The sequence below is a fragment of the Lactuca serriola genome, chromosome 9 (genome assembly GCF_051521515.1).
Source record: "Lactuca serriola cultivar US96UC23 chromosome 9, Lser_US96UC23_V15, whole genome shotgun sequence".
In the NCBI taxonomy this organism is placed as follows: Eukaryota; Viridiplantae; Streptophyta; class Magnoliopsida; order Asterales; family Asteraceae; genus Lactuca; species Lactuca serriola.
Genome location: NC_136416.1, coordinates 80,091,984 through 80,164,072, shown reverse-complemented (window position 1 = coordinate 80,164,072; position 72,089 = coordinate 80,091,984). Strand labels below are relative to the sequence as shown.

Genomic DNA, 72,089 nt, shown 5'->3' with positions numbered 1-72,089 from the left:
CGCCGAGTCTAGCAAGAGCTCGACGAGCTCTCCTTCAACCATAACATTGGGACCATCTTCATCCGACTCGCCGAGTTCATCCTTGAACTCGTCGAGTTCATCTTCATCCGAATGAATGAGTCTAGTCTATGACTCGTTGAGTTCTCCCTGAACTCATCGAGTCCGTCTTCATGAGGTTGGGACATTGCCTTGAACACGCCGAGTTCCTTCTTGAACTCGTCGAGTCCTTTGATATTCAAGTCCATAACAACCTCATAACAGGCTAAGTGTTCCTTCCACTCACCCACAAACCATTTCCAGAAGGCATTTGGGGAAAATGCGACCCGACTCGTCGAGTCCCTCTTTGTCCAAAACTACACAGTCGATTATAATGGGCCTCAATGCATCAAAACCATAGATATGGCCTCCTAGAGTCCATTTTACATGTAAAGCTACATGCATGGGGCCTTTGGCTTAGAAAGCCATAAAAAGGGGTTTATATGTTGCATGGGTCTCCCGAGGCCATAAAGTTGGCACCTTTATGCCATGGGAACCCTCAATGGTTCCAGATCTGAAGTGCAACTCCACATATACATACAAATCCGAGTATAGCCTCTCAAAAGCTTAGAAAAAGTAGAAAATAGCCCCAAAACAAGATCAAGGAGATAGATGGTTAGGGTTCAAGCTTTTTACCTTGAATAAACTGAGAATGAAGCAAAACATTTGGATCTACTATCTTCCACTTGAACTCCCAAGCTTTTTCTTATCTTCCAACTTCAAATGCACATAAAAGTCACCAAAAAGCTCAAGAACACTCACAAGGGGATTAGGGTTTCGAGTTAGGGTTTCTCTGGGTTGGGAGGGACGATGGGGGCTCGGTTGAGGCAGAATAAGACGTTTAAATAGGGTTCAAACCCTAACATTAGGGTTTCCTCCAAACAGCTCCTACTCTTCGAGTCGGTCCCCGACTCGTTGAGTAGGTCACTAAACCTTCGGGCTCCGGGTCCAAAGTTGAGTCTACTCGACGAGTTGGGCCTCTAACTCGCCGAGTCCCAGGGCAAAACATGAAAAATACTTGAATTAAATACGTACCATGGACCAGGTGTTACAACAAGTCAACAATGTTTTATAAAATCCTAGAATCCTCAAAAGCATGATCTCTAACTGGTGTGTACAATCAAGTTGGCGCCTTCCCGCGATCATGAAAAGTACCTGAAACACATATCACACTATAACACCCTGTTTATTTATTAAATAAATTAATTAATTAATGAACGGATGGTATCCTAAAATAAATAATTATATGCAGGGTGTTGGGTTCGAGGAGTTAATTGCCATATTTTTTAGAAGTCAGGGGCTCCGTGGTAATTATTTGGATTTAACTTAAAAAGGAAAAGAGGTGGAGGGGCTGAATGCGTCATAATTAAGATATTAGGGGTTGTTTGGTAATTCATGGGTCGAACTTGAAAGGAATTTATGAGATCAGGGGCTAATGGGTAAATATTGGACTTAATGTGAAAGAATCTTAGATGTTGGGGGCTGTCTTGTAAAATATGGCCTTATTTTGAAAGAAAAATGTTATGGAGAAGGGCCATTCCTGTCAATATGGAGGGAAGTTTGTTAAGATACGGTATATAACTGTTGTATTGCCCCCGTAACCCTAACCCTAGAACCATGCGTAGCAGCCGCCACCCTCTCCATGTTCGGTTACCAGCCGCCACTCCCGTTTCTTCATCTCCGACGCCGCCATCTCTCCCCCCGCTGTCTAGGATGCGACAAGTGTAATGGCGATGGCGTTATGCTACGGTCCCATGACCACCGATGGTGACAAACCTCTACTGTTACTGCTACCGTTCGTGGTCGGAGAAGTGAGCCACTCCCACCTTCTGTTCGTTTCTATTCCGGTGGTGCGCTGTTGCCGCTGATCTCACGCATAGTACCTTCTCCGTCATCGGTTGCTACACTCCTGTTTGTGCTCCGTCGCCACCAGAGCTTCAAGTGGCCACCTGTTGCGGTGCTCCGGTCATGTCTTTCACCCCGAGATGGTGAAGGTGGGTGAGAGTTTTCAGTCACGTCTCCTAGTCGCTGTGGTGCTACCATTTGCAAGATGGTTTGGGCGGGTGTTCGTTGGCCAGTAGCCAAGAAGAACCACAATGGCCGCCAACCATGGTGGCTGTTGTTTCCTTCCGATCATTAGTTGCCGTTGTCGCCTTCGTGAGCTCCTACCGTTCGTTGAATGCCACCAGGAGGGTGGCTGCTTTTGGAGTCCGAGTAACACACATAGAGGGGGTCGCTACCCTAATTTGCCGCCATCAACCACCGTGAAGGGTGGTTGTGCGTGCTTTGGTGTGTGTGTGTGTTGGTTATTGCTTCAGTAGAGTGGGTGTCGTGTAGGGTGTGTTTGATGGCCGGAAAATGGAAAAGATACCCACCATGGCCGCCAGCCATGGTGGCTGCCGCCACGTGCCACCGCCAGCCGCCATCAGGTCGTGGTCTATGTGTGTTTGTATTAGTATGTGCATGTGTGCGTGATTATTTGGAGTTAAAGCCTTGTAAAATGTAACCGGAAAGAAAAATAATGAGAAAGAAACCCTAACCACCACCGTAGGGTGGTGGCAGCCGCCACCGGCCGCCGTGTCGGGTGGCGGTGTGCTTAGTTGTGTTGGGATGTTTGGACAAGGGACTAAAACCCTAATGGGCCTTGAAACCCTAATGGACCAAATGAGGCTTAATGGACATAAAAGCCAAAACATGTGATCAATGGGCTTAAGGAAACCCTAATGGGTCTAATGGACCCTAATTGACCCAAAGAGACCTTAATAGGCCCAATAAAGCCCTAAATGACCTAAAAGTCCAACAAATAAATAAATGGGGCTAGTATTTAGGTTGGAAAACCCTAATGCAATCAAAACCCTAATTTTGGGAAAGTAATCGGGACACACGGGAATTATTTAATAACTTGAGATATTAAATAATAATCATTGGCGGAAATTAATCTAAGCAATATTGGACTTAATGGATTAATTCCTTAATGGGTTAAGTAGGAAACTTAACCCTAATCATCATTTTATGTGAAACCCTAATTTCATTTGGCTTTATTGTTGGTCCTTTCTATCGGGTCTTGATGATTAGGTTATTTAATGGGCTATCCAAGATCAAGCAAATAGTCTGGAGTAATTTAATGGGCCTAGGGTAAGTCCCATGTAAAGGGTTTGGACCAAATTTGGAAAATTGAGCCATATATGGGCCATAGTTTGGGCCTTAATGATTATATGATGTTGGGCCTTAGAATGATACCATGTATAGGTCTCGGCCCAATTTGGAAAATTGGGCCATGTGTTGGGCTTTGATTCCTAATTGACTTTGGGCTTATGGATTGGGCCTTGGGCTTGAATAAGCCAAGCTAGGGGTAATGTAGTAATTACCCAAAGAATGTACTTATGGTTATGTATTGGGACCCAATTATTAATTGGGTGTTATTTTGGTGTTGACAGTTCGGGAATCTGTCAGCCAGCAGCTGGGGTCGAGTCTGCGGGACTTCAGCAAGTGTGGGATTGTGTCTTCGGGACTTCAGTAGTGTGAGGTGAGTTACCTTCCAGTAGCGGTGGGTCTACGACCACAATGTCGGCCCACCAATACGAGTTGTATGTTAGATGTTTGTCTTTGTGATATCATCTAGGTTTGCTACTACCTGATATGTTATATGTTGGCATGATATGTTATATGTGATAGTAGTAGAGTTCGGTTGTTAGAACCGATGGGTAGGTCAGACACCCCAGATATGTTTGATAGTATGTGATGATATGTTTATATGCTGGCATGATATGTTATATGTGATAGTGGTAGTAGGAGGGGAATAGTCCCTAAGTTTGGTTGTTAGGACCGAAGGGTAGTTCGGACACCCCAGATATGTCTGATAGTATGGTATGTGGTATGATGGGGGAACTCACTAAGCTTCGTGCTTACGATTTCTGTTTTGGGTTCAGGTACTTTATGTTTAAAGGAAAGGAGCCGGCTTGATCGCAGCGCATCACACTATGTTTTCCGCACATGAGATCTTTGGGATTACACTCTGATATGGTTTTATGATAATATGTTTTGATTACTGACACTTTGGTTTGACACGAGATATTATTATGAATGTTTTTACACTGATGGTTTTATGTAATAACTTATTTAAAAATGAAATTTTTGGCCTTGAAAATTGGGATGTTACAAGTTGGTATCAAAGCCTTGGTTTGAGGGATTCGGGCACACTCTCTGGTGTGTCTGAACTCAAACTAACGACTTGGTATGAAAATTTTCAAAAGTAAAATCATTTTATAAAAGAAGTATGAAAAGAGAATAGAACTTTGAAAAGAATAAGGTGTGTGATGCGTGCAATCAGCTGAGCTCAAGTAAGTCTTCCCCAAGATAACCATACAGTTTATGAGATGTTATGATATGATATGATTATGAGAACTGCATGCTAGATTAGGGTTAAGGATCTAGGGAGGATGCCTTATATGCCTATTGTATGTGCTGGTAGACTTGCATGTTAGTACTGATCAGTCAGTAATAGGATAGCATGTTTAGGTTATGCCTAATTGTATGAGCCTTTGAGTTGCTTGTACAGATTCTTGATTAGAGGATAGAATGATTTGATTGGAATATGATGGTTAGATTTTCCATGTTCTGAATGTTGCTTGCTTTGTGCTTTGTGGGACTCTTAGTAATGTGAGTTAGCTATTAAGTGAATACGCTAAGTCACATGTGGCACAGGCTGGATAATCTCAGAGTGATAAATTTGACCCCTATTGCGCAGCTCTTGTTTGAGTCTAACCGTTATAGGGATGAGTCTGTTACTTGAAGGATTATCTGATCTCTGTTGCATGTGGCTATATTCATGAGGTAGCTAGTTGACATTAATGGGAATCTTTCAGCAGTTGGGGACTGGGTGAGTTCGGGAACCTAGGGAAGCCTAGGATATATTTCAGTGAGTTAGTAGTGAGGCTCAGTTAGACTTGGGTGTACCAGTTGAGGAAGTGACTCAGAGGATCCGGGAGGATTGCTGAGGAAAGTATGGATAGGTGTGGAAGGTAGTATTGGGCCTGTACTACTGAAAGCACAGGATCCATACTCGAATCAGTAAGAGTCTTAGAGAATATGAGAAGCTTCAAGGAAGGGTTAGTGACCCGGTTTGGGGACAGAGGATGTTCCAGTGTTATAGCTTGGCCATTGGCAAGTGATCTAGCGAGCGTGACAGGGTGCCAGACCCTAAAGGATATGACTTCCAAGAGTTTATAGATACGAGATCGATTTGGAGCACTTTGAGAAAAGGTTTGTGCCAGGTGCATATAGTAGAGTGTCCCAGGGAGAGACCCGTGACTTTCTGATCATCGGGTGAAAGGGCAGCATGGCCTGAGTCAGTGCACCACGTACATGATAGTGCACAAGGGAGTTTGTCACTCCAAGGGTTTAGGCTGATACAGGTGTGGTAGGGTTGATCATGACAGCTGAAGGTGATCAGTATTCCTCCAGATGTTGCGGGTATGTCGTCTTCTACTGCTGCTAGATGGATGTTGGGAATACGTATCGCTTTGGAATTGTGAGTGAGTTTGGATAAGTTAGATCTCGGGATGGTTTTCTGCTAGTGTTTGGGTTATCAAGGATCATATATGCCATCTTGCATGCCGAAAGGTCCTTAATGAACCCACAGAGGGACGCATCTTGCGGAGTAGGTTCCGTGCGTACCGTTATCATTCCGGATCCTTGTTGGGATCTATACAGGAGTCTTATTTAGAGGATACTCGGTCAGGGTTGGAGTGATAGTTCTCCAGTGAAGTCAACGTTCAGGGGTTCTATCCTGGTTCAGGTATGGTCGGTAATTGTCTATGGATGAACTTTGGAGTTCAAGGCACTACTGTTGCTAGGACAGGACTGGTAACATGAAGAGGGTAGTGTCAGTTGCGGGTGCTAGGCGCATAAGTGGTTGGTCATCGGATGTTCATGAGAATTGTATTTTCGCATGGGCTGTGTTCGGTTAGAGTTCAGTGGTACTACAAGATTTGAAGTGGGAACGAGGATTCGTCAGCCAAAGTAAAGATTGAGACCTTCAATTGACAGCATGGGAGATGGATTGAGGCGTTAGATTGGACCGGATTTCAAGATTACTATTCAAGATTTCTGAGGATAGGCGATCTTAAAGTTTGATTGGTGATGGATCGCTAGCACTGGTAAGTACAGTTTGTCATCAAGGGGATACTAGGAAGCAAGAAGGATTGGAAATCCTTCCATTCTTGCGTGTAGTGAAGACTTAGTCGAATCTAATTGAAGGAGAGACTTTTTATAAAGTTCTCCAAATATGAGTTCTTGTTGCGCGGGGTGCAATCTCTTGGGCACCTTGTCAACCAGAAGGGTAAGTTGATCCGACCAAGATAGAGGTTGTGATGCAGTGGGAGATTCCGAGGTCTCCATCTGAGATTTGGAGTTTCCTGGGTTTAGCATGTTACTACCGGAGATTTACATGGGACTTCTCTGAGATTGTGGTTCCTTTGACCTGACTGACCAAGAAGTCGGTGCCCTTTCGTTGGGGGCCTGAGCAACATGCAGCCTTCGGGACTCTCAGACAGCGATTGTGCGAGGCACTGATTCTCACCATGCCAGAGGGTGTAGATGATTTCATGGTTTACTGTGACGCTTTGATAACGGGCATAGGTACTGTACTGATACAGTGGGGTCACATGATAGCAGGTTTCAGGAACCAGGTTAGAGTTCCGATTAGGACCCTAGTTTAGTGATGTGTTAGGTCGAGTGCGCGTTCGACCCGGTATGGAAAGTGTTGTAAGACTACGGGGGTAGCCGTAGCATTCACTAGTAGTCAGATGGTATGGAAAGTGTTGTAAGACTATGGGGGTAGCCGTAGCATTCACTAGCAGTCAGATAGTATGGAAAGTGTTGTAAGACTACGGGGGTAGCCGTAGCATTCACTAGTGGTCAGTTAGCATGGGAAGTGTTGTAGGACTGCGGGTGTAATTAACTAGGTTACTAGATAGTGTGAGCGCGTTGTTAGGACGCAGAAGGAACAGTAGTACCCACTAGTTCGGGTGTAGCAGTGAGGATATGGAAATCCACCTATTGGATTTCGGTATTCTCCAGATGGATTAGCTCTGGTTGAGCCAGTTATAAGACTGTGGGAACGCCACTACAGTTATAAGATTAGGGAAGTAATGGACTGCTTAAGGGCGTTTGTGATGTAAGGCTACCATTGGTTAGGTAGCAATCACTTTTAGTCTCGGATTGGATGATGACAGGATTCGATGCTTGGGCCCGATCGGTTAGATCAGAAAGTAGTAGAGTCACAGTGGCATGATAACTAGTGGAAACTAGTTCCAGAGAAGGATTTTGTTCAGAAGTCGTGTGAGGCAACTAAGTAGGGAGTCCTTTGGCTCCACAGTCGGATGGGAACCTAGTGTTTCAGAGGATTGGCAAGCGAATTGAGACCCAGGAGGTCTCGGTAACTTTTGGTAAGCAGCTATGTAACAGTGTATATTGCTTCAGGCAGTTCAGTGTTCGGGCAGTTTCAAAGTTTGGTCAGTGATAGTATGTGTGTTTTAGTTGCATAAGCGGACGGAATAGTTGGTTGATTTGGGGAGTGACAAGTCACTCCCAACGGGATTAACTGAGCCTCGACCAAGAATAAGTGATCTGCAGGGATAATTAGGTCTGTGAACCTGTTTTATAGTGGGAGCTTCGAGCTATTAAAAGTTGAGTAGTTGGTCGAGGGAACTCACTAAGCTTCGTGCTTACGGTTTTTAGTTTTGGTTTCAGGTACTTCGTGTTTAAAGGAAAAGAGTCGGCTTGATCGCAGCGCATCCACACTATGTTTTCCGCACACGAGATCTTTGGGATTACACTCTGATATGGTTTTATGATAATATGTTTTGATTACTGACACTTTGGTTTGACACGAGATATTATTATGAATGTTTTTACACTTATGGTTTTATGTAATAACTTATTTAAAGATGAAATTTTTGGCCTTGAAAATTAGGATGTTACACACACAACACGGTAAGCACGAAGCTTAGCGAGTTCCCCTAAAATACCATATACACAAATAATAAGCCTCTCGTGGCTATAGCTCGACATGGACCCTCCGGTCATGTGTCTCAGTGAGTACCCGCCTATCTCACGGCTCGGTGTGGACCCTCCGGTCATGTGTCTCAGTGAAGACCCTCCAGTCTCACAGCTCAGGTTGGACCCTCCAGTCCTGTATCTTTGTGAAGACCCTCCGGTCTCACAACACGGTTTGGACTCTCGGGTCCTAACTCAGTAAGGCACATATTAATATAACATATATCACAAAGACAAAAGGCATAATATCAAATAACTCAGTTTAAGCACATAGGACCCTCCGACCACATAGTATTACCACTCAGGTAAGTATAGTGAGAAGACTCACATCGTATGACGAACAACTCCTATAAATGCTGCTGCTACACACCGGCCTCTAACACTGAGCCAAACCCTTAATTAACCCAATTAGAATCTAAGACCAAACCCTCACTAATTAGGTCTAAAGATAGTCCAATAACCGGCCCATAAATAACCCAAGTCCATTGGGCCCACTAAGGCCCAACACTAAATGGGCCCTCCCAAGGCCCAACCTTTTAAACTTAAGTCCAAATGGCAAGCGCAACACAAGGGCCCAAGACATATATTCCTCTGATCCAAAATCTCCAATACAACAAACCTAAAATCGGGGCGTACCTCCCTTGGTACGCTCAGCGTACACACAAATCCTGATCGGGGAAACTAGACCAGTACGTGAGGCATACTATGACTTACGCGGGGCGTAATGCTCAGGTCCAGAAAACTCCAATTTTGACTTAACCACTTCAGCCTAAAGCATCCAACCCTCAGGGAAGCTTTGTTACAAACTCCTAACTGATAAAGTTGGCGACTTTATCAGTTTGCATATCTTAATGGGATCCAACTTCCAAAATAACCATTAAGACTCTCTTAAATCCTCTTAACACATGTATGAAGAAGTCTAGACGACCAAATTCTCATTTTTATGAATCAAGGCAACCAAATACACTTAAAATGACACGAGATTTGCTTTGGAGTTCACCAAACTCACAAAGTTCTAATCTTGGGACATAAAACCCTAAAAATGGACCCAAAACAAGAACTAGCACAACAATGAGCAAGTTTTGAACTTTGTACCTCTAGAAGATGCACCAACAAGGGTAGAACTCAAATCTACAAACTATAAGCACAAGATATCCTTTTTCAGGACTCCTTCCTCGCCAAGAGCTTCACCAAAAACACTCAAATAAGACACCACACTCACACAAGCCATGGAAACAAGATTAGGGTTTTGAGAGGAATTGGAGGCTGGAAATGGTGGCTGAAAACGAGGCCATCATGTTCCTTAAAAAGGGTCACCTCAAAATATTAGGGTTTACATTCTCTACCTAGTACGCCCAACGTACCCTCTGGTACTCCCAACATACTAGGTGGTCTCCGCGTCCATGCTACACATATAAGTACGCTGAGTGTACACATACTTACGCCCTACATACTCATTTGCCACCCATTTCTCAATAAGGACTAAACTTGCTAAAACTTCAAACTATCATAAATTTTTCGTTATAAGTCCGTTTCCAACAAACCTCATATCCACAGAAAGGTGGCGAGAAGCCTTACGCTTCTAGTAACTCGTCGCAACCTCAAGGCTTCCTCATGCTCGGGTTGCAGCCCACAAACCCTAAATCACAAACGATGTGAAACAGGATGTTATAATAAGATGTTTAGATGATAGTTTTTGAAGATTTTGATCCCACTTGATAATGATGGAGTTGATGAGGATGACAAAAGGCTAAAATACAACTTTTTATATAATGTATCTACCAATAATTTTAGGTCACCAAGAATGCTAGTTCTTCACTTGTATTAAGTACTTCATAAGGATTTAAGAACTAAACAACTGTTAGTCTTAAAGTATAAGCACTTAAGCACTTACTTCTTACACTACACTTCGAAAGGGATGAATAAGAGAATGGAGGTGGTGCTCTCGACTTGTAGAAGAAAAAAGGAAAAGATTAAGCATAAAATGCAAGTTTTTTTCTTCTTTATATACTCATACATGAGATATAAAGCTCATACCCTTACACTAGTCAAATATATGGATTGTAAGAACATGGAGTGTATAAGTATGAAAGCCAACAAGCAATCTTAAGCCATACCTCAAAGGTGCGGCCGGTTCTAGGAGAGGTTAAGATGGAGTGACTTTCACTCCACCTTATTTTACCATGTGTACATGTTTTTATTTAGTGAATTGCAACATGTCCAAAAACTTGTACACAACATATTAAATCGTACTATATGATTAAATAGTTATTCATACTATTTAGTAGCATTATTTTTGCAAAATAATAATTTTCCAATTAAATACAATAATTTTTAATATTTATTAATAATCAAATTATAATAAATAATCAATAAGTGACTACTTGCTAAAAATGTGGCCATGTATGATCATATGTTATTGGTAAATATTATGTGAGATATGTTATTGTTTATGGCTAATAAGGTTAGTACTTCATAAATATATACTTGAACTTCATTATATTTTCACAATCTATTTCTTTCATATTCAATTAAAATGTTATATCTTCAACTTCTTCATCTTTTCATCAGATGATTAGGCGATAAGACAACATTGGTAAAAGATAAAATCAAATTTTGCTTGACGAAGCCAAAAGTTCATGTATGAGAAATAGAAAACCTTATTTACAAAGAGATCATGAAGTTGCACACGACCGTCTCGTACATGACTAGCTACCTTGCTGAGAATGTCATATATGAAGCGTATCTTCTATCCTAATAAATACGTAGCCAATTGCCACGTGGCCTTTTCTAAACCCCTCCCAATCTAATTTTCCTGCTCAAACTTTGCAAGTGAAGTTCCGTAATTACCCTCTGCTACTATAAATTTGAAAAATCGGCAATAAAACTTATCTTGAAGAGTTCTTCGACCTAAAATCAGGAATGAAATCAACGAGAATCTTGCCTAAGTTTTCTCTTCTCCGTTCCAGTTATATTGTTTAGAGTTCCTCTTTTTATTTTCCCCTCAACTATATCCTACTACGTATCTTCATCATATAGAAAATCAGGAACTCATATATCTTCCTTCCAAATTACAACAACTCAAGAAACTAATCTTATACAAAATTGAAGGTGTAGAGTTTTTTTTTTCACAAATCCTTTCTACACCGCTTCGCCGCCTTCTACCCCCTTCGCCACCTCCGATTGTTGTGCTGATCTAGGTTTCTCTCATCATGTTTAAATCTCAGTTTATTTCAAGTGAAGATTCATATTACACTTATAATTTCAGGTAAACTTGGGTATTAAAAATACTCAATCACCTAAATCCATTAAAATATTTGGTTAGTTTTAAGCTTTGTTGTTCAATTATAGGTTCAAGCAAGCCAGTTGCATAACGAGACTCTTAAAATCAATAATCAATCGATTGACATGCTCAGCAATCATTGAAATGAGTTAGATTTGTTGCTGTCAGTGTGGCGAATCTAGAAAAATTTCACACAAATCCAATCTATTTACTTCTGTTTATCTTTCTTTGATTGATTAAGAAGGTTGGAGATGATGTCAGGTTATGTCTATGAAGGTTTCATGTATTCTCCTTAACAATCCATTTTTTTTTTTTTTTTTTTTTGTAATTTTTCGACTTTCAAGGCGATTCTTCATTCTAGGTTTATTTAATGATTTCTTCGAACATATTTCTCATGCCTTAAATCTATGCTTATTTTGTAACACCGTAAATTTCAAAACAATTTTTCATTTAAAATAATCGTTTAATTCTTAGAAACACTTGTTTAAAATCTCATTTATAATCGAATTACAAAACATAACTCCATTTCCACTTGCATAGAAAACTAGGATCCTCCAAAACATGACTCTTTCTCTGGTGTGTACAATCAAGCCGGTGCCGTCCCGTGATACTGAAAGAAACCTGAAAAACAAACATAACACAAAACACTGTAAGCACGAAGCTTAGTGAGTTCCCCAAAATACCACACACATAACACATATAAGCCACTCGAGGCCATAACTCTATGGGTCCGTGCACCCAAACTCTGTGAACCCTCAGGTTCTAACTCTGTGAACCTTCCGGTTCCAACTCTAGGAACCCTTCGGTTCCAACTCTGCAAACATGCACAGCATAAATCACATAGAAATAATGCAGTACAACACATAGCATACACATAATATACACACACTAACACATAGCTCTGATTACCTACTCAAGGTAAAGTATAGTGAGAAGACTCACCTGGCAAGCAGAAAGCAGATATCTCCACACTTGAATCTCGAACTCGCCACCGCCTAACACGTAAGGCAAATACTCTCATGACTAAAACTCTCGAGACTAGAATCAACCCTCTCATGGCACCCTCTTAAGGGTAAAAGACTATTTTACCCCTCACTTGGCCCAAAGGCCACATCGCTGACCAAACTCTAAAGTCAACGGTCAACTCTTGGTCAAGGACAAGGTCAAAGTCAACCCCTGACTGACCCTACTCGCCGAGTCAACCCTATGACTCGCCGAGTTCCCATACTCAGAACCTCACTCAATCCGCGACTCAACTCGCCGAGTCCCACAACTCTGAGTCCACTCGCACACAACTCACCGGGTCATCCCTTGACTCGCCGATTCTCGACTCAACCAGAAAATATTGGGACTCTTCGACAAGACTCGCCGAGTCCAAGAACAGACTCGCCGAGTCTAAGGCTATCTTCAACCTACTCGCCGAGTTGTTCATACAACTCGCCGAGTTCCAGGCCATCTTCATCCAACTCGCCGAGTTGTTCTTCCAACTCGTCGAGTCCCAACTCATCTTCAAGCAACTCGTCGAGTCCACCCATGTGACTCGCCGAGTACCACCGGTCTGAATCCATACAGAAGCATTCCATACCATGCAATTGATCCAAAACATAGATCTAGCCTCCTACAACTCATCCATCACGTAAAGTGGCAAACTTTACGCGAATCCAAAGAGATCTATGCATTTTGCACATTAGGGCTAAGGTTTGGGACAAGATAGCTTCATCCAACACTCAATACAGGGACTTTCCTGCATCCCAACTCTTCTCCATTCCAGATCTGAGGTAGCAACCTCAGATCTAACCTCTAGACTCCAATATAACCCAAGATAAGCTTCCCTCAAACCCCAAAATGAAGAAACAAGATAACAACAGCCTAAGAACGAGATATTACCTCAAAAGAACGCCCCAATCTGCAAGGAAACTCGAATCCAAGCAAAGCCCCTTGCTCCACACCTTCAAACTCCCAAACTTTCTTCAACAAAAACTTCTCCAAGCTCCAATCCACTCAACAATGGTGTTTCCTCACGAAATCACGGCTTCTGGAACTCAAGGGATGATAAAGAGGCTGTGAAGGAAACATAATGTTCTTTATATAGGGCTCAACCCCGAGAATTAGGGTTTTCTCCACTCAGCGCCTACTCGCCGAGTCCACCACATTGACTCGCCGAGTCGGCTACTTAACACGCGACCAAATCGCGACTCTACTCGCCGAGTCCATCCATGGACTCGCCGAGTCACTTTTTCCCAAATTACTCTTTTAGCCCTTCAACTCTACTCTTGATATTTTGGGATGTTACAATTCTCCCCTACTTAAATTAGGCTTCGTCCTCGAAGCCTACAACAATTCAACTCCGAAGCTACTCCCACAACGCGCCACCTGGCCTCAACCAGACCAGGTCCCTCAAGGCATACCCATCGAAACTCGAACACACTTTCTCTTTCCTTACGGTGTCCTGACCACCGTCTCGATCCAGGCACCGGATGTACCCTCTGATAATCACACTCAACAACCGAGGATTACCCATGATGCATCACTACCCCAAATCTCAACAATCACTCGACCCATAAGGGCTAGAAAACCATGAAGCTTCGGATCCCCGATCCGAATCCCACTCTACCCATTCCGTGATGACGAAAAGACCCATTCTCAATCTCAGAGCAACTCCCACGAGTTCTCCTCTTGCAATCACATACACATGCTGAACTAGCTCCAACACCCTCAGGTTGGAAAACCCGATACACTGATGATATCCTCAAACATCCCCCCCAGGATGAACCACTGGTACATACCCAATACCCTGATCAGAATCACACTGAGAGTCCAGGACTCTCTCCCTGTATCCCTTCCGAGCCTCCTGGCTCTACACCCGCGGAATCCCTTCCGCGTCCTCAGCAGACATCCCATCATGATGTCATTCCATACCACTGTCACAGACACAGTGTTCAACCCCCATACTCCAAATCATCCATTCTCACTACTACCTTCACTTCTGTGAACCAACACTTCCCCCCGGGGTTACATACCTTTCTCTTCCCTTACCCAGGGAAATCCACTTGACAACCTTGCCACTACTCCATGTATCGCACATGCTCTGGATCTGCTCGCAAGGACTCTCGGGTCCATGCGCTACCTCTCCTCAGCAAATGAGGGTCCGAGACATCCTCCCATACAACAGCTCAAAGGGTGGCATACCAATGCACTAATGATGGCTGTTGATATAGGATAACTCAACCAAGGATAAATACGTGCCGCAACTCCCTCCGAAATCTAATACACATGCCCGAAGCATGACTTCGAGCGTCTGAATCGCTCGCTCGCTCTGAAGTGTCCTCAGACAACATCATGATAAGCTCTAGCTCATTTCTCATATCCCTCTTCGAGACTGAGCACCAGGTCAGCTTTTGACTCCACAGCTGAGCCTCCAAAGGTCACCCATAACATGATCCAAATATCTCACTAACTTCTTCCCCGTGACCACTATCCCTGCCCAGTGACACGTAAGTCACGAAATTCTCTTTTCCTCATGCGAGAAAAATTCAATCCAACCGAGGATCGTCTCAACTCTGATCTCTGGTTTCTGCTGCGCATATCCCTTGCGCATCTCACCGCATCTCCCGACAGAGACGGAGACCCCAGTCTCGCCCCCGATTCAACATCCAGGCTCCAAAAACTCAATACTAGGGCTACTCAAACCCAAAACTCTTCCACATCATACACTGATCGGAGAACATTCCATCATCACATTCTCTTGCCATCTAGTGAGTACTACGGCTCCCCGCAGTATCACAACACCCTCTGACTAGTGAGTACTACGGCTCTCCGCAGTATCACAACACCTTCTGACTAGTGAGTACTACGGCTCCCCGCAGTATCACAACACCCTCTGACTAGTGAGTACTACGGCTCCCCGCAGTATCACAACACCCTCTGACTAGTGAGTACTACGGCTCCCCGCAGTATCACAACACCCTCTGACTAGTGAGTACTACGGCTCCTCACAGTATCACAACACCCTCTGACTAGTGAGTACTACGGCTCCCCGCAGTATCACAACACCCTCTAATTAGTGAGTACTATGGCTCTCCGCAGTATCACAACACCCTCCGACTCCACTAGCTCATGCTCCGCAAACTATCATAGGCAACTACCCATACTCGACTCGAATATGCATCACAGACTCTGGAGGCAATCGACATAACAAATGCCCATCCTTGCGAAGATCCACTCTCTTAAATAATCTCCCTGGATGCCCATACTCGAAGGGCTCCCACTAGATCCATAGCTACCTGATATGCCACAAGTCGTCTCAACTCAAGATTCACGAGTAACTCCGAAATAAAGATATCATACCCGGATACCTCGGAATACCCCAACAGAACATCATAAGATCCTGCCACAACCACTGACCTCCTGCCCCAAGCATCATATAGATACAAAAATACATTTCCTCTGAATCCCATAATTAAATCTGCATTTCTCCCAAATTACAACTCGGGGTATCCAATTTCTCAATTGGAATATGAGAAAACGCTAACGCTACGAAATACGCTGATAATTCTCCGAACCCTTTTTCCACCGCTCAAAATCCAAGCAAGGATACACATCGACCCGGGAGTTGGCTGCCCAATCATTCTCTATCTACTTGCAACAACACTGACCACTAAACACCTGCCGTGGAGACATTCAACCTTCTCAACAAGTACTTCCCGCATTAACTCACTCTGACCCCCTTTCCTCGATCACCGACATCTCTGGTCTCATAATCTCTTACCGCAGATCTCTATACTCCACTTATATCTGCTCTTGACAAATCTCTGCTTTCTTACATACGGTACCCGGTTCTCCCCCACTTAGGGTTCGAACCATCACCAAATAGCACACAACTAACCCACAACTATTTTCACCAGCGAAATCGCACCTGCCCCCGGAAAGTGCTACACAACGCCCGATAATCCCCCCTTAAGGAAATCAATCGACCTCATATACTCTGAACCTCTGATGAACTCCTCAAGAATTTCTCGTCACGACTGCCTCTAGTCGTTCCAAATCTCGTACCAATCTAGTACCAAACAACTCAACTTCTCAATAACATCCCTGGCTCATAGACTGAACCACAAAATCATCGTACCCCTCACCTCAACTCATTAACCAACGCTCCAACACCGGGATCGTCCCAAGAACAGGGACCCACTCCCATATTCAACACCCAACACGGGTAGAAAACTCTCTGCACTGCTAAACTCGACTGAACTCCCCACTGATACCACTACAATACATCCTACTATACTCAAATAGGTGTAGTGTGGTCCTCGACTACCTCAGTCCCAACTGACTGTCTGCTCATGATAAGTCACTGCCTCGCGGCACACATGCTACCTGATACTCTGGGAGAAATCATCACCGATAACGACCTGCAGGGTTTACCCCCAAACCCAAAACTAAAACATCAGGCCTCTCGTGTCTTGCACACGAACATAAATAGCACCACCCACATAGAAGGTGACCTCTCCTCTATCGACTGATTGCTCAACTCAGACCGAAATTCTCCTCTCCCTCTAACTCCTTTCCAAAATACTCTGATAGGCACTCGACTTCCCTCTCGAGGGACGCCTCTCCAAACTCAATCATGGCCTACAGGCCTAAAACCCATAGCGTCCAATCTCTACCTCATCAATCATGACCGGATAACAAGATAATCACAAGCATCATTCACTACGAACCATGGTACTCATCCCATGACATCCCTTCTCAATATGCTCCGGTGTATGGTACCCGAACCATAGCATCACTCCTCAATCTGCTCCGATGTATGGTACTCAACCATAACATCACTCCTCAATCTGATCCGATGTATGATACTCGAACCATAACATCACTCCTCAATACGCTCATTAGAATCTTCAGAATACTCCCTGTATCAAGTATGGGTCCTCTGCTTTCAGTAGTACGGGCCCATACTACCTGCCACATCTACCCATACTTTCTACACGGATTATCCCGGAGCTCCTAAGTAGCTGCTCGACCTTCTAGTTCACCAATTCCGTCGCGCGCTCGCTCCCTAGCGAAATTCTCTACCCTGCCAGTGCACTCATCTGGCTAAGGTTACTCCCTAGGCTCTTCCCAGATTCCCACACTTCTCTGCCATCAGCTGCTGAAGAGCTCCTAATGATGCCAGCCATCTACCTCCTGAATATCGTCATATTCGCTTGGTAGCTGACTCCCATCATCGAGAGTTCCACAAAGCACGAAGCAAGCAGCATTCGAGCATCGAAGAATATATATGACTCACTCTGGGTGATAACTCCGCTTGCTCTGCTCCTCCTCGGAAGTACCACCGAACTCTGCAACTCTTCCCCTCGCGGGCTCTAACTAATCTTTCTCCAAGTACCACAGTACTCATCTTGGTATCTCCCCTAGATTACTCCTCTACTCAAATCCCTTAAAGGATTCCAATCAAATATCCTCACTCATCACATACTCAAAAGCACATCGCATATCACAGAAATTCCTAGGCTAAGGCATCACAAATCAGGCCACTCTAGTCCTAATATATGGAATACCTAGCCTGTCTCTAGCATGCAATAATATCTCATAAAGTGCATCATAAATATCTCATAACACAAAAGTAAGGGTATTTTCGGAAATCACCGTTCGGGCTCTGGCTGATTGTACACACTGCTCTTTCTCGTTTTCTCTTTGAACTCTTATTCGCTTTAGAAAATTATTTCTTTGAAAACCTTTCTCACTTCTTCCTCAGTTTGAGTCCAGAATTACCCGAAGGCGCATCCGAATCCCTCAAACCAAGGCTCTGATACCAACTTGTAACACCGTAAATTTCAAAACAATTTTTCATTTAAAATAATCGTTTAATTCTTAGAAACACTTGTTTAAAATCTCATTTATAATCGAATTACAAAACATAACTCCATTTCCACTTGCATAGAAAACTAGGATCCTCCAAAACATGACTCTTTCTCTGGTGTGTACAATCAAGCCGGTGCCGTCCCGTGATACTGAAAGAAACCTGAAAAACAAACATAACACAAAACACTGTAAGCACGAAGCTTAGTGAGTTCCCCAAAATACCACACACATAACACATATAAGCCACTCGAGGCCATAACTCTATGGGTCCGTGCACCCAAACTCTGTGAACCCTCAGGTTCTAACTCTGTGAACCTTCCGGTTCCAACTCTAGGAACCCTTCGGTTCCAACTCTGCAAACATGCACAGCATAAATCACATAGAAATAATGCAGTACAACACATAGCATACACATAATATACACACACTAACACATAGCTCTGATTACCTACTCAAGGTAAAGTATAGTGAGAAGACTCACCTGGCAAGCAGAAAGCAGATATCTCCACACTTGAATCTCGAACTCGCCACCGCCTAACACGTAAGGCAAATACTCTCATGACTAAAACTCTCGAGACTAGAATCAACCCTCTCATGGCACCCTCTTAAGGGTAAAAGACTATTTTACCCCTCACTTGGCCCAAAGGCCACATCGCTGACCAAACTCTAAAGTCAACGGTCAACTCTTGGTCAAGGACAAGGTCAAAGTCAACCCCTGACTGACCCTACTCGCCGAGTCAACCCTATGACTCGCCGAGTTCCCATACTCAGAACCTCACTCAATCCGCGACTCAACTCGCCGAGTCCCACAACTCTGAGTCCACTCGCACACAACTCACCGGGTCATCCCTTGACTCGCCGATTCTCGACTCAACCAGAAAATATTGGGACTCTTCGACAAGACTCGCCGAGTCCAAGAACAGACTCGCCGAGTCTAAGGCTATCTTCAACCTACTCGCCGAGTTGTTCATACAACTCGCCGAGTTCCAGGCCATCTTCATCCAACTCGCCGAGTTGTTCTTCCAACTCGTCGAGTCCCAACTCATCTTCAAGCAACTCGTCGAGTCCACCCATGTGACTCGCCGAGTACCACCGGTCTGAATCCATACAGAAGCATTCCATACCATGCAATTGATCCAAAACATAGATCTAGCCTCCTACAACTCATCCATCACGTAAAGTGGCAAACTTTACGCGAATCCAAAGAGATCTATGCATTTTGCACATTAGGGCTAAGGTTTGGGACAAGATAGCTTCATCCAACACTCAATACAGGGACTTTCCTGCATCCCAACTCTTCTCCATTCCAGATCTGAGGTAGCAACCTCAGATCTAACCTCTAGACTCCAATATAACCCAAGATAAGCTTCCCTCAAACCCCAAAATGAAGAAACAAGATAACAACAGCCTAAGAACGAGATATTACCTCAAAAGAACGCCCCAATCTGCAAGGAAACTCGAATCCAAGCAAAGCCCCTTGCTCCACACCTTCAAACTCCCAAACTTTCTTCAACAAAAACTTCTCCAAGCTCCAATCCACTCAACAATGGTGTTTCCTCACGAAATCACGGCTTCTGGAACTCAAGGGATGATAAAGAGGCTGTGAAGGAAACATAATGTTCTTTATATAGGGCTCAACCCCGAGAATTAGGGTTTTCTCCACTCAGCGCCTACTCGCCGAGTCCACCACATTGACTCGCCGAGTCGGCTACTTAACACGCGACCAAATCGCGACTCTACTCGCCGAGTCCATCCATGGACTCGCCGAGTCACTTTTTCCCAAATTACTCTTTTAGCCCTTCAACTCTACTCTTGATATTTTGGGATGTTACAATTCTCCCCTACTTAAATTAGGCTTCGTCCTCGAAGCCTACAACAATTCAACTCCGAAGCTACTCCCACAACGCGCCACCTGGCCTCAACCAGACCAGGTCCCTCAAGGCATACCCATCGAAACTCGAACACACTTTCTCTTTCCTTACGGTGTCCTGACCACCGTCTCGATCCAGGCACCGGATGTACCCTCTGATAATCACACTCAACAACCGAGGATTACCCATGATGCATCACTACCCCAAATCTCAACAATCACTCGACCCATAAGGGCTAGAAAACCATGAAGCTTCGGATCCCCGATCCGAATCCCACTCTACCCATTCCGTGATGACGAAAAGACCCATTCTCAATCTCAGAGCAACTCCCACGAGTTCTCCTCTTGCAATCACATACACATGCTGAACTAGCTCCAACACCCTCAGGTTGGAAAACCCGATACACTGATGATATCCTCAAACATCCCCCCCAGGATGAACCACTGGTACATACCCAATACCCTGATCAGAATCACACTGAGAGTCCAGGACTCTCTCCCTGTATCCCTTCCGAGCCTCCTGGCTCTACACCCGCGGAATCCCTTCCGCGTCCTCAGCAGACATCCCATCATGATGTCATTCCATACCACTGTCACAGACACAGTGTTCAACCCCCATACTCCAAATCATCCATTCTCACTACTACCTTCACTTCTGTGAACCAACACTTCCCCCCGGGGTTACATACCTTTCTCTTCCCTTACCCAGGGAAATCCACTTGACAACCTTGCCACTACTCCATGTATCGCACATGCTCTGGATCTGCTCGCAAGGACTCTCGGGTCCATGCGCTACCTCTCCTCAGCAAATGAGGGTCCGAGACATCCTCCCATACAACAGCTCAAAGGGTGGCATACCAATGCACTAATGATGGCTGTTGATATAGGATAACTCAACCAAGGATAAATACGTGCCGCAACTCCCTCCGAAATCTAATACACATGCCCGAAGCATGACTTCGAGCGTCTGAATCGCTCGCTCGCTCTGAAGTGTCCTCAGACAACATCATGATAAGCTCTAGCTCATTTCTCATATCCCTCTTCGAGACTGAGCACCAGGTCAGCTTTTGACTCCACAGCTGAGCCTCCAAAGGTCACCCATAACATGATCCAAATATCTCACTAACTTCTTCCCCGTGACCACTATCCCTGCCCAGTGACACGTAAGTCACGAAATTCTCTTTTCCTCATGCGAGAAAAATTCAATCCAACCGAGGATCGTCTCAACTCTGATCTCTGGTTTCTGCTGCGCATATCCCTTGCGCATCTCACCGCATCTCCCGACAGAGACGGAGACCCCAGTCTCGCCCCCGATTCAACATCCAGGCTCCAAAAACTCAATACTAGGGCTACTCAAACCCAAAACTCTTCCACATCATACACTGATCGGAGAACATTCCATCATCACATTCTCTTGCCATCTAGTGAGTACTACGGCTCCCCGCAGTATCACAACACCCTCTGACTAGTGAGTACTACGGCTCTCCGCAGTATCACAACACCTTCTGACTAGTGAGTACTACGGCTCCCCGCAGTATCACAACACCCTCTGACTAGTGAGTACTACGGCTCCCCGCAGTATCACAACACCCTCTGACTAGTGAGTACTACGGCTCCCCGCAGTATCACAACACCCTCTGACTAGTGAGTACTACGGCTCCTCACAGTATCACAACACCCTCTGACTAGTGAGTACTACGGCTCCCCGCAGTATCACAACACCCTCTAATTAGTGAGTACTATGGCTCTCCGCAGTATCACAACACCCTCCGACTCCACTAGCTCATGCTCCGCAAACTATCATAGGCAACTACCCATACTCGACTCGAATATGCATCACAGACTCTGGAGGCAATCGACATAACAAATGCCCATCCTTGCGAAGATCCACTCTCTTAAATAATCTCCCTGGATGCCCATACTCGAAGGGCTCCCACTAGATCCATAGCTACCTGATATGCCACAAGTCGTCTCAACTCAAGATTCACGAGTAACTCCGAAATAAAGATATCATACCCGGATACCTCGGAATACCCCAACAGAACATCATAAGATCCTGCCACAACCACTGACCTCCTGCCCCAAGCATCATATAGATACAAAAATACATTTCCTCTGAATCCCATAATTAAATCTGCATTTCTCCCAAATTACAACTCGGGGTATCCAATTTCTCAATTGGAATATGAGAAAACGCTAACGCTACGAAATACGCTGATAATTCTCCGAACCCTTTTTCCACCGCTCAAAATCCAAGCAAGGATACACATCGACCCGGGAGTTGGCTGCCCAATCATTCTCTATCTACTTGCAACAACACTGACCACTAAACACCTGCCGTGGAGACATTCAACCTTCTCAACAAGTACTTCCCGCATTAACTCACTCTGACCCCCTTTCCTCGATCACCGACATCTCTGGTCTCATAATCTCTTACCGCAGATCTCTATACTCCACTTATATCTGCTCTTGACAAATCTCTGCTTTCTTACATACGGTACCCGGTTCTCCCCCACTTAGGGTTCGAACCATCACCAAATAGCACACAACTAACCCACAACTATTTTCACCAGCGAAATCGCACCTGCCCCCGGAAAGTGCTACACAACGCCCGATAATCCCCCCTTAAGGAAATCAATCGACCTCATATACTCTGAACCTCTGATGAACTCCTCAAGAATTTCTCGTCACGACTGCCTCTAGTCGTTCCAAATCTCGTACCAATCTAGTACCAAACAACTCAACTTCTCAATAACATCCCTGGCTCATAGACTGAACCACAAAATCATCGTACCCCTCACCTCAACTCATTAACCAACGCTCCAACACCGGGATCGTCCCAAGAACAGGGACCCACTCCCATATTCAACACCCAACACGGGTAGAAAACTCTCTGCACTGCTAAACTCGACTGAACTCCCCACTGATACCACTACAATACATCCTACTATACTCAAATAGGTGTAGTGTGGTCCTCGACTACCTCAGTCCCAACTGACTGTCTGCTCATGATAAGTCACTGCCTCGCGGCACACATGCTACCTGATACTCTGGGAGAAATCATCACCGATAACGACCTGCAGGGTTTACCCCCAAACCCAAAACTAAAACATCAGGCCTCTCGTGTCTTGCACACGAACATAAATAGCACCACCCACATAGAAGGTGACCTCTCCTCTATCGACTGATTGCTCAACTCAGACCGAAATTCTCCTCTCCCTCTAACTCCTTTCCAAAATACTCTGATAGGCACTCGACTTCCCTCTCGAGGGACGCCTCTCCAAACTCAATCATGGCCTACAGGCCTAAAACCCATAGCGTCCAATCTCTACCTCATCAATCATGACCGGATAACAAGATAATCACAAGCATCATTCACTACGAACCATGGTACTCATCCCATGACATCCCTTCTCAATATGCTCCGGTGTATGGTACCCGAACCATAGCATCACTCCTCAATCTGCTCCGATGTATGGTACTCAACCATAACATCACTCCTCAATCTGATCCGATGTATGATACTCGAACCATAACATCACTCCTCAATACGCTCATTAGAATCTTCAGAATACTCCCTGTATCAAGTATGGGTCCTCTGCTTTCAGTAGTACGGGCCCATACTACCTGCCACATCTACCCATACTTTCTACACGGATTATCCCGGAGCTCCTAAGTAGCTGCTCGACCTTCTAGTTCACCAATTCCGTCGCGCGCTCGCTCCCTAGCGAAATTCTCTACCCTGCCAGTGCACTCATCTGGCTAAGGTTACTCCCTAGGCTCTTCCCAGATTCCCACACTTCTCTGCCATCAGCTGCTGAAGAGCTCCTAATGATGCCAGCCATCTACCTCCTGAATATCGTCATATTCGCTTGGTAGCTGACTCCCATCATCGAGAGTTCCACAAAGCACGAAGCAAGCAGCATTCGAGCATCGAAGAATATATATGACTCACTCTGGGTGATAACTCCGCTTGCTCTGCTCCTCCTCGGAAGTACCACCGAACTCTGCAACTCTTCCCCTCGCGGGCTCTAACTAATCTTTCTCCAAGTACCACAGTACTCATCTTGGTATCTCCCCTAGATTACTCCTCTACTCAAATCCCTTAAAGGATTCCAATCAAATATCCTCACTCATCACATACTCAAAAGCACATCGCATATCACAGAAATTCCTAGGCTAAGGCATCACAAATCAGGCCACTCTAGTCCTAATATATGGAATACCTAGCCTGTCTCTAGCATGCAATAATATCTCATAAAGTGCATCATAAATATCTCATAACACAAAAGTAAGGGTATTTTCGGAAATCACCGTTCGGGCTCTGGCTGATTGTACACACTGCTCTTTCTCGTTTTCTCTTTGAACTCTTATTCGCTTTAGAAAATTATTTCTTTGAAAACCTTTCTCACTTCTTCCTCAGTTTGAGTCCAGAATTACCCGAAGGCGCATCCGAATCCCTCAAACCAAGGCTCTGATACCAACTTGTAACACCGTAAATTTCAAAACAATTTTTCATTTAAAATAATCGTTTAATTCTTAGAAACACTTGTTTAAAATCTCATTTATAATCGAATTACAAAACATAACTCCATTTCCACTTGCATAGAAAACTAGGATCCTCCAAAACATGACTCTTTCTCTGGTGTGTACAATCAAGCCGGTGCCGTCCCGTGATACTGAAAGAAACCTGAAAAACAAACATAACACAAAACACTGTAAGCACGAAGCTTAGTGAGTTCCCCAAAATACCACACACATAACACATATAAGCCACTCGAGGCCATAACTCTATGGGTCCGTGCACCCAAACTCTGTGAACCCTCAGGTTCTAACTCTGTGAACCTTCCGGTTCCAACTCTAGGAACCCTTCGGTTCCAACTCTGCAAACATGCACAGCATAAATCACATAGAAATAATGCAGTACAACACATAGCATACACATAATATACACACACTAACACATAGCTCTGATTACCTACTCAAGGTAAAGTATAGTGAGAAGACTCACCTGGCAAGCAGAAAGCAGATATCTCCACACTTGAATCTCGAACTCGCCACCGCCTAACACGTAAGGCAAATACTCTCATGACTAAAACTCTCGAGACTAGAATCAACCCTCTCATGGCACCCTCTTAAGGGTAAAAGACTATTTTACCCCTCACTTGGCCCAAAGGCCACATCGCTGACCAAACTCTAAAGTCAACGGTCAACTCTTGGTCAAGGACAAGGTCAAAGTCAACCCCTGACTGACCCTACTCGCCGAGTCAACCCTATGACTCGCCGAGTTCCCATACTCAGAACCTCACTCAATCCGCGACTCAACTCGCCGAGTCACCCCGAGACTCGCCGAGTCCCACAACTCTGAGTCCACTCGCACACAACTCACCGGGTCATCCCTTGACTCGCCGATTCTCGACTCAACCAGAAAATATTGGGACTCTTCGACAAGACTCGCCGAGTCCAAGAACAGACTCGCCGAGTCTAAGGCTATCTTCAACCTACTCGCCGAGTTGTTCATACAACTCGCCGAGTTCCAGGCCATCTTCATCCAACTCGCCGAGTTGTTCTTCCAACTCGTCGAGTCCCAACTCATCTTCAAGCAACTCGTCGAGTCCACCCATGTGACTCGCCGAGTACCACCGGTCTGAATCCATACAGAAGCATTCCATACCATGCAATTGATCCAAAACATAGATCTAGCCTCCTACAACTCATCCATCACGTAAAGTGGCAAACTTTACGCGAATCCAAAGAGATCTATGCATTTTGCACATTAGGGCTAAGGTTTGGGACAAGATAGCTTCATCCAACACTCAATACAGGGACTTTCCTGCATCCCAACTCTTCTCCATTCCAGATCTGAGGTAGCAACCTCAGATCTAACCTCTAGACTCCAATATAACCCAAGATAAGCTTCCCTCAAACCCCAAAATGAAGAAACAAGATAACAACAGCCTAAGAACGAGATATTACCTCAAAAGAACGCCCCAATCTGCAAGGAAACTCGAATCCAAGCAAAGCCCCTTGCTCCACACCTTCAAACTCCCAAACTTTCTTCAACAAAAACTTCTCCAAGCTCCAATCCACTCAACAATGGTGTTTCCTCACGAAATCACGGCTTCTGGAACTCAAGGGATGATAAAGAGGCTGTGAAGGAAACATAATGTTCTTTATATAGGGCTCAACCCCGAGAATTAGGGTTTTCTCCACTCAGCGCCTACTCGCCGAGTCCACCACATTGACTCGCCGAGTCGGCTACTTAACACGCGACCAAATCGCGACTCTACTCGCCGAGTCCATCCATGGACTCGCCGAGTCACTTTTTCCCAAATTACTCTTTTAGCCCTTCAACTCTACTCTTGATATTTTGGGATGTTACATATTTTGTTGACATTCGCATAATACCTAGGTTTGCAATATTTTTCTTATTGGGGACATTTTATTTTGACATAACAGGTTAAAGCAAGCCCCCAACTGCAATTTCTTTTATCTTCATGACATGAATTTCTTTTATCTTCATGACATGGTGGGCATTCTTGCAATGATTTATGAGTGGCCATTTGAAGAAACATGTGAATTCTATAGAGAGGTGTGAATCTCTTTAAGGAAAATATGTTGGATTAAGAAATATTGTGTTATGTATTTGTTGGGTGTTGTATGGTTCTTCATATTACATCTCATATTCTCAATACTCTTTAGTTTGATCTCTACATTTTTAAAGGTTGCAATTTCAATGCATTTACATGGAAATGGAAACTTGGGTTTGCTTTTATTGTTTACTATCAAATGAATATAAGCAAATAATTAGCTAATAAAGGAACTCATCAAAGAGGCTAAAAAGCATTTACTTTCATTTATCTGTTAAATGTAACAAATAACAATCACATCATGCTTTCATTATATTAATACAAAACCATAGGGCATGGTATGGTTTTCAGGTGGAAGCTTCGCAACAGAATAACGATCCAAGATATTGTCATTCTCTTGGGACATTATAACTTTACATGGAAATATATTAATATGAAACATAATTTTGTCTTTTTAATGTCATTTTTGATGCAATATTATGTAGAGGTTTTTAGACACAGATATTACATGTTTCTATACAATATAAATATAACTGATTTGTTAAATTTGTAAAACAAGTGACTAATGTTCGTGGTGGTGTTTCCCAGATAGGGTATGATTTGGATTCAATAAATAAAATGATTCCTGGTTTGGTGAGTATTTTTTTCAAATTGTATAAAGCTTTTGTTAATTCACATTTTCTGTTTTTTTTTATAAAATTTGGATTTTATTAATTAGTTTGTAGAATGAAAAGATAATGACATTGGAAGAAAAAGAAATAGGGTTTAGGTCATTTTTGGTCACTTAACTTTTGGTTTTGTGCTCATTTGGTAACTTAACTCTTTTTAAGTTTTGAATGGTTATCAAACTTTTGCCTTTGTGCTCAATTAGTCACTTAACTTTTAGTTTGGTCACATTTAGTCACCTAACTTTTAAAATTGTGCTCATTTAGTCACTAAACTTTTAAATTTCTTTAAAAGTTTGGTGACTAAATGAGCAAAATTTTAAAAGTTAGGTGACCAAATGAGCACAAATCTAAAAGTTAAGTGACTAAATGTGACCAAACCAAAAGTTAAGTGACTAAATTAGCACAAAGTTAAAAATTTGATGACCTTTTAAAACATAAAAATAATTAAGTGACCAAATAAGCACAAAACCAAAAGTTAAGTGACCAAAAATAATCTAAACCCAAAAAAATATGACTAATCTTGGAGTGTAGTACCTTTGCAATATGGCTGATGGAAACAAGTTATTTGTCACGACAAAGATTTGTTTGACTTTTTTTTTATAATTCATTTAATGGAATATTTTTCGGTTCTTAATTTTATTTTAACTATAACTATAGAAACAGTTTAAGCTTGTTGGCAAGTCGTTTGATGGTCATCTCTCATCTGGTGGAATTCTCTGGCTTGATGTTACTTTTGGCAAGTTCATGGAAAATCTCATTGAGAAGGAAATACATAAATGTTCCCACAACAATAACCTTTTGTCTTGGTTGCATTGTCAATTTTTACGAGCTTGGAATGGTAAAACAATAAGAAAATTTAATTTTTTAATGGATGTCTTTATAATTTTAATTCAACTACCTGTTAATAATGCAAATTTTCTATAATCTTAATATAACTATTTGTTACACGCTATGCCAAAAATTAACACATTACATGGGATGCTCTATTGTTCATGTATTATTATTGCATTACCTTGCTTTAAATTTTAAATAAAATAATGTTATCTCCATTATTGATTGTTGGTGTTCTTCTTTTGTTTTTCAATTTTTATAATTATATATCTTATTATACAACATAATAATTTTATCATAAATCTAGATATAAAAAAAGTTGCTCATATTTTAAAACACATTGGCAAATTAGTTTAAGTAAACAATTATATGGTTATGGACAAAACATCTAAGTTTCTAAAAAAATAAATGTTTGCAAATGTATTATTAATTGTACTTAGAAAATTTATCCAATTATAATATTTATTTTCAAAATTATTTTATGAGGATATTGTAATGTGAAAAGTAACGAATTTTTATCACTCAACGGAAATCATCTTAAGAACCTAATTTTATTTGAGATCGAAGAAATTTTGCTTTATAACAGTTTCGGCTTAAAAATATACTATATAAAAGTCTAAACAAAAATTATATCTTATTAATTTAATAAAATTTTATAAATATTTAACTTTTCATTACTATCTTTAATTATCAATATTTATTTACCCGTGGTTTCCACGTTGTTGTAACCTAGTTAGTTTTATAAACCCTAATTTCTAGTTAAATAATAATAGGTAAAAAGTAAAAGAAGAGTAAACACAAATAAAAATAAAAGTGAGAGGTATATAGAAAACAACACACCCGACCCGTCAGTCTACAAAATAAGCCCAGCAACAGTCTTATAAACCCTAATTTCATAGCCTATATACACACATCCAACCTCCATTCTCTCAATAGATCGCCGCTTCTATCTTTTTTCCTTTTTATGTTCTAGCTTTCCACTGCTTCTTTGTTTTTGTTTTGATTCTTGAAAATTATTGATTGAAAGATCGCGGTGATGACTCGGAAATTCAAGCTCAACAGACCGGAATGCAGGCATCTCTCTTTCGAGATTTGTTTGCGTGTCGATAATCCCGCTGAACTGAGCGATCTTTCTTTTACATTTAAAATTTTCTATTTTTTAATTCTGTTTTGAATTTCTTGATTTGTTTTGGCAAATGAAAGATGTTACGATGAGGATTCAAAGCTCCCTCTTCTGATTTCTTAGTTGAGGAAACTCTGCTGGCAGAATCGAACCAAATTAAACTTCATGCCTTCTGAGTAAACTCTTTCGCCGATTTAATATATTTAAATCACGTCTATTTCATAATCAACTTCGTAATAATATTATTGAAACATTTCGTTGTTTTAAAGATTGATTTGTTAAAATTAGGTTATGTTTTGATCTATTTGTTGATGCGCAGCCCTTAAGATCGCCTTCCAATTAGCTAAATGGAAGCGTTTTGAGTCATAGCTACGCTATATCAAATCTGATGCGTACATGTATATGTATGTATCAATTTCAAGGTTTCTCTTTAGGGTTTTCCTTTCGAGAATCTTTTATCCTAGAAGAATAAAATTAATTCGAAGCGAATTCATTGTTATTTAAATCTATAACGTGCTTAATTTTTTGAAACTCTTTTACGATGATTTATTATCGTTTTGGTGTTTCAGATTCTTAAGGGGTTTGGATTTTTGATGAAAGCTTCGGTTTTTTCTTATGGGAAACATCATTGTTTTTACTTTTATGTGTTCTGTTTATTCATTTGTTTACTTATTCAGATTAAAATTTCGTTTTGAATAAAATAATGTTGATTGTTTTTTGGTAATTGCAAGAATGAGGAGAAACTTTTTTTGGGAAAGCAGTAATTGCTCGATGATTATTACCATTAAAGCTTATTGATATTCTGACTTGCCTTCGCCAATAATTTAATTAAAAAAATTCTAAGGGTTTGTTATAGATTATAATTCAACACCCACTTCGATTGATAATCTGTGTTCGCAAGATATTTGCAATTGGTTCGTATCATTTATTTAAACAGAGAAATCGCGGTTGAGAATCTACTTGTGGTTACTGATTCGAGCATCCATAATTCTGTCTTAACCGCGTTTCTCTGTTTAAATTGATGGTTTGGATCACCTTCGATAAGGTAGCGGTATAAGGAGTTGAGAGTTCAACTAACGTTTATATTGATATAACGTGTTATTTTAAATTGTTTTTTCAAACAATTTTCTGTTTACATTTTAAAAGACTCAGTTTATCTCATTGGTTCATTGAAGAAGCCTATTCATTTTCATCCACTAAACTCTTACACTTGTAAAAACAAAGTAGAATTTCAATTTTATTTTACAATCGTTGTAATATTTTTTCGAATATTATTTAAAATTTTACTGACTGTTTAAAATTTATATGTTAAAAGGCATTTTTTTATATATTGGTTACTCATACAATTCCAATATCTATAAAGCATCTACCTGTAGCATATTTTGTTACTATCTTACGTTGAATATGCAAAAGTAATGCAGTGATTATGACCTTTTATCTTCGTACAATTTCAAAAGTTAGATCTAGCAAATATGTATTTTCTTTAGTCTGTCAAATATGTTGTATTTAATAAATGCCTAGTTTGTAATCATGCTTTGTGACCTATCTAATAAAATCAATTCAAAATTTCTACCACAAGTTGCTGAAGTTGATCTTATATATTTGCCCAACAGCAGCTTATTGTCGATGTGCGTGTCTATATATATGTATGTAAATTACAAATATTTCTGTACATCTTAGATCTTGGTATTTCCAACAGCAGCTTATTGTCGATGTGTCTATATATATATATATATATATGTATATGTATGTATGTATGTAAATTACAAATAGTCATATACATTACGAAAGTAATTAAAATTCTCTTAAATTTTATTCCTTTTATTTTTTTACTTATATTAATTAAACGGACAATTTTTAAATTAATTTCATTAAATGTGTCAATAAATTTAAATTAATTTCATTAAATATTTTAATATATGTGACATGTCAATATTTGATATGATATGGGAGGAAGATAAGTAGAAGTAAATTATAGAATTGTATATAATTTCTCATTTAATTTTATTGTAGAATGGTATTTAATTTTTCATGTCATTTTCTTTTGGTAGTTTTGAATAAATGTTTTTTTATTTGTTATTTTCTCTTTTTTATATAGCATTTTATAGTTGCATCTCAATTAAATAGCCAATAAATTATAATATTCCTACTCATATACTATTTAATATAGTATTTAATATGTTTTTTTAATATCATATTTAAATAAAATTTTATTTAAAATTTTATATTATGTATTTTGTTTTATCAAATCTGTAACAAATAGTTTCTAATATAAACTTAATAAAGACAGTTAAGAAAAGCGCAAAACACCTTAAAAGAACCGAAGTTGATTTTATTTTTCTAAAAGTATTTTAGAAAGTGGAAATGATTTGTACAAAATAGTCTTATTTGTACATAACATTTTATGCTTAATAGAGTGTACAATACAACAAATTAAACCATAAATTGTCGTGTAAGGAGTAATTTTGTTGTGTACTAATCAGTCACTTTAGAAGTCTTTTCTTTTCTTAGTATATTGCTTAGTAAAGTAGAAATAGAAACAGCAGTTAGCCTTCCTTAATTGGCAATGCCAATTTTAAATAAGAAAAATAATAAACCGGTGATTTTCGAATATTCGTTATGATAAGCATGATAACACTCTTAATAACATTTGAGATATTTTACGGTAACTTCAACTATTATTTAAGCCGATATAAATAAACATTGCTAGATCTGATTTTATAAAAATGTAGAAAGAAGAAATAGACAGGAATAACGTAATTGATTGAAATTATTCAAAATTAGATATATTTTTAACGCTTGCTTTGTGGCCCATCTCATGATTTGTGGGGTTTACATCCAAATTGTTTTATGTATCGTTGTATGAGGACCCTAATTGTTTGATTATTTTCGTGTCAGAGGGGTATGTATAGTTGAGTATAGTTCGGGAATTAACATTCAACTTTAAAACAATCTTTATCTGTTTTCTAATTATTTGATTTGATGATGATTATACATGAAAACCCGAACCGAACAGAATTAAGCCCAAACAAACAAATTGATTCGGTTTTTTGGTATTTATAATGAGTTTATTTTGTTTTCGAGTTATTTTGTCTGGGTTATCTAAATAAGCATTTGGTTCTAAAATCCTGTCTTGTAATGAAAATTTACTTTTTAATTATATTTTTCTTGTTACACTAAATGACCTATATTCAATTGTATTTTTGGTTGTTTGGATTTTATGTTTTTACATTTCATGAATAGTTAATTTATGTTTACATTTTTACTATATAAATACTAACATTTTTTTTTTGCATATTTGTAACAATTTTCTATACCTTGCATTATTTTTTATTAACAAATTTGTTTCTCTAAAGGATTTGTTATGAAATCATAAGATGCAAAAGTCATATAAAATACAATATGTATAACGATATTGTAAATTTTATTTCGGTTATAGAATTCTATTACATTTTATTTGGATCTTTTCGGTTATATTATCTTCTTGTATATGTTATTCGGAAAACAACCAAATCAAACCAATTAATACATAACCAAACCTGAATTGGTTATTTGGAAGGATGAAGCTTGGGTGAAACTAAGTGGAGGTCTGAACCGACTGATGTTGAAAAATCAGCGGAAGAGTTGTGGTTAGGGGTGAAATGCCGCTCGAACCCAGAGCTGAGTACGTGGTTTTGATCATGTGTTTTCACTTTGCAAATGCAACCGAGATCTTTGGAAGTGGATTCGTGATTTAGGGAAGTTTAGAAATGTTATTAGAGATCTAGTTAGTGTGGAAGTTGATCTGAATTTCAATTGGGTTAGGTCGGCTTCTTCTTATGCTGCATGACCATATTCAAAACAAAATCTTTTAAGGTTAACTTTTACTCTTCTCTTTTGTTGATTTGAAAGGCTATAAACATGATTTTTTAACCGATTTAGTTTCAATAGGTTGGTGTATTTGGTAGTTCCTCATTGTAGCCTCTTGCTAGAGTTGTTTTACTTGTTCTAAAAAAAACTTAAATAAGTAATTTTGTGGCAAAAGGTGATAAGTTTATCATTTGAAACGGTTGTGGAAGATGGCTACCATACTGGATCCAAGGCTATGTATATAGGCCTGACAATCTTGTCGTGTTCGGGTTGGCGTGTTGCTGGTTGGCGGGTCAAAGTATACCAACCCAAACACGACCCATTTAAATATACAGGTCACGGGTTGGCGGGTTTGGAACATAAACCCATATATGACCCACCAACCCATTTATTTATACGGTTTCACAAGTTGGCGGGTTCGTGGGTCCAAATTTTAGATATTTAAGTCATAAACATCCAAATGAAAATTAAAAACATTCATAGAAAATGTTACAGACTTAGCCTTATAGGTTACGACTTATGACCTTAGACCATCCACCACGAGTAATAATGTCAAAACAATCAAATGGTCTATGAATAAATGGTATATATATTATATAATACTTATTAAATATTAATACCTGATATATAAATACATTTAAAAATATAATAATTTTTTTATTAAGAATATAAACGGGTTGGCGGGTCAACCCGTTTATTTTTGAGAAACCCATATATGACCCGTTTAATAAATGAGTTGGCGGGTTGACGGGTTAACGGGTTGGCGGGTTGAAAAACTCAACCCAAACCCATTTATTTTGTGTCGTGTCGCGGGTCGTGTCGCGTGTCGTGTCGAGAATTGCCAGCCCTATATGTATATCGTTTATTTTTTTATTGTAATTTGAGTTTGTTGTGTTTTATATTTCTAACATGTAGCAAAGATCTGTCATTTTAAGCTGCCAAAACTTAGATAAAACCATTTTTTTAGTTGACAAAATGCTAGAATATTAGCTTCCAAAATTATGTAAAATTTGTAAATTTGTAGTTGCTAAAAGTTTAGGTTTTAAGCTTCAAAATTTATTCAAAAATAAGTTCTTTTTTATTTTAGCTCAAAAGACGACATTTTTTAATCAAAAGAAAACTTTTAATAAAAATGTGTTATAAATTTCTTTAGCCATTGTACGTACCAATTAAAAAAGAGTCCAGGTTATTTAGCTTTTAAGTAATTAAATTTAATTAGAAGTGTTTCACCATAAGTTCTAGGGTTAACCGTTTCCAAATAACTGGAACAATATTTTAATACTATTTTAATTAACCCCAACCGGCTTGGAACGAATACTCTTCACAAGTCGGTACATATTTTAATACTATATATAATAGATCATGTATCTAGATATATAAATATTTAGGTTGTGTTTGACACGTCACTGTTAACTGATAAGCTAGTTTATTTTTCTAAGTTTATTTATTTATTATTTTTTTTATGTTGTGTTTGACAAGCCAAAAAGTAGTTAATAAGCTAACTTTTTAAAAACCCACTTCGATTAGCTTTTTGGGCTGTGTTTGTAGCGCCACAGCTAACTGAAAAACTAACTTATTTTTCGAGTTTTTTTAAGTTGTCATGTTTGGCAAGCCAAAAAGTAGCTTATAAGCTAGTTTATACGCTAACTTTTTAAGAAACTACTTAGACTAGCTTTTTAGGAGCTTTTTAAAAAATTTTCAAATATACCCCTTAATTAATTATAAAAACAGATTATTTTAAATGTCATTTTATGTCATTTCATATTTTTCAGCTAGATTTTCAATTAGTTTTACCAAACATCATTTTTTATCAGCTAACTTTTTATTTAACAGCTAGATTTTCACATATCAGCTACTTTTCAGCTAACAACTAGCTTTTCAGCTAACAACTAGCTTTTTAGCTTGTATGCCAAACATAGCCTTAGTAGTTTTTATTTTTATTTTTAAAATATACCTGTTAATAAATTATAGAAACACATTTTCTTAAATGTTTGTTTATGTGATTTTATAGCTTTCAGCTAATTTTATCAAACATCAATTTTTATCAGCTATCTTTTTATTTAACAACTAGCTTTTCAGCTGTTAGTCAGCTTTTCAGCTAATAGTTAGCTTTTCAGCTAGTACGCCAAACGTAGCATTAGTTTTGAATTTTGGAATACATTTCACCAATGTCAAATACAAAAACAAGTATAATCACAATACTTTTATTTTCTCAAACATTTCACATAATTTTTTAACATTAAAAACCATAAAAATTGTGATCTAACTAGTATAACAAGATTGCATCATTTTCTCATCATTATATATTAAAAAAATTATTTAACAATATCAATCATATTTTTCTTTCTAATATTTAATTTTGGAAAAACATAATGTAAAATAGAAATATTTCTCACAACATCTACATAAATATGTTAAACGTGAAAGAAAACGTAAATATAAATGTAAAAAAAGAAATATGGAATTTTTGTTACAAATTATTGGTTGTGGAGACCAACAAATGAAAAGGGGTATGGAATAATTCACTTACACCCTCACAATGTAGAGATGAACGTTAGGACCAAAAGCCGATAACAATTAAAACAAATAATCATTATTGATATGGTCTTCGATTATTATAAGATTGCCTTAATCGGTATTCAAGTAAACCAATATCATAAGCACTTATTCCAGGGTTAACCGTTTCCAAATAACAGGAAACGAAACTTGAAGGGAGTTTATTCAAACATGGTGTACACGTACGGTGGGAAGAAGGATCTGCCTCACTTGGCTCTCTCCTTGTGCATTCACTGTGGAAGATGAGAAAAAATCAATTAAAACAAAATCGGACTCCTCCCCTTAAGTCACTTAAGGATAGACAACTTTGTGCTTGCATAAAATCAGGAAAATGATATGGAATTATGGATTTCCTTATTTTAAATGGCTACACAATCGTTTAAGTGCCTCGTCTTTAATTTTTTCTCTCAATCCATAACTTCAAGAAAGAACACAAATGACAAACCCTTTGATTTATGCTTCCGCTGCTACTACTATGTTATTCCAGTGCTTGCTCATTCTATTGCAAGTTTTGTTTAATAAATTTGAAGTTATAGCAACCAACTGACTCTTAGTCTAAGTAACAAACTCAATTGGGTTTTCAGTTTTAGGGTTTCACTTTTGTCAAATCGATTTGGTGATGGTTCCTCTGCATCTACATTTGATGCCCTTTCTTTCATTTGCTTTAAGATTTGGAATTTAATGTTTTTTTATTGAATTTAAGGAGACTGGGCAATCTTTTAGGGCATATGAAAAGGGGAGAAGAAGGTAATAGTATATAACTTTAATGGTTTTACTTTTATTGTAATTAAATTTATCATCTCATTCAATCTTTCTCCTTTTGTCGAATACTTTTTGTCGTATCCTCGTACTTTGCCTTATAGGTTAATCCTAGGCAGTAACCGTCACTCCATCATACTCGCATACATTTTCTCATATTTTGGTCAGGTGTAGCTGCCTTGCTGAGGTAATTTTCCTTGTTATCCTTGGAATGGTGTTACATTCAATAACATGCCTGATCTACCCTAAATCGTAGCTAAGTTAATTTGCATTTAATCAATTTCATTTGCAAAAGATCAATTACCTTACCATTTTTCATATGTGCACGCGACGTATTTGTAGAAATGTGAAGATCCCCATTTAAATCATTACTCATAGTCAACAATGATGAGTCTTTTGATTTTTCAAATTCCAATTTACTGTAGAACTTAGGAAAGTTGTTACACTTTAAAGATTGGTCATCTATTATGTTGAGGTCTTCGAGTAAAGTAACTACGTTTATGATTTCCTTGTAATTTACGTTAAAGGTTAAATCTTTTATTGGTATTCATATATAATTATTTACTCTACCTTGACACATGTTTGAATTATACTATTATTCTATTTCTACAATTCTTTTTTGCTTTTGTAGCCACAATAAGAAAATGGTGATAAATGTAAGTAGTAATTGATTATTTGTATTCTATTATGATTTGTATGTTTTCACCTTTAAGTTTCCTTTTTAATCACTAACATTTATTTGTTTCTATTCTAGTTATAATGTCTTCTTTGACCCCTGATATTGATTATCCAATGTGTTTTGACTTATGGAATGCTACTACTGAGATGATTTCACATTATGGGGCGGTGTAATTCATTACAGAAAAAGGCATGATTTATATGCATTAGGTATTTTGCAAATTGATTATACTTTTGGTTTCTTTTTTTTCCTTTTCTAACTGTTGGAGATTGATTATACCTTTGATTTTCCATGTAGATGATGTAAAGTCTGATATTACAAGAGATATTGTACGAGTAAAAGTGTAAAAGTGTGACCCTCCAAAACGGTATATATGTAAACTTACAACCACACACAAAGGACTTTTTGGATATCTCTAACCCAAAAGCAATGTAAGTTGACAAACTTGGTCCATATTATTATGGTTTGCTTTCCCTATTTGGTGCCAATGAATATTCCATGTAAGGTTAGATTTTTTACATGATTGATTGCACATGATTCATAAATCTATATATCTGACTTTTTTTTTTTTTGACCTAACACACATAAAACGACTTAATGGGAGAAAGTCTTCAAATCCTAACTTTTCTAATATATTTTTTCTCATTTACTTTTTTCTTCCATTTCCCGAAGGGTTAGTGTATTTTATTTGTAGATTCCGATGGGATTTGGAATTCAAGAATCTCAAATGGATGATATTCAATTCACACATAATCCTTCACATTTTATGTGTGATGGGTTTCACCAGTCCTAAGAGACTGTGGAAGAAATTCTGTTTTCTTTCTTTTTTTATTAAAAGACCATAATGCCCTCATTGACATATAAAAAAAGATTAGAAATTTCTATTTAGAATAAACAAATATATTAAAATAATACTACAATTTTCAAAGTTGCTTAATTTAATGAATTTTATATCATTTTATGCCAACCAAACGTATGCCATGTTGTGATTACTACAATTCCTTTGGTAGAATACATACCCTCTTCTAATTACATTTTCTGAAACAATTATTGAATATGTTTTTGTCTGAAGGAAAGTAAATTACCATTTTAATTTCATAAAATTCATCAACTGGGGGGAAAAGGAAAAAGGGCAGATATGTAAAGGTTTAGGATATTAACATATTAAGTCAATTTTTTTAGATTAACCCGTTAGGTCAGTCTGTGTAGATTAAATTAGTTAATCCCATGTATGTGTGTGACAATACACCAGAAGATCCTATCAGTTCATGTTCTATCAGTTTCTTTTGAATACACTTACAATACTTTATTGTAATTGTAGAAATTTCATGCTATGCTAAAACCAAATTTCTTAACAGGTTAACCAGTGCTTTCTCATGGGTTAATCTAATGTAACTTCATTCATGGAGGTAAAATTTATAAACAAATGTAACTTCCATTTATATGAAACACATTAAAATTTTTAATCTTGGTAAGCTCATATAGATGCATAGGTGATATGAGATCTATAATTTGGAACTATATTTAGATTGATTTTTTTTTCATTTTTTGTAAATTGAGGCGAGGTCTATACAAAAAGTAGCAAAAAGGAATTTTGAAAATTTGAGTAAAAAGGGTCAAGGCGGTGAGCTGCAACCAAAGGCAGTGACAAGTGGATATTGTCCTTGAGTCCACCTCATGTTCCACTTTTATTATGTTTAAATATATACATTGAAGTATAAAAATGAATTTAATTTTTTTAACCAATATATTGTAGGGGAGCCACCCAAATAGAGAAGAAAAATGGAGGTCATCAATGTCACTTAGTATCAAGCTATTGCAAAAGAGAAGTTACCAAAGAAGGTGTAGACTACTATGCTTCTGGTGTTCAAGAATCTAGTAAGTAAATTTGTTTGTAACTCAAGTAACGACAATACCCTTTCGATTGTATGTTGTTTGTTTTGAAAGATTTAGTTTTGGGAATGGAACATGTTTAGGCGTGTGAATATAGTATTTGGCTTGTCATTTCTTAAAGTATTCATAAAATAGCATCCCATTTTCCCAAAATAGCAACTTATGTTCTGAATTGTGGACTTCTATTTGATATCAATTAAAAATCCACTTTCTGAAAATAACATCAAACTTTCTAAAATAATAATTTTATATAATGAAACGAAAATAAGATTCTATCCTACACTTAAAATGAAAGTAAATTGTTATATTAAACATTAAAATAAAACTATAAAAAATGGAAGCATAAATTTAGGCAAGATGCTATTTAGACAATAAAATTAAAGTACATTGCTATTTTTTACATTTACCCCACTCTTGGGCTATACCTTGAATTATCTATGTACTTTTATGCTAACTTGTGCCTGTCACGAATCACGATATACCCACTATTATGTTTAAAGTTAGTAAATTTATTAATAACAAAATTAAATTTCACCTAATAAATGAAAATAATACTCTACGCTACCCTTCATTTTCCGTACCCCTTTCCTCCCTCCCTCCTTCCTTCACATAAATTATCTAACCTATGGTGTGATTTTTGTAGGAGAGAAGAAAATGGAGGAAATAAGAAATCGAAACCTTGTATGCTACGATTCAACTTTATCATATGAAAGAATCAATCCATATAGGTTTGTTTCCTTTCTTGATTTCCTCCTTGGTTTTCCTTCAATTTAATTTATAAGAAACCCTAATTAATTCAAGGTTTGAACATTTTTTTTTTATTTTCAGTCTGTAATATGTATCTTGGTACTTGCTTTGTATAGTTTCGATGCATTTTCATGGACTAGTAACTCCTTCCGCAGGTTGAACACGAGTGTTTTAGAGGAGTTCTAGAAGAACGCATTCAAATAAGGTAACCTGGAGATCATGAACTCTTTTTTGAAATCTTCAATGTTATGTTTTTATAAGAATCTTATAAATTTCATTTAATAGATGAACACAAATAGCCAAAGTATACAATATCCTATCTATCCTCGACCCTTGTTGCAGGTGATATAATCACGATTAATTGAAGATCGATAATGCCTGGAGACAAAAAGATTAACAATCATATAGTTTTTCTGGTGCTGTTTTAGGTGTATGACAAATAAATCTATGTTGGTAAAATTTTAGGTGGTCAAAATTGTTGAATTTAGATTCTTTTTTTGGAGCTTATGTTCTTTTGAACATTTTCTTGAATTTGTAACTAGTTAAATTTTTTAACTTTTCAAGTTTATCATCATAATTTTAGCATAAAGGGTTGAATTCTCTGAAAATATGACACTTGAATATTTGATATAATTTTTTGTTCTTGGGTGCTTTAAATGTTTTTTCGGGGTTATGAAATGGTTTGTATGTAGTTGGCTCATTTTTTCAGCTATTAGATATGTTCTTATTATATTAAGAGAATACAAAATGTAGTTTCATCGGCATTGGTGGCCTTGTCAATAAGGGAGTTACGGATCAAAGTGAATATTATCCTCCTACATTTTGCTATGTGATCATCATCATCATCATATTTGGCTTTATGGGCTTTTTTTCGATAATGAAAGTGATGATGACATTCATATATTTTTTCGTAAACAAAAGGTAGAGAGCAAGTCCCTGCCCTACCTTTTTGGTTGGAGAAAAAATTACAATTTTTTTTTCTCATTCAACATCGGTCTCAGTCAAATGTATTACAATATAGTACAACCTGTATTGGCTTGTCATGTCTTCTGTATTGTGTACTTTTATAATTTATTTGAGATTAAATTAGCTTATATTTTTCTTTTACATGAAACGATTATGATGGTTCTTTCTATCAAAATTCCAATGGGGCCTCATTCATGGATAATAATGGTTCACTTCTCTACTCTATGCATGGCTACAACCCATATGTAGGTCAGACTTTCTTAGGTGTTAATGGGTAAAATCTTCATATACTATCATAAACATAGGTGAATTGTAATCATCCACTAAGATTGTTCAACCCATTTCAGTTGCAGCATCTGCTAAGGTTCTAAGTTTTGATGACGATAAAAATGATCTTGATGATAATCCAGGTGGTTATTACAACAATTTCCCTTTATATATATATATATATATATATATATATATATATATATATATATATATATATATATATATATATATAGTTATTTTTTCACTATATGTGACAACAATTCCCCTGAATATTTATATTGTTCTTTTTTAACTATATGTGCAATAAGTTTTCACCTTATGTTTATATGTAGAATGAGGCATATGTGCAGTAAGTTTTCACCTTATGTTTATATGTAGAATGAGGCAAGGAAAGAAATCTAAATTGTTATGGTGGCAGAAAAAAAAGAATCAAAGCTTCACAAAAGTCGAGATGATTATAAATGTTCAGACATTTCATTGTTTTTTTATATGTTCCATGCGTTTTACGCGGATTATAATCTAATTTCTAGTTAAAAAATACTAGGTAAAAAGCCAAAGAAGAAGTAAACACAAATAAAAATATAAATGAGAGGCATATAGAAAACAAGACACCCGATCCGTTTGTCCATAATTGGGCTTTGGATAATCATTTTGGAAATTGGGCTTTTGGTCAATTGGATTAGGCTTTGGCCTTGGGCCAAGATAGGGAAAGGGTAAAAAGGTCTTTTACCTTAGTATGTACTCTTAGTGTGAATCGGAACTCAACTATTAATTGAAAGTTACTTTGTGATTGATAGCTCAAAGATTTTAGCGGTTCATCAGCCAGAGACTTTCTTGTGAGATTCAACAGTGCAAGGTGAGTTTCCTCACTGTATTTAGCGGGTCGAAGGCACCAATGCCGACACATGTTTTTATTATGTAGAATGTTAGATGTCTGTGTGACTTTTGCATGTGTATGTGCTTGTATGCTTATCGGGTAAGGCCCGATGCCGGGCGGGGCCTGACGATCATTCTTTATGCTATCTATCTTTGTGATTATTTAATGTGTTATGTATTGATATGCTTACCGGGGATGACACAATGCCAAACAGGGCCCAATGACGATATTGTATGTAATTGTCTTTGTGATTATCGCATTTGTTTGTATGATTATATATTTATATATCTATATGTATTCCGAGAAGGTCTTGATGACTAACATATCTCTTTACCTAGCGGGGCTCGATGCTGGGCGGGACCTGATGCTGGACGGGATCCAATGCCGGGCGGGGCCCATTATATGTTTAGTATGTATAGTGTGTGGTATTTTAGGGAAATCACTAAACTTCGTTCTTATAGTTTTCCATTTTATGTTTCAGGTACTTCTAGTTTGAAAGAAAAGGGTCCGACTTGATCACAACGCATCCACCCATGTTTCCGCATTATGATGATATTGGGATTGTACTCGGATAACTGTTTTCTTACAAAGTACTTTTGAATATTTAGAAAAGGAATATTGAATGTCGACTTAAAGGTAATTAATTTTTTGGTTGAATTAAAAATGAAAATTATACCTCATAAGTTTTAGGAGGTTACATCCCTTCTCTCCCATTCGTGACTCTCTCAGATAAGAAGTAGGCCACGACGTATGGAATGTTGCAAAATACCCTGGGGGTAATAATGCACCATAAATAAAACAAATCCCATTCAGGGACGTTGTTTCCCCCTTATTTCGATTCACGCTAAACATGATGAGGCGGTGAAAAAAATGGTGAACCGGGGAAAGAATCGAGCTCTCTTGAAAAATACCCATATGGTAGATACCATTTGCAATTGTTGCCCAGAAATCATGAGGTGTCACCCCTACGGAAAAATCCCAATGCACGACTTTCAAGAATGCAGTAAAATTTCTTGTTATTTCGTCCGACTCTCAATATATCCCTAACCTATATCACAACTCAACAATTCTACACTCCTGGTTTTCCCCGTCAAGACGAAAGGAAATCTACCTACGATTGTTTGCATCTTCGTATCTTTCATCAAATTCGATCATGGAAAAGAACTCTACATACAACTCTTTATAACGGGCTCAGAAATCCAAAACAAATTCAGCTATCCGTTGCACGTAAACTGAAAACTGTCATCTGTAAATACTTTTCAAAAATAAGGCATGAATCTCTCTAATATTCCAACCCATACAATCCATTCCCAATCCTTAATTGGAGGTATAACTTTTGGATTAGGTATCTAAGCCAATAACTAAATTGGTATATACTTGAATTAAAAGCAAAGTCCTTTTGGATTGCCTTCTAGAAGCTGACTATAATGACTTTTGGAAAGATAGATTGGTTTATTGATTTTTAAAAGATTAATAAATTTAAATTAATGATTTATAAATATGTTATGAGAGTAATATATTAATTAGAAATAATATTATTTAATTAATAATTAATCTGAAATGAATTGAAATTAATTTTGGGATTAATTAAAAGTGCAAGGACTGAAGTTGTAATTGTTCAATAGTTAAACAAGTGAGAAATTCTATATAGATCCTAGGTTGGCTAGATTTTTGAGAGTTTCTTAGGGTTTGTAGTTTATTCCATATGGATAATTAGGAAACTAGATAATTCCATATTTGAAATAATATTATTTTATTTCTAATTAGGATTTCTAGGGTTTTCCTATAAGTTATAAATAGGGTCAATTGGCTCCTTATTTTCATCCACTCATACCCATAGAAATATAGCCGAAAATTTCATCCCCTCTCCTCTCTCCTCAAGTTTCTTAGTTGCTAGGGTTTGTGTGTGAACCATCAGAGGCACAAGTTTTCTGGTGCTTGATTCCGAGAGCTTTTGAAGAAAGGAATTGATTGATTATTTGCAATAATAATCAAAGTTATGTAAACACTATCTCTCTTATGAATTTCGATAATACTAGGGAACTACAAGAAAAATCCAAAATAGCAACGAAAGGTTGCTATGGAACGTATTTTTGTTGTTAATCTGCAACGGATTGTGCTATGAAATGTCATTTCATAGCTAATTTGCTACTAATTTTCTACGGAATTAATTATCCGTAGCAAATATTAGAATTGCTATGGAAACTGTTACTAACTCGAAATCTGTTGGTATATTGCTACCGATATTTCTATGGAAAAACCATTTGTAGCAAATTGTGAACGAAATTTTTTACGAAAAGACTTTCCATTGCAATTCTGCTATGAAACTAAATATCGTGGTTAATCTGCAACTAAATTTTTCAATGGGATAAAATTTCATACTTTCTTTGCTACGGAAGTATCATTCATAACTATTTAGCTGCGAAATTATGCTACGGAATTTTATTTTCGTTGCTTGTATTGCTATGAAAAAAAAAACATAGCTACGTTGTTAGGAATTTTGTTATGAAATTATATTCCATATAGAATTTGATAAGGAGTTTAAATTTACAACTATTTAGCTATGGAAATTTCCAACGACAATAAAACTCGTGGAAGTTTGATTATGGAGCCCATATCTGTTGCAAAATTTTTTACAATTTTTGTTAGGATTGCTTTTTTGTTGCTATTTAGCAACACATATTAGCTACGAAAATAAAGTCCATAGATGATTTCCTATGGAGTAAATGTCCATTGATATTTTTTAATGATTTTTGTTATGAAATTAAATTCCATAGCAATTTTGCTAATGAATGATAATTCATAGTTATGTTGATACGTAAATTTTCTACCAAAATCAATTTCGTAGTTGTTTTGCTATGGAGTAAATTAACCATACGATGTAAGTCACAAGCCATAAACCTTAACCTGTAAACCCTTAAATATTAAATTTTATTTGAGTACATGTAACTTTATTAACAAATTTTATATTATAATTTTCATCAAAGAATCAATTTGTGTTTCTGTAAAAAAGACAATTTATAAAATTAAAGTAAAGCTAAAGGGACAATTTTGGACTAATTTTATAAAGTATTTTACATTATGATGCCATATTAGGGACTTTATTTTCCTAAAGCGGGTTAAAAACGAAAGTTGGATGCTAATATAGGTTAAAAATGGAAGTTGGATGCTATTACGGGTTAAAGTTGAAAGTAAAAAGCCATTATGGGTTAAAAATGAAATTAGGATGCTATTATAGGTTATAAATGAAAGTTGGCTGCCATTATGGGTTAAAATTGAAAGTAGGATGCTATTAGTGAACCATGTGTTTGTTTTCCTTATATTAAAGTTTATACAAAGTGTTTTTTTAAGAAAAAAAACAGGTCAAATTTTATTAAAAACTATATCAATATTCATGAACAAAAAAACTTCAAGATAGTAGTATTCCACATTATACATGTATCACATAATCTTCATAAGGAATTAATATGATCTCTAACACTCTTAATGGTACAAATGTTATGGACAATCAGGTCTTCTCTTTTGTGATTCAAATGAAAACTTTGAGTTCCATATCCATCTTCACTGTTACTTTTTTTCTTGGCATTAGCTAGGTAGTGGTCTGTCCTTGACTTGAGGCTCCATAAATCACAATCTCATATCAGATGATAATCTGCACTTAAAAGAGTAAAAGCTAGCACTTACTTGGATAGTACAGAAGTATTTTAAATATGCATCAAATCAAATTTAAATACAACTAAATGACAATTTTATCATTCTCATCAAATTCAACATAAGTCAAAAACACACATATGTGTTGAAGGAATGAAATGACAACAAGTTTTTCATGGTTGAAGTGGATAAAATAACAAGTGATTTTAACATAATAACATTTCTACATTTTTTTAATAGAAAAGGAGGCTTTGAGAGCATTATGTGGAATGTGGTTACTAGTTAAGAAACCTATTCACGAATCACAAACTCGTCGTGTTTTGTCCATATGCATATTAATTTGTATCAAGATACATGATAATTTTCAAACTATAAATAATGGGAGGACCGATACAAGATTGGTTGTTTTGTGTTATTATCAGGTGCCTTTACAGTGATCAACGAACACCCATTCCAGACATCTTCCAATAAATCAAATACTTTTGGTGTTACATTTCATACGATCATTAGTTCTAGAAATCATAACTATAATAGAAATCAAATGAACACCAAACAAGCATGGTAAATAACTTTACATATCATTGCCTTTACAAACCTAACATATTTTATCAATAACGGATGATAAACAATAATTAGATATAGTGGATAGTGTAATGCCTGAGTCGCCAGGTATGAACCATAAACATTATTTCAGTTAATCAAGGACTAGTAGAGAGTACGCTGGGCGTACTCCCTCTGCATGTGCATTTCAAAGATGACCTCTACGTACGCTAGGCGTACCCATGTGTATGAAGGGTGTACTCAAGCCAGAGGCAAACACTTATTTTTAGGGTTTGCATCCTATTTAAGCTCCTTAAGTCCTTCAAGTTCATTACCTTATTAGCCTCCTTTTCCTCTTGAGTCATATCTCGAAACCCTAATCCATTTTACCTACAGTTTGAGCTTGTGTGTATGTGTTGGGTGTGTGTTGTGCTTAGAGAAGAAGAAGAAGATTTATGAAGATGATTTGGATCAGAAAGGGCTTGTGGATCCAGAGGTTTCTTATCATTTCTAGCTTATTGGAGGTAAAAAGCTTCTACCTTGATGACTCCATATGTTGGTTTGTAGTTTAGGGCGTATTTGACCATAAAATGGTCCTTAAGGTAGTTCTTGAGAGTATGATCTAATCTAAAAGGTTATAATGTTAGATACTAGTGTTTCTATCGCCCTTTGAGCATAAAAATGGAGCCTTGATCGACACAATTCAATAAAGCAAGGATTGAAGGTGGTTTCAAGAAGATAATGTGGTTTAATCCAAGATCTGCCCCATTAAGACATGAAAAAGGATAAAGTTGGCAACTTTATGGCTTAATGCACTTTAGTAAGCCTAGATCTAAAATTAGACATTGGGTCATAACTGATTAAGACCTTAGAATAAGGTTTTGGCTAGCTGTAGGGTACACCAGGCATACCTTGGGGTGTGTTGCACGTACATGTCTGAAGTCCTGATAATGCATGGGTGTGAGTATGCCCGACATACAAATTGGTTGTAACACCCATAAAAATCATGCCAAATTTAAACTTTTTAAAACATTTAAAAATCAACAGTCATTACAAATTTTTTTCAAAATATTCTATATTAGAGTCTCCCAGAAACGAAGTCATAAAAAGTGAGGAGCGGTACGATCACACCTTTGCCTTGTCGTGGTCCCCTGATGTACCTGAAACAATAAACTGAATCTGTAAGCCTGAGATCTTAGTGAGTTCGCCCAAAATACCCATACACACAATCATACAGATATAATAATAAATAACATACTATGGGTCCAGTCAACCATCGGGTTGGAATACCCCAGGCCTCAACCATCCGGTTGGAATGCCAGCATACTATGGGTCCAATCATCCTAGGGATGGAATACCTCGGGCCCACAACCAACAGGATGGAATGCCTACATACTATGAGTCCAATCATCCTTAGGATGGAATACTCATGGCCCACAACTAACATGTTAGAATGCCCAGGTCTATTGGCTTTCGCACAAAGCAGATAAGCCTCAACCGCCAAACAAACATGTATGCATATAACAAATAATCATATAACAGTCTATAGGTAGGAAAACCGATCTAACAGATCATAATAGCATAGCACATCCAATCTACCAGGATACTGATCTAACGGATCATATCAACATATAACATCCTATCTACCAGGATACTGCTCTAACGGATCATATCAACATATAACATCCTATCTACCATGATACTGATCAAACGAATGATACAATACTCGAGCATACAACATATCAGTATAGCAATCCAAAAGGGTCGGCCTTGGTGCCTTAGACCCTTAAGTATAACGAGGATAACTCACCTCGCAAGTAGTGCCGAAGTATTGAAAATATCTGATTGCTATCTCACCGAAAATCCCGAACTATAACACAATAGATACTAAGTCAATACAAAATAACAATCTTGACTACAGTCCACATAATCCATCATGTCCTTTTCTCTATTGGGCCAAGGCCCAGTGTCAAATCCAAAATCTTGAAAGTCCTTATGCAAAGCCCATTACTGGCCTAATTTACCAAATTGGGCCCAACTCCCTAATTGGGTCTAATCCCAAGACCCATTATTAAAATTTGGCCCAAAAAGTCTTATTCATAAAGTCCAGAAAATGTCCAAACTCAATTAGCCCATAAACAACCCAAAACCCGAAGCCCAATTGTCAAAGGTCCAACAAAGGACGTATGTGGGGCGTACTCGACCAGATGTTTGACCACCATCGGGGTGATTGACCCAGTACGCTGGGTGTACTCTGAGTTTTGACAAAATCTTATTAAGTGATTAATGGCTTAAGCACTTAAGCCTAAACTTCAGATCCAGAGACCTAACGTGCCTAGGACCCATAAAGTCACGAACTTTATCACTTTGGACGTCTAGAAACCTCTTAATACTTGGTCTTAATCCATTAAGACCTTCTTACTCCATGCATGGGACACATTCAGCTGTTAGGACCTCATTTTTATCACTCAAAGCCCCTTCAAGTGTCTAGAAGGACAATCCTTTTCGTCCAAATCACACCATGCACCATCTTGGGACTTTTTGGGACAAGAAGTGGTCCTTTAAATTTCTTGGACAAGAAGTGGTTCTTTAAATCAAAATGGCAAGATCTATACATATATGCATAAAGTTTGAAGCTTTTTACCTTTTGGAGATTCTAGGGCTTAACCCAACTTCAGATCTACAAGCTTGATCTTCTTCTTCAACTCCTTGATGCAACACCTTTCTCTCAAAACACTCAAGAAACACTCAATAAGCTCAAACACTCTGGGAAATGGCTAGGGTTTGGGGAAAACGACTCTAAGCAGTGGAGGCTGGGGTAAGGGAAGGTTAGGTGCTCATAATGTTGCTTATATAGCCTCCAAACCCTAAATATTAGGGTTTCATCTTGACATTAGTACACCCAACGTACACAAGCTTACGCCCATCGTACACAAGTTTACGCCCAGCGTACTAAGGCGGGCCTTAGTACGCTTAGCGTACTCTTATGTACATGCAACGTACTCCTTTTTGGCCCAAGGTTGCAACTTTGGCCCTTAAACTTATCTTGACTCAACACTTCCAACCCCAAGGACCATAAATGACAAGGTAATGATAGAGGAGAGTTTGGAAATACCTGTAAAAATATTGGGATGTTACAATTCTCCCCCACTTGACCTAGACTTCACCCTCAAAGTCTGTTGCGGAATATATTGATCTGGGTAATGATCCCGCATCTCGGACTCCGGCTCCCACGTCCATTCGGATCCCTTCCGATGCTCCCACTGTACCTTTACCAAACGTATCTCCTTGTTCCATAGAATCTTCATCCTCATCTCTAGTATGGCCACGGGCCTCTCCACGTAATTTAGGCACTCATCGACCTGAATATCATCCAACGACACCACTGCCTCTTGATCCACAACACACTTTCTCAATTGCGAAACGTGAAAGGTGTTGTGGATCCGACTGAGCTCTTCCGGTAGCTCTAACATGTATGCCACCTTGCCAACCCTGGAAACGATCCTGAATGGCCCAATGTATTAGGGACCTAATTTCCCCCTCTTCCTGAAGCATATCACACCCTTCCAGGACGAGACCTTCAGGAGTACCATGTCACCGACATGGAACTCTAACTCAGATCGGCGTCTATCAACATAACTCTTCTGTCGACTCTGAGCAATTTACAGCCGCTGTCTAATCTGTTGGATCTTCTCGGTAGTCTACAAGACTACCTCTGTCCGTCCCATCACCCTGTGTCCAACCTTAACCCAAAAAACCGAGGTATGACGTCTCCGTCCATACAACAGCTCGAAAGGCGGGGCGCCAATGCTGGAATGATAGTTATTGTTGTAGGTGGACTCTGCAAGGGGTAGGTAGGAATCCCAGCTACCACCAAAGTCAATGACACGCGCCCTCAACATATCCTCGAGGGTCTAAATTGTCCACTCGCTTTGAAAATCGGTCTACGGATGAAACGCTGTGCTAAAATGCAGCCGCGTGCCCAGTTCCTTGTGGAACTTATGCCAGAAACGAGAGGTAAATCTAACATATCGGCCAGAAACAATGGAGACCGGAACTCTGTGGTGAGTGACGATCTCTCGGACATACACGCCGGCCAACTTCTCGGGCGATGAACTCTCCCATATGGCCAAGAAATGGGCTCTCTTGGTCAATCGATTCACGATGACCCATATAACATCAAACCCCTTTGCCATCCTCGACAGCTTGGTAATGAAGTCCATCGTGATTTGTTCCTATTTCCACATGGGAATCTCCAGGGGCTATAGCTGGCCATGTGGCCTCTGATGCTCGACCTTGACCATCCTACAGGTCAAGCACCTTTCGACATACCAAGTGATTTCTTGCTTCATGCACCACCACCCGTAACTCAAACTCAAGTCCCGGTACATCTTGGTGGCCCCTGGGTGAATAGAAAAATGTTACTTGTGAGCCTCCACCATAACTGTCCGTCTGACCCCACCAGACATCGGAACCCATACCCGAATGCATCGAGTCAATAATCCCCGACTATCCTGCAAAAACAGGGTGTTCTCGCCCCCGATTCTCTCTAGTTTTCAAGTTTTCTAGTCGCATGCCCTCAACCTAAGCATCTCTGATCAAACTCACAGCGGAGAATCCACCACCATCCTCATACATATTGCCGGGGTGGAAGACCCCGCTGACTTGCGGCACAGAGCATCCACCACCACATTCGCTTTACCAGAGTGGTAAAGGATCTCGTAGTTGTAGTCCTTGCCTAGATCCAACCACCTGCGTTGTCTCATGTTCAGGTTCAGCTGATCCATGGTGTGTCTTAGGCTCTTGTGATCCGTGTATATGGTACAACAGACCCCATAAATGTAATGTCTCCAAATCTTGAGAGCGAATACCACCACTCCCAACTCCAGATCATGTGTAGGGTATCTCGTCTCATGCAACTTCAGCTGCCGTGATGCGTAGGCTATGACCCATCCTCTCTGCATGAGGACCGCCCCTAAAACTGTGATGGATGCATCACAGAACACCACAAAATCCTCAAATCCCTCCGGGAGGGTAAAAAATGGAGCCTCACACAAAAAAACGCTGTCGGTGGATCTCAAACGCCCTCTGCTGCTCAGGGCCCCACCAAAAATCCACCCCCTTCCTCGTCAGACGAGTGATGGGTACTGCAATCTTGGAGAAATCCCGTATAAATCTCCAGTAGTACCCTGCCAATCCCAGAAGACTCTTGATATCTGAGGGAGATCTCGGCACCTCCCACTGCATGACTGCCTCGATTTTGGCCAGGTCAACCAAAATCCCGTCCTGGTTAATGAGATGCCCGAGAAATGAGACCTCTCGTAACCAAAACTCACACTTCAATAACTTGGCATACAACTGTTCCCGTCTCAGAACTTCCAATAACTCCCTAAGGTGCTCCTCACGCTGCTCTCGGGTCTTGGAATACACCAAGATATCATCTATAAACACGATGACCGAGCAATTAAGCATCGGTCTGCAAAACCGATTCATCAGGTCCATAAATATTGCTGGCACGCTGGTGAGCCTAAACGGCATCACCACAAACTCGTAATGTCCATAATGGGTCCAAAACGCAGTCTTCTCCACATCCTCCTCCCTGACCCGGACCTGATGATACCCAGACCTCAAATCTATCTTGGAAAACCAAGATGCACCCTGCAACTGATCAAAGATATCATCTATCCTCGGGAGTGGATAACGGTTTTTCACCGTCAACTTGTTCAACTCCCCATAATCAATGATCATCTGGTGCGATCTGTCCTTCTTCATAGCGAAGATTATCGGCGTTCCCTAGGGGGAACTGCTCGGACGAATGAACTGATTTTCCCGCAATTCCTGTAGCTATGATGACAACTCCTGCATCTCTGGTGGCACCAATCGATACGATGCCTTGGCAAAAGGGGCCGCACCCGCCACCAGGTCGATCCGAAACTCGACCTGCCTCTCCGGAGGTATCCCTGGAAACTCCTCCAGAAACACATCAGCAAACTCCCTGACTACTGGAACCTCTAAAACTGAAATTTAATCCCTGGCTCGCGTATCCACCACATACGATAGATAACACGCACATCCGTGCTGAATATACTGTCGAGCCCTAACAGATGAATAAAACCTTGATCCCACTTTGTTGTACTCACCATATACAAACAGTTCTTCCCCACTTAGAGTACGAACTACCACCCACTGACCCTCGCAATCAATCATGGCACTAAAACGACTAAGCCAGTCTATCCCCACAACCACGCACACCTCCCCCATGGGAATCAGAATAAAATCTATTGGAAAGGATACCCCAAAGATCTCCAACTCACATCCTTGGTAGACCGAAGAAGCAGAAACCCCGTGTTTGTTGGCGATGGAAACTCGCAACGGAAACTCTAGCTCGCCCACTAGCACACTGAACTCCCTACAGAAAGTCTGAGATACAAACGACCGACTCGCCCCCGAGTCAAATAAAACCAATGTAGGCAAGGAGTTCACTAAAAACGTACCTAACCACAGGTACAACAAATATGCATAAAACAAATATAATAAAAGAAATAGAGGATAGAAACATACCAGCAACCACGCCCGGTGCTGCTCTGGCCTCCTCGGCCATAAGCTGGAAAGCACGCCCCTGAGCGTTTGGAGGCTCTACTTTAACTAGCCTCCCATATGCATTCCTTAATGTAGCCGACGCTGGAGCCTGTGTCGGCTTGGCGGCTAGTAGAGGACATTGGGCCTTCATATGGCCCACCTGCTCATAATGATAACAAAGTCTGACTCCGAGAGCTGGAGTCTGCTGCCTGCAATCCCTGGCCAAATGACCCTGCTTGCCACCTCGATGGCACCCACACCCCGATCAACGCGTCCCTGAATGAGCCTTTCTACACTTCCCACAAGTGCGGCATGGCTGTCCCCAATCATGGTATTAGTGGTCTTAGACCACTTCGGCGCCAGCTGCGACTGTGTCAGGGCCTGCCGCTGCTCCCTAAACTGCAGCTCAATCTCCAACTCACGCCGCCTCGCGGCTTCTTGTAAATCTAGAAAAGTATTACATTGATGGGTAGACACAAACTGTCGGATGTCAGTCTTGAGCATGCTCAGATAATGTGTCATCTGAGCCTGCTCGGAAGCAAACGCTGGGCAGAACATTGCCCTCTCTGTGAACATGCATGTGATCTCTGTCACCGACTCCCCATCCTATCTCAAACTTAAAAACTCCTGACCCAATCGTTCCCGCTCAACCCATAGGATGTAACGAGTGCGAAACATATCCCTGAACTGCTCGTAAGTAACAACAACTCTTTGATCATCAGTGTACGACCTTGTCGTCAATCTCCACTAGTCCTTTTCCCCGGACCTCAGCAGGTTTAGGGCACACCTGACCTTCTGGTTAGTAGGACACAAGCAAGTAAATAAAAACCCCTCCACATCAGAAACTCACCTCATAGACTTGATGGGGTCTTGAGTCCCATCAAAAGTAGGGGGCTTCGTGTTATCGAAGTCCCTGTACTGGAAGCCCCGACTGGCTCCTACTTCTCCTCCTGCCTCTGTTATAGCTGATGCAGCTACAGCGACAGCCGTCCCCGTAAGGCATATATGTCATCCAATTACTCCATCATAGTGGTCTTGATAGACCCAAACACCTCTGGAATCTGAATCCAGACAATCTCGACCACCACCTCATGTATGATCTCCATGATATGGTCCTCTATGAACGCTGGCCCCTCCTAGACGATAACTGTTGGGTTTTGAGCATTCTAACACTCCTAAGTGTACATGCAAACCTAAATACCTTGGATCTATGTTTTCTCTATTATACATGCAAATATGAACTTTCCAAGGTATTCATCCTAACTAGCATAATAACATTGATTCAAATGAATATATCAAGTTAGAATTACATACCTCTTTGATGTAGATTATCTTCATGAAGCTTGAGTTCCTAGTGACCCAAGTGTGACACCTCAAATGGTTCACACAACACCAAATACACTTGGAATAGATTGAGAGAACATACACACTTCATGAAATCTACTAGCCCTTCATTCTCACATATAGTGGCCGATTTCTTGAGCCATGGGATTCTTTTATATGGTGGCTATTAGGGTTACACCATGTAAATCATAACTTTACCCATTCCTTATGCTCCATGGATTTTAACCTCCATGGAGTATCCATGGGTCACCCCATGGACTTAGTCCAACATAAGCAATCTTGGATTACAAGCCCACATATATAAGAATGAATTATTTACACAATCAACCCATATATTTAATTAGTCTCCTTTTGATCACTTAATTAATTCCAAATTAATTCTTCATCAATACTAATTAAATAACCTTATTAATATATTAGAACTTATAATATATTAACAAACCTTAAGTGTTATTTTTCTAATTATAGTCTATCCAAATGCATGATGTCATGCAACCCAAATGGACCATGTCGGGTCGGGTCAAGTCTTACCAATTATAGTTATGGACTTAGACATTAATCCAACTGTCTCCCACTTGGATAAGTCTAAAACTATTATTGCGTATGACTTCAAGAACCGACTGGCAATCTTAGCTTTCAAAAGCTTCTGTCGAACTCTGACCTTGTAGATGAACTCTGACCTTTGTAAATGACTTGTCCATTAGATAAGGGATCATATATTCCTCCATTCTAGATATCATATGGACTGTGACATGGATTATAATCATTCTCTCTGTCCATTTGTTGTTTCCCAATTTCCGATTTATGACGACTGACTAATTGAACAAATCAAATCAGTCCAGGCCTGGCCGAGCACTTACATTTGTCATCACCAAATCATCGAGGGGCCCGCAGATATCACTTTTATCCCGAAGGTAAAAGGAATGTATAAACTTCGACTCATATGGCTTGTTCTACTACTTGTTGAATCATACACAAAGGCACGTTTAATAACATCGAGTTACCGAATGCATTTTCATGCAATCAATGTACAACCAACTCATAGTAACAACTCATATCTCTAGGTTTGAAGAATATAAGATATTATCGTCTCACGATCACTCGTGATAAAATCCATGAAGTGATTCCAATGAGCTCGGGTTTAATCCAATACTCAGAACTTATGAGCACTCGTAAGTGTTGTAGCCTTTTGTCCAACATCTTAGACCTCTACAAGCCCACCCATGACAGTCTTAATTCATATCTACTTCCAACATATGACCGACTGTGGATGGTTTGAATAACTTAGTCATCCAGAACAATGACCTAGTTATTCAGGAAGTTAAAACATGCAAAGTGAAACACAATAATAATTGAATCAAATATGGTATCAAAACCTATGAACATAAATAAAACACTTTTTATTTATTACCATATGATTACATATTATTCATTGTATACTGTTTCAGCTATCAAATTTATTCTTGAATTTAAAACAATAGTTGTCCCATGCTCCAAGCATGTACACTATGTTTTCAAAACACTAGTCATGCCATACACCAAGTATGCATACTATGTTTGTCTATGATCTTTACTTTGTGAAATAGATCAATTGAACATAACTCTAATGATCCTCTTTTCACAGTCCCAAATCCTTACTGAAAATACAAGAATTCCAAATTTATGCCATTTACTGAAATCTGTTAGATTCTAAACTTATATGCATTGATCCTCTTGTAATGATTATGCATTAAGTCAAAAAGACTTGACAACAACCATTACAGAGCATTCCAAAGGAGATCGGCTCCTTGGAAACATCCTTCTTGCATTAAGTTTCCTAATCTTACACAGATTGAATAATTTTTAACTTTGAAACATTTCCATATTCCATTTTGAATATCATTTCTGAACAAGAGTTGCCTCCTTACAGATTATGTCAGTATGGTCCTTCCAGAATTATCACTATACTTCCAACTATCCTTGAGCAACCAATCTTTGGTAAACCTTATATTGTCCTCGACAATTGTTTAATCCTTTTAGTCATATCCAATTCTAGACCTCTTCCCTTCTTAATGCCCCAGACATTTGGAAAATTTTAGAAAGGATGAATATAGCACATGTAATCGATCCTATATTCGAAGCATATGGGACACGATTCATGATGTCTCACATAAAGACTAAACCAGTCTTTTGCTATAACATTTCCATTTCTATTTTCCAAGTTCTCATAATCCAAATTATGAAAAGGGATGCCGTAATCATAATCGAATTTGAGAACGCAAATAATGGACCCGTATACAAAATTTCCTTATGTTATATATATATATATATATATATATATATATATATATATATATATATATATATATATATATATACTTGACTAAATTTGATTAAAATCTCACGATCTAAGCTTATAGATTTGAGATGAAGTATAATTTCCTCTCCCTTAATTATAGCAAAACAACTCTTTCCCAATTGAAACTTTTTGTTTTCTATAATTAACATTGCTAACTTACAATACTTATCACAATTATCATGCTCCCACTAACATGATGATTACTAGCATAACACTTATGCTCCCACTAGCTTTGACATGTACTCGGAAATCAGCTGGACTTCTAGAAATCAATACTTTATTGACTTTCTTACCAAAGTTCAGATTTCTGATACTAAATTGCTTTGATAAAACTTTATCATAATCATACACCTTATCTTAGATAGCTCACAGGTGTGTCTAAAAAATTTTAAGAACTATGAAAAGGGATGTCGTAATCATAGTCTTGATTGTTTAGACCTTTGCCACTTCTCACAAGTCCATGTTAGTGTGCCGGTAAACCACACACGCTCCACTAACAACTTTGAGAATGCAAATATCTCAATTGCTATCTAGCTAAAATCTACTTAGTGAAAGTGTTTCCTCACCATTTTTTCATGAATCGGAGAGAAACCTTATGACACTTAGATTTAATGGTGTATGTGTTCTTATCCATGTGAATTGTCAAAACCATAGTAACAAGACAAGGATAATGACAAATCCAAACTCATATGGACTGAACTTAATCTTAATTTCTTGCCACCTGGCAGCTCAAGGGCCTGCCATTGCTTCCATGTTGTTGTGCAATCAATTGAGAACTCTAAGAACTCATATGCAAAGCCAACTTTAATTGGAATGGGCACAGGATATGTCAACACGATAGGTTATGAACCTCAAGTCGTGTGCTAGTGAAGAACTTCAGGTTTTATTCTTGATTAGTTCTTGAGACTTTCAAGACCTTTAAGACTCCCACTGTCCTCTTGACATATAAGACTCTCTTGTCAAATATTCAAGAGATAGTGTGGATTCTAATCAAGACAAACACTTCACACAATTGGCTTTAGTTGGTCTTTGTTTTATCCAAAACATCACAACTTACCAATTTCAAATGTACAAGAGTAGAAAACTTTTACTCTTACATTTGAAAAGTGTTTTAAACCTTCTCTAAGACATGTCACTCAAGTTATAATCTTGGAGTATGACTCTAAGACTTGTATTGGAACGAAGTATGACTCATCTTCTTGATTTAACCATTCTAACAATTCAAGATTCCTCTTCTTAGTCATAAGAATGCACTAAGATGACCTTAGAGGATCAATTGTGATATGGTATCTTAATCATTAAGATGATCATAAACATGATACTAAAGTACTCTCCCATCTTTTGAGATTTAAGAAATTTTTATCTTTCTGCCTAAGTTGATTCTTTTTATTCGCTCTGTCATACATTGGAACCTTTTCCAATGTCTCAAAATTACGCTTAAGCTTGTAAGTATAACCATATTTACTGAGCTTTAGTAAATTATGACGAATAATCTTATCCATCTTTTGTGGTGGACTTGACCAATGCACAAGAATGTGTACTCAATCCCTTAGTCCTTCACTTGACTCACACATCCATGTGAACAATTAGTTAGTCTTAATTTTCCAATGCTTGAAAGTTCTCATTCATCATGCTATACAACTTGCATGATTTCAAGTTCCGGTCCAATTGAAACTTGGGTGATGAGGATCTTTCCTTATTTGGTAAATTTAGACATTACCACAAATGAAAGAATCAATTTCATATTTCCACTCTTGCTATTAATGGAATCATATAAGCAACAATTTTTTTTTCACAAACTCCATTGTAAGGATACATAAAATAAATAAAATAAAAAATTTCCTTTTATTTTTAAAAACTTTGCGGAAAAACGTATCCTTACAACCCATATGAAAACTTGTTGTTATCTATTCCTAAGCAATATCTCATAACTCCTAAGAAGTAGCTCAAGAATCCGATCTTCAAACTATATGATAGAAATCCATCTACACGATCAGATTCAACATATTCTTTCTTTAAGTTTCTTCACTTTTCTTTGATTCTTAAAAAACATCAACATGTGACCCAGTCACGTCATGTATCAAGAATCTCAGAATAGAAACTTAGCAGAGTTAGATAGTGGACTTTACCGATAGTAGATTCAAACTTATTGACTTTAACACCCTTAGGTAATATTGGCAGCTTCGCAACCAATGCCCCTTCCTTTGGCAATTTAACATATGGACACTTTGGTAATGGAACATGGGACTGTCACAGACTTAGCCTTTCTCTTTACCATTTGGTCAACCGAGTTGACTATGGCCGATCCTTTTCCATTGGGAAGAGAGAGCTTTACTGGATATCCAATGTCATTATTGTCAATGTCCATAAAGTTTTGGAAGTTGATCTTAGCAAATAGATAAGATCCTTAAGGGTCTTGTCATAGTCTTTTTCATAGGAGCCCCAAAGGAACTCACTATGTGACTTAGAAAGTGATTGAACCACCAACTTTCTCAAGACTTTGACACCCAACTCTCCCAGTTTGCCAATATGTGACTACATCTCCAAGATGTGACCACACATAGACCTTTACTTGCCAATAGGGCTTGAGTGACCTTAAACTTTTCAAGAACTTGTGGGTTAGGGAGAATTATTGGAGGAGGTGAAAGAAGTATGATTTCCATGGGATATCATACACACACCTCAGATACCGCAATATGGGATTCCTTGGGATTGTACTCTGACATTATCACTATTTTATGATTTGGATTTTCAGACATTATGCATAGTTTTATGAGATGTAATGATTCGACAATGTTTTCCTATGAATGTTTTAATTAAAGTAATTTATAAAAATGAAATTTTTGGTCGTGAAAATTGGGTTGTTACGCATAATATGCTAGTTAGGATGATGCTTTGGAATTTTATATGTTTGCATGTATAATAGTGAAAACATAGATCCAATGAACATAGGGTTGCATGCACACCATATGAGTGTTAGAATGCTCAAAACCCTTCACTTTCGTTATCCTATCTATTTATAAGGCATATTTGTGTTTTACATGTATTAAGTAGTCCTTGTATTTTCGTGGTCTGTAAGCACCCTATAAACAGGGTAAGTACTTAGGGATTAAAGGAACGAACATTCTCATAATTACTCTTGTACTCGAAATTCTTTGTACTTTTCTAGAGGTAAACCGAGCTAAACATATATTATTTAGATCTCTGTGTTCTTTACTGCTTTCTTAATTCGATTAACTCAAACACGTTTCTAAACACTATTCAGTTGGTATCAGAGCAGGAATTGCTACTTTGATTGAAGAATCGACATCATGTTTTTCACATTTTTAAGTCGTTCATCCTGGTTCATTTTTCCGCAAATTTGAAATCATAATTTTTCATAATCGATTATGCTATTGTTTTGGTTAATCAACTATATGTTGGATTAGTGTCTAAGTCCGTATCTATACTTGGTAAGTACTTGACCCGGTTGTGCATGGTCCTTTTGTGTTGCCTTCACTAAAGCAACTTGACAGAGTGATTTATGAATAGAGAGGTTAATATGGTTTATTAATATATTATATGAATAATATATTAAAGGAGAAATCATCTTGTTTAATTGATATTAGACAAGAATTAATTAATAATTAATTTTGTGGCTAAAAGACATTAATTAAATAATAGGGACTTAAACTGTCAAATGTATGAAAGTTGAGTATTGGGCTGAGGAGCCTCTTGGACTAGGCATGGACGAAACTAGGGATGTATCCATCCTAATTTTGGCCATAAGGGCCTTATTCCAGAAGCTTCCTTGGATTGATTAAGGCCTAAGCTGTCCATTAGGGTTTAGACTGAAACCCTAGCAGCACCAGTATAAATAAGACCCTAAGGCTTCCAAATTTCGGCCACTTAAACCCTAAGAGTCCTCATAGCCAAAATTGTGTCTCTCCCCTCTCTATCTCTCATATCATCCTCTTGCTTGAAACCAGTTGTTTGAACTGAACAGAAGGTCCTTCAATACTCGTCAGAGTGGATGATCCTTACCAACTTACTACAACGAGTTGGTAAGTATCTTCCAAGAAATTGATGCTCGATTAACCCCTGAAGAGGACACTATGGAGTCTATGGTGGCCTCAAGCAAAACTTTATCAAGATTTTGAGTCCACATTTTCCTAGCAGGTCTGGATCAGGAGTTTAGCCAGGCTAGGAGTGAAATCCTAAGGAAGGATACACCCCCTCAATCTTGAATCATTGTATGCCTACATCCGTAAAGACCATAGTCAAAGACAATCCATGGAGGAACCCAAGCCAGAACTTGACAACATGGTGCATTTGGCCTCACGAAATCGAACTCATAACACCAAAGGAAGAAATAACAAGGGAAATATGCTTACGTGTACTCATTGTGGAAAATATGGACACTCAAAAACCAAATGCTATGAACTCATTGGCTACACGGAGTGGCGGGATTTCACAAAGAAACCTAGAAAAAATATTGGTCAAGCTGCTACTGTCACGTCTCTACAAACTGAGGAAACGACTACTCCTATAGCAGCTCACACTTCTACAACCATGGGTATGTCCATTAGTAACCAAAATAATCAAAATAATAGGTGGATAATTGATACAGGTGCAACGGATCATATGACGAATGCTCCAACAAAATTAATTAAGTATCATACTCCAAAACAAGCAAATGTTAAAACTGCAAATGGGGAAATGGCACCTGTAGTTGGTGAAGGAACTGTAAAATTAACAAACTCTATGGATCTTGATTGTGTTCTTGTAGTTCCCTTACTATCTTCAAATTTACTATCCGTCAGCCAAATTACAGAAGCACTAAACTGTTATGTAATTTTTTGGAAAAATAAATGTGTCTTTCAGGATATGGAAACTCATCAGACTCTTGGCTATGGTACTAGGTGTGGCAGGTTGTATTATCTTGAAGAAAATCATCAAAATTAAGCATATCATGCAAGAGTAGTGGAAATAAACAAGTCTGTGGCAATATTATGTCATCGTAGGCTAGGACATTTATCTTTTGGTTATCTTAGCAAGCTTAAACCTAATTTATTTTCAAATGTAACGGATAGTGATTTCAAGTGTGGTATTTGTAAGTTAGAAAAAAACACAAAAATTTCATATGGTTCTAGGGATAATAAAACTTTCGTTCCACTTATGAAAATTCACTCGGATGTATGGGGTCCTGCTCCTATACCCACTCCTGATGGTGTAAAGTACTTTGTAACCTTTATTGATGAAAGTACTCATATGGTATGGGTATCACTCCTTAAACACAAAGGGAGGTATTCAATGCTTTCGAAGAACTATACAATACTATAAAAACTGTGTACAGAAGGGAAGTCCAAATACTCCAATCCAATAATGGGGGGGGTATATAAACAATCAAATGAAGAATTTATGTAAGGCGAACTTGATTCACCACCAAACTTCATGTGCCCGATCACCCTAACAAAACGGACTAGCTGAGAGGAGAAACAGACAACTCCTCGAAATAGTTCGAGCCTCTCTCTTTGATATGGAAGTACCTCGAAATTTTTGGGGTGAAGCATTACGATCAGCTGCGTATCTCTTAATCCGAACACCATCAAAGGTACTAGATTTTAAAACTCCATTACAAAAGCTTCGCGACCTTACATGAATACAAATAAGTGATGATCTTGAACCACACATATTTGGTTGTACCACATATGTTCACCAAAATGTGGGAAAGTTGGAGCCAAGGTCAGCTCGATGCATGTTTCTTGGGTATGCAGATGAAAAGAAAGGGTATAGATGTTTTGATCCTATCCAAAATAAGGTTCATGTCATGCGTGATGTTGCATTTCATGAAACAATTCCATACTTTGGTCATCAATGTTCCCTTCAGGGGGAGAAAAACGAAGAAGTGAAAACACACGGATTTCATGAACTATCCATGTTTTTTAATGAAGATGAAGGTGAAGGTGGGAATTACGAAAGTCAAACTGATGTCGATACGCCTAGTACCAATATTGAGCCGGAGCCTAGTACAAACGGAAACCAGGAGTCGATACGCCTAGTACCAATATTGAGTCGTAGCCTAGTACAAACGGAAACCAGGAAAACCATGAGCTGGAGTCGGAACAAACTGATACCACTAAAACTCCAAATGTTACTAATATCCCAAATGTTGATTCTGGGAACTCTGATGTTGTCTTGCAGGATATGAATGAAGAAGGAAGCGAAAGGCGTTACCCAGTGAGGATCAATCGAGGCCAACCAAAGAAACAATAAAGCGAAAGCAAAATACCCCATTGGGAACTTTGTATCACACCACATGCTTTTGGATACTCATGCTCTAATGGTAGAGAAAATGTCATTTGTTACTATTCCAAGAGATGTACAAGAAGCTCTAAAAGATGTAAAGTGGAAAAAGGCAATGAACGAAGAAATGGAGGCGTTGCAAAAGAATGAAACATGGGAACTTGTGAATCTTCCTAAAGGCAAGAAGACAGTAGGATGTAGGTGGATTTATAACATCAAACTCGATGAAAAGAGAAACATAGACCGGTATAAAACTAGACTCATAGCGAAGGGATATACACAAAAATATGGCATAAATTATGGAGATACATTTGCTCCTATAGCAAAGATGAATATGATCAGAATTTTGATATCCATTGCAGCAAATAGAGACTGGCCCTTGAAACAATTTGATGTAAAAAACGCTTTCTTGAATGGATACTTGGAGGAGGAGGTGTATATGGATCCACCACCAGGAACAAACAGCAACGGAAGAGTTTGCAAGTTAAAAAGGGCATTATATAGGTTAAAGCAATCTCCTCGTGCGTGGTTTGGGAGGTTTTCAACCTTTATGAAGAAAATTGGATACAAACAGAGTGATGCTGACCATATGCTATTTGTCAAAGGAGGAAAAGATAAGGTTACAGCTCTCATAGTTTATGTAGATGACATGGTGGTAACTGGAAACGATCATGAGGAAATAACCAAGTTACAAAAGGTTCTTGCTACAAAGTTTGAGTTAAAGGATCTAGGTCACCTCAAGTACTTCTTAGGCATTGAAGTATCTAGGTCAAGAGCAGAAATCAACCTTTATTAACGAAAATACGTATTGGACCTACTCGCTGAAACTGGAATGCTAGATTGCAAACCGGTCAATACTCCCATCAAAACTAATCACTCCTTGTCAATCAGTGAGAACCAAGTTCCAGCAAACAAAGAAAGGTATCAACAATTGGTGGGAAAACTTATATATTTGGTTCATACACGGCCATATATTGCGTATACTGTGAGTGTGGTTAGTCGTTTTATGCATGCTCCAAGAGAAGATCACATGAATGTTATTAATCAAATACTAAGGTACCTTAAGTCATCTCCCGGAAAAGGCTTATTTTTTGGAAGGAACACATATCATAACAAGGAATTGGACGTAAGAGGTTACACGGATGCTGATTGGGGTGGTGATCGAATGGATGGCAAGTCTACCTCTGGATACTTAACATTTGTGGGAGGAAACTTATTGACATGGAGGAGTAAAAAGCAGAAAGTAGTGTCTCGATCAAGTGCGGAGGCCAAGTTCCGGGGAATGGTACATGGAATATGTGAACTAATATGGATAAGAAGAATTCTCATGGATTTAGGAATAGTATTGATTATACCCATGCTATTATATTGTGATAATGAGTCTGTTGTGAAAATTGATAACAATCCTGTACAACATTATCGAACAAAGCATGTGGAGATTGACCGACACTTCATTAAGGGCCACCTTGAGAAAAGAACCATGGAGTTACCACATGTTGCATCGAAAGAGCAGTTGGCTGATATGCTAACTAAGGTTGTGTGTGGAAGAATATTCGAAAACTCTCTTGACAACCTGGGAATGGTTGATATCCACTCACCACCTTAAGGGGGTGTGTTGGCGAGAGCTTAGTAGATTAGATTTGTTGTGTAAATTCTATTTAGTCCTAGATTAATGGTTGTATCCTGTATTGTATGTAATTTGTTAGCTCCTATATATATATATATATATATATATATATATATATATATATATATATATATATATATATATATATATATATATATATATATATATATATATACCATCAAATCAATAAAATATACAGAAAATTACTCCACATTTGTTCCTCATCTCATAGTTTTACAAAAAGTTCTTATTTGAATGCATGGGTTCTTTTTAAAATAAAATAAATTTTTAATGACTTTTTCAAAAACACCACAAAAAACAATCTATATAAATTGTCTATATAATCTGTTCAATGAAACAATATTTTTTTTGTCTATGTAATATACATAGTTTAACATGTATAATAGTAACTATACTGAAAGTTGTTTAAAAATTTCTTACAAACATTATCCATGCCACATTACATTTTTCAAAATGCTGGACTTTCGCAGCATTGCGCGGAAGGTTCAAACTCTAATTAGTCATAACTACAAAAAAAAAAAAAAATGATGCCTAACATGGTCGTTTTTTTAAACCGGTTTACAGAACCGGTTTCATTCAAGCCGAACCTACTTACATAAAATTAGATATTGTCAATGAATAACTTGACTTGAACATAAAATCGGTTTTTAAAATCAAATCAATTTTGAAAAAAGAAATAGAAAAGAATAATGTGGTGGTACAAGTGCGGATAGTTTTGGGCCGGATGCAAACATTTCTGGTTTGGTGAATGGGCCGTCTAGAAAACCCGGCCACAGTCGAATAAACCCTAATTCCACAACCTATTTATACACCCCTTAATACCTACTATCGTTTCATCGATCGGCCCTTGTGTATTCTTCATCTACTTGTAATTTCTCTTGATTTGTTTCCGTTTATTTGTATTCTTTTCATATTGATTTTTGAAAATTATTGATTGAAAGATCGCGGTGATGACTCGGAAATTCAAGCTCAACAGACCGGAATGCAGGCATCTCTCTTTCGAGATTTGTTTGCGTGTCGATAATCCCGCTGAACTGAGCGATCTTTCTCTTACATTCAAAATTTTCCATTTTATATTTTTGTTTTGAATTTCTTGATTTATTTTGGCAAATGAAAGATGTTACGATGAGGATTCAAAGCTCCCTCTTCTGATTTCTTAGTTGAGGAAACTCTGCTGGCAGAATCGAACCAAATTAAACTTCATGCCTTCTGAGTAATATCTTTTGCATTTTAAATCAATTTAAATTTATTTCTGTTTTTATTGAATGCATTTGTCTATTTTGTTAATATTTGTTTATTATTTTGGTTTTTAATTATCTTTAAAGAGGCGCGTTTAATTGATTTTTGTAAATAATAATTTGGACAAATTTTGTATTTATATATATATTTTTACTTTTATGAGCGAGTTTGTTATATATATATATATATATTGGCTTTTTAGTTTGATGTCGTTTTGGTTTTTTAATAAAAGTTTGATTTCTTGATTTTCTTTGAGATAAGGATGAAGCGAAACTTATGCAAATTCCAACACTTGGACTGAGAGATTCATTCTCGTTAGATGAATTAATTGCTCCTGAATCTCTTTATATACGTTTAAGTGGATGATAAATTATATTGCTTGTTTATTTTAGATTTTTTGAACCCGCAAAAATATTCCTAGAATGCTTAACTAGGAAGTTAGTGAAGCAAAAGAGTACAAAAAGAGAAACATAAAAAGCTTACGAAATCACCTGCTCGGACTTCCAATCTAAGACCCTTGTGTTTGTTGGTTTTAATTTCGATTTAATAAACTCATCTATATGCTATATAGAGATGACATCAATTTAAACTAGAGAAACATGCAAGTAAGACAGAATTTTGTTTTTTGAATCATGAACATTAAGTAGATTCTTAACCGGGATGAACAAATTGTAAATATCTTGGGAAAACAAATTATCAATCGGGGGACTATTTCTTGACTGAATTAGATGCGTATTTATAAATATGGAAACTTTCGTGACATGATAAAAATGATGATATAATGTTGGCTACACCCTTCCAGGCTTTCGGCATTAAGGTATTATGATTATTTAGAAATAATCATTTTTATAGGTTTTCTTTTAAAATGACTATTTGTAAACGGTTAGAATAGCCTAAATTGTGTACTAAGCACAAAAAAATATGTAGGCTTTGAAAATGGACAAACACAAAACTGACTACTTTTCTAAGATTTTATTAGGTCTAAATGAAGCCAATGTCCAACTCGACTCCAAATACTTTTCTAAGATTTTATTAGGTCTAATTGAAGCCAATGTCCAACTTGACTCCAAAGCGACAAATACTTCACCTTTTTTTGAGAATTATGACACTCAGGACTCAATAAGGAATCTATCACTACCATTCTTTCCAGGTTTAGCTCTTATCTGAATGGGATCCAAAAACAGACACCATAAAAAAAGTTAATTTTAATAGGGACAAAACGGTTACACCTAGTATGCGTAGTACTCATAGAAAGCGTCATATCATTAACTCAATTTCGTGCTGATTTAACAGTAAAGATACCTGACGATTTAAACTCCCAAGACCACTTATCCGACATTTCCTCTATATGAATAGGATTTAATATCTCCACAAGATAATCAAAATTGGGTCGATTCAGCCCCTCCTTTAATCCCCCGCCAATGAAAATTCTATCCCTCGAATCCCTCAAATCTTATTATTCACTTACTCTAGCATCTTGATTAAAGGCTAAAGCAAAGAGCCTCCCGAACCGCCTATAAGAGAAATATCCTAGCACCAAACATCATTCTAGAACGTCGTTTGAGTCTCACCCCCACCACTCTATATATGGAATTAAAAGGAATACAATCATTCTCATGGAGATGATTAATGGACCCTACAATCTTTTGCCATGCACCCCTTTCAGTTCCTATTCTCGAATCGTCCGAAAAACCACCACCTTCCCCATAACAAAATTTGACAATTTTAAACCCAAAGAGGCAAAGAGCTCCATTGTCATTAAGAAACCACCATTTCCATTTATAAAGAAGGCTGAGGTTAAAAACATCTAAACTACCAACCCCAAGAACTACAAGTTTTCTTATTTAAAAAATAAAAATTTACTATAGGGGTTTATAGTTTCATACGAGGATTATGACTTAGGAATGTAATAACACTTTCCGTTTGTCCATATTAGGTCTCTAATGTATTTTTTTGTGTGTATTGTACCATTAAAGTTGTTATAACTGTTTAGAAATAATCCATTTTACCGGTTTTTTCATGTTAAACAGACTATTTATAAATGGTTATAATAACCTTAATGGTGTAATGCGCACAAAAAATACGTTAGAGACCTTAAATGGATAAACATGAAATATTATTATCCTTGTAAGTCATTATCTCTTGATTATATAGATATGTAAAATTCATATAATGTCAACCTTTTAAAATGTATAATTTAAATGATAGAGATAATGATTTAAAAATGTAACGAAAATTTTAAAATGCTTAGAAAATGTTATTGTTTTTTTAGTATAAAGGATATTGTTAAATTATATTTTGTGTTTAAATAAAACTTTATTGTGATTGTTTATCTTAGGAAAATAGAAAAATGATTTAAAAAGATTACAAGGTGGTGAAGTTTTCAAAAAGTTAAAAAAATGCTGTTATTTTGTTATTACAAAAAATATGAAGTTTAAAATTTTTAAACACAACACTTTCTAAGTATATATTTTGATTGTAATCGTTTATTAGGAAATAGAAAAATAATTTAAAAAGATAATAAGGTAATGAAGTTTTTAAAATGTTTAAAAAATTTTATTATTTTTTTATTACAAAAAATATGTATTTAAAATTTGTAAACACAATACTTGCGAGTATATATTTTTGTACAAAAATACTATCGGAAGTTATCAAAATCTTCAATAAGTGTGGCCATAAACACTTCAAGTGTTCTTGGCCGTAAACACACCCTTGGCCGCAAACACTCATAAGTGTGGCCATAAACTCGCTTTTACCAATGATATGTGATTGATAAACTCCACTAGGAGTGATTCCACGTTCCTAAGGGTGTTTTCCATACATGATTAGTTGTTATGTACACTAATTGTACACATATATGTGTTATTATATGCTTATTAGGATCTGTTTGTGTTCGGGATTTCACTTGGCATACTTAGCATCCTATAATAATTCTTCAGTCGAACCATTCACTGAAGGTGAGCTCATACCCCTAAACTTATCTTTTAAATGATTTTAAATGCTTTTATGGGGGGGGGGGATACAAGTAGAAAACATTATAGTTATAGTATCAATCACATGTGATTTATAACTATTAAACAAGAGGATTTCTTATACTTCAAAACTACTTTATCAAACAATCTGCTTCAAATCATATTATAACTGACATCAAGTCATCAATAACCATTTAAATGGTTAAAACTATTTTATATAAACCCTTTATCGTTTTACAAAACTCTTTTAAATTTATATATTGTCAAAATCATGTCTATATAGATATAGCTATATAAATAAGGTTGAAAGGGCTTAGGAATGATAACTCGCTTTATTTCCTTTTCCTTGTTTGGTTGTGGACATAGGGTATCGGTTGTTTTTCCGAGTGTCGTTTGAATCTTAGTTATATATTATGTATATGTATGTAGAAATAAGAGTTCTTCCAATCAGTTCAATATATTTGGGTAGCAAAGGTGTACAAACATGATAAGTCATTCAAGCAACAGTACTAGTAAACTATAATAGGTATAGTTTAGAGGATTGCTACTCACTATTTCTAGAACAATGAATCTTACAAGAGTCAGTTCATACATGAGTCAGTTCAAACATACTATAACAAGAACATAAAGAACATACTATACACTAGAACAGAAAGAACATACTAGACACTAGAACAGAAGGAACATACTATACACTAGAACAGAAGGAACATTCTACACTAATCCAACAACAATATAACATTAATGTGAGCCACTACTTCATGGCATGACAATATACTGCCGTGTCACGTTTTGTAACCCGAGTTTCCTGGAGGGGGAGCATGAGTTTGTGTATAGATTTATGCAGGATTGATCATCCTACACTTTGCTGCTAGCTACAGTAGGACCTGCAGGTCTACGGGTGACAAATGTCATACCATTTCGACGTCTTTGATCGTCGTGTTTTACTAGTCAATCATGTATGGTTATAATCTCATCACATTTTACCTTAATTAAACAATTGGTTTAAGGTTGTTAGTACAATGGTAATTACTATATATACAATGCTACTATACATCTTCATTTTCCCATTACATTCATATAATAATCTTCTCACATAAACGGAAATGTAAACTATTTTATGGTAATGATAGTCATACTTAGGAAAAACGCTCACTTTTACAAAAGAACAAACATATAGAATAGTCGCGTCTTGGTAGAAGACTACATTTCATTATAAGTGGAAAATATAGGATTTTCTAGGAGATACAAACATTTACATCAAACACTTACAGACATTTACATCAAAAAACTTACAAACACTTTCATCAAACTTGTACAACATTTGACACTAAAATAATTATGAACTCACCAGCTTTAATGTTGATCTACTCTTTCAAAATAACTTGTTCAGGTCACCAGTACACAGGTACATTGACCAGGTTTTGAGAAGACGGAGCACATTCGAGACTCATCTATTATTTTGATAAATATATTTTTGGGTGTCTTACAAATACGTTTAGAACACACATGTATAACTTATACTATTAATGCAAAGGATGATTTTGTTGCTTGTTTTACTATTGTGCATTGATATGATACTGAACACGACGTCCTATGCCCCAGAACGATTCCACCATTGTGGTTTGGGGGTGTGACAGACGTGAAGTTATAGAGAAAAAATTTACATTCATGAATGGATTGCGATACGAATGGAAAGTTGTTGTGTCTACTATGAAGGCACACGATCAGTTCAAGAGCTACTCTTTGGCCAATCTTGTGAGAATTTTGAGATCCCATGAAGACGAAGTTACAAAGGATGTGAAGCTTGTCTCTAGTCTTGGTTCATTGGCTTTGGTTGCGAAAGGAAAAAAGGTAGCAAAAGAATATTCCGAATCCGACTTTTCGGACAGTGAACTTACCAAAGAAGAATATGCTTTGATGGTATCTAATCCCAAAAATTTCATCAAAATGAATTTTGGTCGATTCAAGAACAAGAACAGGCAGGGAAACTTCAGTTCAGAAAAGTCAAGAGAAGAGAGCTTCAAGAACTCTCAAAAGGATGAGGATAAGCAGGAAAAGAAGCTGTTAGGAGATTTGGGCTATGATTACAATTACTGTCCTGGCAAGAATCACTTTGCCAAAGAGTGTATGTTGACGAGGATGAATGAAAAGAAAGAAACTGAGAATGATGAAGCCTACTGTCTTCAGAAGATAGAGGATCTTAGGAAGAAGAATGTTGCAAACACAAAGCCAACATTGATTATACAGGAAGGTAGTGACGAAGATGGACGTGTTGAAGTGTGGTCCACAGATTCTGAAGATGTGGAGGTTTGGAAATCCACACTTGGTGGGTGTTTTGTTGCAAAGTATGAATTGCAGGAGAATGAAGGCAGTTGCCTAATGGTTCAGAGCGTGATTTCAGAACAAAGGGGATATGCGACTGATGGCGGTCAGGTCTCTGGAAATTGTATTCCTATGAAGCCCGTTTCAGAACAAGTGCAAGAATGTGAGAAGGTCATCAATAAGGTACACTTTATATTTAAATCTCTTAATATTCTTGTTACTTGTTATGAATCTAAATTAGATGATTTGAATTATACTGTCTCTAATTTTAATGATAGTTTAAAGGGAACATGTCTAAGTAATTCTAATCTAACTGATCAACTCAACATGGTAAGATTTAAAAGCGAAGAGAGGAGATTAAGGATAAAGAAGTTGGATATAGAGCTTAATAAATCACATGATGATGTAATTTATCTTAAGAGAGACAATTTATCACTTTTGAAACAAAGGAACATTTTCTGTTTAATTGCTAAGCATTTATATTTCAATATCACTCAATTGCATCTTGATTGTGAAATAAGAAAGGGTTTGCACAAAATGATTTTGCCCTGTCTTGAATTGAAAGAGGATGAAATCGATGCATATTGTTATAAGTGTGAATCTATTGTGTCTTTTGATGATGTTTCTGATTCGTATAGAGTTGGACTGAAGAAAATCAAAGAATACATTAAGTCCAAAGACCATAAGAACATGCTGGAACAAATGTTAAATGATAAATAGAAAGAGAAAATTATATCTAATACTATGAAATTTTTTGACTCATTATGCGAAAAGTTAAATTCAGAAAACACTTTTAATACTGAAAATGTTTTTGAATTTGATGAAAACGATATGAGTGAAATTTCTATAGAAGATGAGATAGACTGTTCTAAATTTTTGTTCAAAATTCTAAAGAACCTAAGAAAACATTGATTTCTGAAAATTCAATCGAATTCATTCGTATTGTTGAAAATAAAGGTTCTAAAGTTTTAAATGAAAAAGCCACGTTTTTCCGAAATTTCAAACAGTTCTGAATCAAGTTTTCGTAAAAACCAGACTAAACAAAAATGATACTTCGAAAGTAACGTCCCTTGTTGATAGTGATAATGCAAAAGGTTGCGACAAATTCTTCTGGTCCAAGCCAATTGACAATGCACACGAAACCAAAGGTATTTTAGAATTGACCTCTTGGAAAACAAAGGGGAATACATTTCGGAACCTCTGAATTGTGTAGGTTACAATTAGGCAAGGCCAAGTGGCACATAGGACATTC

General features: G+C 37.9%; 1 long non-coding RNA gene and 4 other non-coding genes across 5 annotated transcripts; all 5 read left to right on the top strand.

Moving 5' to 3' along the window:
- Positions 1-29,223: 29,223 nt before the first annotated feature.
- LOC145077334 (small nucleolar RNA Z107/R87) lies at positions 29,224-29,327 on the top strand. Its single transcript, XR_013693115.1, has one exon. It is a non-coding gene; the product is annotated as a small nucleolar RNA Z107/R87 (small nucleolar RNA).
- A 71-nt stretch (positions 29,328-29,398) lies between these two features.
- Positions 29,399-29,500, top strand: LOC145077423 (small nucleolar RNA R30/Z108). Its single transcript, XR_013693168.1, has one exon. It is a non-coding gene; the product is annotated as a small nucleolar RNA R30/Z108 (small nucleolar RNA).
- A 7,934-nt stretch (positions 29,501-37,434) lies between these two features.
- On the top strand, positions 37,435-40,364 carry LOC145074628 (uncharacterized). Its single transcript, XR_013691944.1, has 6 exons — positions 37,435-37,594; positions 38,522-38,572; positions 38,920-39,041; positions 39,700-39,784; positions 39,959-40,008; positions 40,146-40,364. It is a non-coding gene; the product is annotated as an uncharacterized LOC145074628 (long non-coding RNA).
- Positions 40,365-65,241: 24,877 nt separating this feature from the next.
- On the top strand, positions 65,242-65,345 carry LOC145077333 (small nucleolar RNA Z107/R87). Its single transcript, XR_013693114.1, has one exon. It is a non-coding gene; the product is annotated as a small nucleolar RNA Z107/R87 (small nucleolar RNA).
- A 71-nt stretch (positions 65,346-65,416) lies between these two features.
- Positions 65,417-65,518, top strand: LOC145077422 (small nucleolar RNA R30/Z108). Its single transcript, XR_013693167.1, has one exon. It is a non-coding gene; the product is annotated as a small nucleolar RNA R30/Z108 (small nucleolar RNA).
- Positions 65,519-72,089: the final 6,571 nt, after the last annotated feature.